Below are 72,089 nucleotides of genomic sequence, written 5' to 3'. Positions count from 1 at the left end.
AGAGAGTCAGCACTTTTGATGTTCTCTATAACATACATGAGACCAAAGCAAATGAAATGTAGGTAAGGAAACACTTATCAAATGTGAGGATGGATGGCTCTGCTCCTGTCATGAGAGGATGGTGAAGCTGGAAGCTGCTAATCATGTGAAATTTTCTGTCATATTGAACAAAGGAAGTACAAAAAGAACGGTGTGTACATGCCAGTAATAATCAGGGGAGTAAAAAAAAAGGATATTTATGCGGTGGTAGTGGTAAATAATAAGTAGGCTCCTAGCAACTTCATTTGACTTGAAATCTATGCATCTATGTTTTGGTGCTGCTGTAGGCAAATCAGAAAATTCAGGTCAAGGTGTAAAACAATATCCTCCTTTCTGTCACTCTGTACAATATAATGGTGTGGTTGGGGGCGGGCGGGCGGTGAACCTAGAAGGAAAGAGTTATTTTTCAAGTGTTTTAAAATAAATGAAGTAAAATTCCACGTATTTGTTTGGCTGATTCCAGACTACAAGCGCTTCTTGTGGAACTGCCTCACCTCCTTCACTCACATTTTATGAGGAGTTCAGATTTGCATTCTTCTCTTGTTTTCCCAGTGCTGCTTCTGCTCCCTTTTTTGTTGCTACTTTTGTGAAGGAGAAAAGAGTTGCACAATCTGCACACTTGCAGGTGCCCCTAGGACTAATCTTTTTAAAGAGATTATGGTTTGAATGTGGTCGGTGATGCATCAGGGAGGTGAACCTATCACAGCTCAGCTATGATAGGTTCACCTCGCAATTTTATCATCCCATTCATTTTAATTAATTTTTAATTAGTATTAAAATGCTTTTCTGGCTATACATATAATATTGCTTAAATAAAAGTATAACATTGCTTATATTAAAAAACAAAACATAAAGGAACTAAAAAAAAACTTCTGGTCAATGCCATCTTAGCAATGTCAGTTTTTTCCTTTAAATTAAATACTCCCAAACTACAATTCTTATTCAAACTAAACTTTAAACTCTTGAGGTTTGTTTTTAAAATTCCATGGGTAGCAGTGGGCAAATCACACTTAAATTTTAAAAAAGCACTTTGTGCTAAAACTAAACATAATAAAAATGATTTTCTTCAATGTTTTTGTTTCAAATGGTCACTCACCTGAATTGGACTTTTTCCAATCACAAACAGGTATATTATACCCACTAATTTGGACAGAACATTGGGATAAACATTTTAAAAAGTGTAATTACCCTGACAGTGTAAAAAGTTGATTGCAATTTTGCTTGTAGCATATAGCACATGACCAATTGTTTATTTGCTCTGGGAGCCACCAACCTGGAAGCAGAATTTGACCCTATTCAGATTAGGGTGACCATATGTCCGGATTTGCCCCAAATCTGGGAGGGGGAGGAGCAGCTCTAATAGAAATTAACAAAAATGCTTATAACTCCGTCATTTTTTAAGATAAAGACATGAAACTTGGCACGATGGTAGCTCTTAGAAAGGGCTTTAGTCATACCAAATTTGAAACAGATCCGTTCATCCATTGATTTTTTAAGGATTTTTTTTAAAATTGAGGTTTTAAAATTATTATTTTTAAAATCGTCATTTTTAAAGATAAACTTTTGCACTATGATAGGATTTAGGTAGAGCTTTAGTTTATTTTTAAAACTGTAATTTTTAAAGATAAAGAGCTGAAAGTTGGCACCATGACAGCTTTTAGGTAGAGCTTTAGCCATACCAAATTTGAAACAGATCTGTTCATCCATTGATTTTTATGAATTTTTTAAAATTTGAGGATTTAATTTTTTTAAAAAAAATATTATTTTTAAAGATAAAGAGATGAAACTTGGCACCATGATTGCTCTTAACAAGGACTATAGCTATGACAAGTTTGAAACAGATCTGTCCATCCATTGAGTTTGAGATTTTTAAAAAAAGTTTGAGGTTTTAAAATTATTTTTTTTAAATGACATTTTAAAAAGATAAAGGGCTGAAAGTTGGCACCATGATAGCTCTTAAGGAGAGATTTAGCCATGCCAGGTTTGAATCAGATCTGTTCATCCATTTTTTAAAGGATTTTTTTAAAAGCTCAAAGTTTTAAATTATTGTGTTTTAAAACTGCTGGAGCCATTTCCTTCAAACTCAGATTGTCAAACCTCCTCTTTGGGGTGTTGCATGTTGAGCAGTTTCAGCCCTTGGCATTAAGGGGATCTCCAGTCTTTAGGGAAAATGCCACAACATCTACCCTAACGTTAGAGTAGAGAAACTTGTGACAATTATACACAAGCTTTTTAAAAAAATTGAAATTAAAAAAAGCCAGCCATACGGCTGGCCAGTAGCAAACCCTGTTAACAACAACTGCAGCTTGCAATGTGTGAAGATACAGTCAGAAAAGATATTTGAGGGAAGGGGAGACTGTATCACACAAAGCATAGCAAAAGCTTCGAAGTACAGCAAAACCTACAAAAGTAGGAGTGAGTGAAGTTAATTTCAGATACATTGAATCTCTCACTTGTTCTTTATTTCAGTGATTTTAACATTAAGATGCTATGTAGAACAGATTTGTCTTAAATGTGTGCTATAAAATCAGACATGTGACCAAGGCTATGTTCGGGTGGGCATGCCCCCTTGGTGCTGGACCCACCCCATTGGGGGCCGACCATGTTGTCCTCCTTTTTGGTTTCCAAAATATGGTCACCCTAGTTCAGATGACATGCTAAGCCACAGTGGTTAAGCATTTTGAGCTAAACATTATGGCTTAGCATGCTGTGTGAACCGTTCCTAACCATGGTGGCTACATAACCATGGTTTAAACATGCTCAGTAACCATTTGCTGCAAATGGGATAGTGGCCTAACCATGGTTTAAAAGGCCATGCCTGCAAATGACTGTTGCACTTCCTTTGGCAAGATGTTCCAGCATCTTGGCACCACAACTGAAAATGCCCTGTTCCTCATGCTCTTCCACCACATTTTGTTCTGCATGGGGACTTGCAACAGGATTGGAATTAGACCATGGGCACTGGATGAATTCATACGAATAGAGACAATTCCTAAAGATACCCATGTCTCAGGACATTGACAGCTTGAAATGTCAGAATCAGTATTTTTAATTCATTCTAGAAGCATTTTGACAACTACATTATTATTATTATTATTATTATTATTATTATTATTATTATTATTACGTGCCAGCAAGGTAATGCTCAAGATCCTGCAAGGTAGACTCCAGCAATTCATGGAGCGAGAATTGCCAGATGTACAAGCTGGGTTTAGAAAAGGCAGAGGAACTAGAGACCAAATTGCCAATATCCGCTGGATAATGGAGAAAGCCAGGGAGTTCCAGAAAAACATCTATTTCTGTTTTATTGACTATTCTAAAGCCTTTGACTGTGTGGATCATAACAAACTGTGGCAAGTTCTTGGTGGTATGGGGATACCAAGTCATCTTGTCTGCCTCCTGAGGAATCTGTATAACGAACAAGTAGCAACGGTAAGAACAGACCACAGAACAACGGACTGGTTTAAGATTGGGAAAGGAGTACGGCAGGTTTGTATACTCTCACCTTACCTATTCAACTTGTATGCAGAACACATCATGCAACGTGCTGGGCTTGACGAATCCAAGGCTGGAGTTAAAATCACAAGAAGAAACATTAACAATCTCAGATATGCAGATGAAACCACTTTGATGGCTGAAAGCGAGGAGGAGCTGAGGAGCCTTATGACAAAGGTGAAAGAAGAAAGTGCAAAAGCCGGGTTGCAGTTAAACCTCAAAAAACCCAAGATTATGGCAACCAGCTTGATTGATAACTGGCAAATAGAGGGAGAAAATGTGGAGGCAGTGACAGACTTTGCATTTCTGGGCGCAAAGATTACTACAGACGCTGACTGCAACCAGGAAATCAGAAGACGTTTACTTCTTGGGAGGAGAGCAATGACAAATCTTGATAAAATAGTTAAGAGCAGAGACACCACACTGACAACAAAGGTCCGCATAGTTAAAGCAATGGTATTCCCCGAAGTAACCTATGGCTGCGAGAGCTGGACCATAAGGAAAGCTGAGTGAAGGAAGATAGATGCTTCTGAATTCAAGGCATTCTGAGAGTGCCTTGGACTGCAAGAAGATCAAACCAGTCCATACTCCAGGAAATAAAGCCAGACTGCTCATTTGAGGGAATGGTATTAAAGGCAAAACTGAAGTACTTTGGCCACATAATGAGAAGACAGGATACCCTGGAGAAGAGGCTGATGCTAGGGAAAGTGGAAGGCAAAAAGAAGAGGGGCCGACCAAGGGCAAGATGGATGGATGATATTCTGGAGGTGACAGACTTGACCTTGGGGGAGCTAGGGGTGGCGACAGCCGACAGAAAGCTCTGGCGTGGGCTGGTCCATGAAGTCACGAAGAGTCGGAAGCGACTGAACGAATAAACAACAACAAAATTACTTGAACAGTCAGCCCAAGGCAACTGAGAAGCCATTTGCTAAATACTAAACTCTTCTCTCTAACAGCCAGCCATTCATATATTCTTTGTTGCCTAAAATGGCAGCAAGCCTGCTAAGAGAATACAGAATGGTGAAAAAGTCTAAAGTTCCATTGTTTTCAATGGGTTTACTCTAAGTATAGATGATTAAGTATGGATGCAATCCATTCTATTTTCAGTTTCATCATGATTCGTAATGTTGTGATGGGGTAATCAATTTGTCTTCTCCCATTCTTAAACATTCTCCGTACAGTCCACATGGATTACACATTCGGAATTGATGTTTATTGTAGGCATTCCTTGTGTTATTTTTTTAATAGAGAAAAAGAAAGAACTACTGTATGAGAAGCAGCTTTAGGCTTTCAACTAGTTGAAGTCACCTACATTCAAAACAGAGGCAGATATTACGTTCAGTGGAGCCCAGATGAGTATCACAACTGCATGAATCTCCACTAAAATTTATGTGTACTTTAAAAAATGGAATTAATTACATTTAGTATAACCCTCTGGATTAAAATGATACCTCATCTTGAGAAATGGAATTATCAATCAGTAGGTGTTGTTCTAGAAAAATGTCCTGACATGTGCCCTTGGCTTATAGGATGCTTAGATGCTATTTAAATAATTACATGGCAAAGATCTGTTTAACAGGTATAGCTCCTGCTTTCACTGCAGCACCGTTTTTAGAGAAGTGGTTCTTTCCACTGTCGTGCAAGTATTTAAGGCAGAGGGGTCATCTTTGGGTCAGGAGCTGTCAACCTTTTTTATGAATCTTTTTGTCAAGGTTGGAGCTCAGTGCTCTAAAAACAACAACACTCTTTTGTTTCACAAGTAGAGTGTTGAGCATTGTAAAGCATTGTGTTGGGCATTGTAAAGCATTAATTGTTTTTGAAACTCCAAGTTCAGGTCAAGTAATATTTTAAATAAATTCATGTTTTGCAAATTACTCTAGTGACCTCAACAGCTGAACAAGATTTTTGAGAAAGTTCAAAAATGACTAAGGTTTCATTCTGTTCTCTTGACATAGATCACAATCAAGTTGTCTGCATATGTTGGCAAAAATTAGAAAGCAGATCAATCCTATGTTTTTGTTTCCAGAGGAGGGTCTTATAGCGTCTTAAAGACTAAGAAATTTATTCTGGTATAAGCTTTCATGGATATTGTCTCCTTCATTAGATGCATGAAGTGTTGACTTCAAATAGGCAGATATAAATACTCATGCTAGTGGGATGGGCATGGGTGTGTGTGTAATGTAAACCATGTAGTCATAGGATTTGAAATGCAAAAAATACAGACAGTGATAATTACCTTAACACCATTAATAGAATGTTGTTGAGTAATAACTCTGGCATTATTGCAGTGGTGAGCAGAATAACATATATACTGTGATTAAAAAACCAACATACACCTTTGTGTTCTAGCCACAAGAAAGAGAGTTAAATCTCTAAAATAATTGTCCTTCAGAAATTTCACATTGATATCTGTCTTTGAAATGCCTTTGTTCAAGAATGGCCACCTTAAGGTAAATGACAACATCCTAGTTCACAGAGTCACTGCAGCCCAATGTGGCTTATTCATGCCATGGTGGGTTGCAGCATGTGCCAGCAGCCATTTTGAATATGCAAGTTGCAGCAGACAGTTGCCATTGCTTCTTGTGATGTCTGAACCTGGCAAGATTGGGTAGTTGCTGTGGTTAACTAGCCACTCACAACCCTAAAACAGCCCATAAGTTGTGGGTGGTTTGTTAACCAAGCCAACAACCCGTGCTCATCAGGTTTGGATGTCACGATAAGCCTCAGTGACCACCTGCCACAGCTTGAATATTCAAAATGGTCACCAGCACACACCAAACCCACTGTGACAGTAGATTATCCAGGAGCAACTGTGAATTGGCCAGGTAGCTGTAAGAACATAAGAAGAACTATGCTGGATCAGACCAAGTGTCCACCTAGTTCAACATTTTGTTCACACAGTGGCCAAACAACTGCTGAATGGAGACCCACAAGCAAGAAATGAGTGCAGCAACACCCTCCCACCCATGTTCTTCAGCAACAGGTGTGCATAAGCATACTGCCTCTGATAATGGAGGTAACATATAGCTACCGGGACTAGTAGCCATTGAGAGCCTTCTCCTCCAGGAATCTATCTAACCACCTTTATAAGCCATCCAAATTGGTGGCCAACACCACATCTTGTGGTAGTGAATTCCATATCTTCTGCTCACAATCTGGGGATGTGTATTGCACATGTGTACTGCTTCTTTGCTTGATTCTGCTCCAAGCAGAAGTTTCAATTTCTTTGGGGCACAGTTTGGTATAAAGAAATTCTTAATGTTATCTAAGGACCAAGAACAAGATAACTAAAAAACTAAAAATGAAAACAATAACAACCCCAAAACATTTTTGCCGTTGTACGTTTAATGTTCTTCTCTAATTCATCTATTTGTCTCACATCTGTTTAGGCCAGATAAGAAAATACACACATTAAAGTTATCAAAAATTCAGTGACACATAATACAACATGCTTCCCAGTTAATAAGGTGATGGATTTAATAGGGGGGGGGGATACTTTTGGATTATGCTGTATTCTCCATTTTCAGAATTACTTTTTTTAAAAATAACATAACAAAACATTTAAGGAATAGGTTGCCTTTTATTATTGATTTCCCATAGGCTGGGATTGGAAAGAAATGATAAAGGACAAAATTTAGAAGGACAAATGCGCCCCTATTATAGAAAAGCAGATGTGGAAATGGATGGCATTTCTTATTTTAATTACTTTATTTGTAAATATCCAAATGGATGGAATGTTCTCTTTCTCTATGAAATGAATGCAGAAGTTGTCATCTATTTTGGAAGCATAGAGCCAACAAACACAAATTATTGGTCTTCCAGGAAGCAACAATACTACACAGATACCCTCTGTGTTGGGAAATGACAGGAGTTGATGTCACAGGGAATGCTCGCAACAAGAGAAGGCATCCATCCTAGGGGCCCTTAGCAGCTCACCTTCAGGCATGGCATGGGTGACATCATAGGTTAAAAAAAAGGACTGAAAACTGGATGCTCAAATTGACTCCGGGCTGTATCATACTTCATGAATCATAGAATCATAGAATAGTAGAGTTAGGAAGGGGCCTACAAGGCCATTGAGTCCAACCCCCTGCTCAATGCAGGAATCCACCCTAAAGCATCCCCGACAGATGCTTGTCCAGCTGCCTCTTGAAGGCCTCTAGTGTGGGAGAGGCCACAACCTCACCAGGCAACTGATTCTATTGTCTTACTGCTCTAACAGTCAGGAGGTTTTTCCTGATGTCCAGCTGGAATCTGGCTTTCTTTAACTTGAGCCCGTTATTCCAAATCATGTGAGGTACTGGTTCCTCTCTATTCGGCCCTGGTTAGGCCTCATCTAGAGTATTGCGTCCAGTTCTGGGCTCCACAATTCAAGAAGGACGCAGACAAGCTGGAGCGTGTTCAGAGGATGGCAACCAGGATGATCAGGGGTCTGGAAACAAAGCCCTATGAAGAGAGACTGAAAGAACTGGGTATGTTTAGCCTGGAGAAGAGAAGATTGAGGGGAGACATGATAGCACTCTTCAAATACTTCAAAGGTTGTCACACAGAGGAGGGCCAGGATCTCTTCTCGATCCTCCCAGAGTGCAGGACACGGAATAATGTGTCCTGCATTATAATATGTCCTGTTGTTGTTTTTATACTGTTTTTATGTTTTTTTTAATTTTTGTGTACTTTTAATGTTTACTATTTTTAATTGTTGTAAACCACCCAGAGAGCTTCGGCTGGGGGGCGGTATATAAATGTAATAAAATAAATAAATAAATAAATAATGGACTCAAGTTAAAGGAAGCCAGATTCCAGCTGGACATCAGGAAAAACTTCCTGACTGTTAGAGCAGTACGACAATGGAATCAGTTACCTAGGGAGGTTGTGGGCTTTCCCACACTAGAGGCCTTCAAGAGGCAGCTGGACAAGCATCTGTTGGGGATGCTTTAGGGTGGATTCCTGCATTGAGCAGGGGGTTGGACTCGATGGCCTTGTAGGCCCCTTCCAACTCTGCTATTCTATGATTCTATGAAAAAAGGTTGCATATGTCTGAGGGACAAATGCACAGGCGGAGAAACGACAGTAAGTAAACACGATTTTCCTCCATGTGATAACACTCTTTGTTATCAGTTATCCCTATAATCCTACAGACAGTATTTTGGCAACAAATGAACCAGCTATCTGGTTGGAGAAAATGGGGACTACAGTCCAATACACCAGGTTGGGGAAAGGTCTGGGATAACTATCACAGCAGGCTCTTAAAATTTCAGCCACAGTTAATAGAGACTGGAGGGGTGCAGCCCTATGCATGTTTAGACAGAAAAAAGTCCTTTAGCTCCCAGCATGTTCTAGCCAGCCATGTCTAAACATGCACAGGACTGCACCCTTGGTAAGTTATACTCTATTTTAATTTAAGTGATGGGATGTCTGTTGACTGACTGTTGGGAAAGATATGGAAAAACAGAGGGGCAGGGGGAATGAAATGTCCTGGAAGTGGACATGTTTCCAGCTAGCCAGCCATGAACAGGAGGATTCCATGCTGCAACATCATTATTTTTTGCAGGTCCCACTTGTTGTTAGTTACCTAATTGGTAGGAGAAAAATTGGGGGACACTGGGGGCTGCAGAAGTACCCCTCCCTATGTGCCTGCAGAAATCCTGCCCTTTTGTATATCAGCATAGATATAATCTTAGGTGGTTCAGCTCATTAACAGTAGGATATTTGTGTTAAATAAGATTTATGGAAATCAGAGTATCAGTATCCCAACCAGGCAACTTTCCAGAGTTTTAAGGCATAATGGGCTTCTATTGAAGCAATCAGCATCTATCGCTCCCTGCTGAGGACTGGTTTAGTGGAACTTTCCATCTCTGTAGTACCGGACTTGGGCAATTATTTGAAATTAAATTTAGTGGATTATTTAAAAATAATAACTCTTAATGCTTGTGAGCTCTTTTAAGATCCAACACAAACTTAATCTAACCATCAACAGGGAATAAATTATATAATCTTATCATTAGCTTTTCTTGTACGATTAAATAAAATTATTTTCTTTCTTTGAAAGAGACTTTTAAAGTCTCTGAATAACTGATGTAACTAAACTCTTACTTCCTTAACATAGTATAAAATATCCTTTAACGTTTACTTTAAAATGGAAAACTTTATTAACTATCATGACTCAAATTCTATATTTATGGTAAGTTTCTCTTGTAAATTTCCAAAAAATGGGAATTATTGAAGCTTCAGAACCAAGAAGGTAATTGTAGGAAGATAAATTGCCCATAACATCTTGCGCTCACAAATAAGCTGTCCATTTTCATATCGTAGACTGTAATCCTTCCTAATCATGGCAGCTACATAACCAGAGTTTAAACACACTCACTAATCAATTGCTACAAAGATGGTTAGTGGCCTAACCATGGCTTAGCTTGTTGCCTGAGCAGGCCCACTGTCTGAAGACATGTGCAAGGTACAAATACCTATGGCCTGTTTCATTAGGAAATCACCCTTTGTAGGGTAAGGTAAGATAAATTCGTCAGTGCTTGCAAAGTCCACTCAAAGGAAGGATATCCTACGGATGGCTTGAAAATTGTTAGGTTTCATTAGGAAGTTGATTTTCTTATACGAAGTTTCGCAGGCCAGTAAAAGACAACAGATTGGCCAATGAAGGACAACATAATGTAAATGTGTTCTGACACTGAACAAGTGGGTTTCCACAGTGTTTAGAAAGGTGTTTTAGGCATTTCAGTTCCCCTTTGAGTTTACTTACCAGAGCTGTCCCACAATTTTAATAGGTTCTTAACATCTCATAATAAAGGTTGTATATTGTCTATTTGATTTGAACAAGGTTCTGTGAAACACGTCTGTTGATTCTTCCTAAGCACATGCTAAATTTCAATTGTGTGTGTGCATTACCCTTGGTTGATATCTCCTTACACGTTCTCATATTTGTACAGCTTATGCAAACATTTCTGATATTTGCCATAACATGTCTTCATACCAGATGAAAACAGCTATCTGAATCTTTAATATTTAAATAATTATCTTTGGGAATGGGGGTGGGGAATCGATCCTGCTGAACCACTAAGATATGAACTGAACAGTCTTTATATTATTTTCATATTATTCCAGAATTGCACTTCTAATCCTTTCCTTTCACCTAGTGCACACCTAAATAACCCACTCTCTTCAACCACTCTTTTCTGAACAGTTTGTAGATAGATTTTGAGCTCCTGAAAGGATTTCAAACAGGGTGTCCAATTCCAATGGTCTGTAATTTGATAACCTGAGTTAGAATGTCATTATTAAGGCCACTATTATTCAAAGACACTATTCACTTCCACAGTTAAATCATACTTGAAGGAAATAAAGGCATGTGTGTTTTCTTGAATACATTACAATGATCATAGACCCTATACTTAGATGATGCAGATCACCATGACTGAAGGGTGGTACTCTTTCTATTTACACCATTCACTTTATCTACAAATCTTTGGAAGAGTAGAGAAGATTATTCATAATAGTTTGCAATTATTACCCCCCCCATCTTTTTCTTGAAAATTATACATTGCCACACATTGTTCTTGGGCCATTGCTAGACCAGGGTATATCCCGGGCTGATACCCGGGATCACCCCTGTGGGTCCAGATGATGCACAGGGGATCCTGGGCTCAGGGAGGGATCAACCCTCCCTGGCCCCAGGATATAGCCTACTCCTTTCAGCCCAATTTTTCCCACAGTCTCAGGCTGAGCCCGAGACAGCAAGTGTGTAGCCCAGCGTAGCCGGGAGAAGCCACGCATGGGGCACAGTGCTCCCCAGGAGCACTGTGCCCATCGGGGGCAGGGTGGGGGTGCGGGAAAATCAAATTATTATTTTTTAAAAACCCTTACCTGAGTGCACGAGCGTTCGTGCACATCGCCACTTTAAGAAAATTTAAAAATTGCAGAGGTGGTGGGTCTTTCCTTTAGCTCGTCACGTCTGATGTCTAGACTAGGGCGACAGCCCATGATAGTTGCATCGCGGGCTCTCCCCTCCTCCATCGCAGATTTTAAGGTAGGTCTAGCAAAAGCCTTGGATGAAAAAACATGTAACCATTTCACAGCAGTAAAAATGAGGAAGAGGAGTGCTTCAACCACCCACTTCACACATGAAAGCATCTATGGGATGGTTGAGACAATTATACCTTGGCTTATTAAGGCTTTTGTCCATTCTCTGTTCTCATGCCATTGCTTCCTCCCTGGCTTCTCAGTGCAGCTTGATAACCCATAAAATCTTAAATTTTGTCGAAACTGGAAAGCTATGGTTGATGTGGCTCTGTCCATGCTCTCATCTCATGGCCTACTCCACCATGCTTTTTCTACAATAGCCATGGTTTTTCAAATGCCTTTTCAAATGTCTGCTTAAACTTGAGATCTCATTGATTTCAGCCCAATTATCCAATATATGGTACATTCAGAAATGCCTTACACCCATGCCCAGCAAAGCTTGGGCATGAGAAGGCTAATTGCAGGTGAGGGTGGCATGATGAGACGTTGGGGGCAGCCATTGGCTGCGTCTGTTTGGCACCACTTGCACTGGGAAGGGATTAACAGGCGATATAAGCTGGCTCACTCCACCCCAGCTGCCTTTCTTGGCAGATCTGCAGAAGGGTTAAGGGATGCCATTCTAGCTAGGTGGGGAGAGAGTGTGTAAGCAGAGGCTTATCTCTCTCTTTGGTGGATAGGAGCAAGCATCTGGTGTGAGGTGTAACTTGGTGAGCATTCACAGGCACCGTTGTAGTGATAGGTAATCCCTGAGGGCCAGCCACTGGGAGCCCTGTGGAACCAGCTGGCAGGATAAGGGTTACCTTTGAGGCCAACCCTCCTCAAACCACTCAGAGCCCTGCGGCATGAGGGGGGTTTGACACTGGAAGGCCTCCCTACCCCAGTGGCGAATTAACAAGCACCATTGGACATGAAGTGATTGCCTCGCCCGATCCCAACAATGGCCTCATAAGTGGCCAATAGATGATGCTTTCTTAGGCCTTCCCCCCTTTTTGCAGATCTTTTAATAAATGTGGCCCATATTTAATCCCATTCCTGTGTCTCATCTCATTATTTCTCACCCTTCACTTCTGCAATGAATTGTCAGTGCATTTCAATATAACCTTCCCCCTCTGCCTATTATTATTATTATTATTATTATTATTATTATTATTATTATTATTATTATTTCTTAGATGTCTTTCTAAAAAAATGTGGATCTTAAAAAAAAGAATGTAGGACAAAGCATTCTCCTGACAGAACACAGATTTGCGTTGAAAGAGTCATTAACAATTTAATCCTATAATTGTCTACTCTGAATTATGTATGCTCAGGAAAGTGGACTTTAGGACTGCATCCTAACACAACAATCATACTTTGATCAGAGCTGAGGAGAGTCTATGGTGGAGGAACTGCCACTTCCTAAGCCCTGTTGTGCTCATGCCATCCAGGGCAAGAAATGCAGGAGTCAGCTGTTTTCCTCCTACTATTATTTTCCTTGGTCACTCTTTTATTTATTGGTTTGAGTGGGAGGCAAAATAAGTAGTGCTGTGCCAAACATTAGTTCCACTTTGACCATTCTCATTCCATCTGATAAAAAAGAAATTGTTTTTAAAAAGAAATTCAATGGACAAGAACATTTCTGAGAAATCCTCGCCAATTGGATTCAGGGTTCTTATGCTTACCTTACTTATGAGATGGTCAAGCAGCATGCTTGAGTGTCCTGCTTTTCATTGTACAACATCTCCGGCAGCCCATGGCCTCCTTGGCTTACCACACTTCAAATAAAGCCCAAGAGAAGACATCAAGAAGTAATTCCTCCCACAGGACTTTCTCGTGTCAGGGGAATGGGATAGCTTTGGATCCTCCCCAATCTGTCCCCAACACAGCCCTAAACCACAGTCCTAAACCACTTTGAATATTTCAGCCCTAAGAGAAAATTACCCTCCCCATTGCCAAAACAACCATTTTTTGGCAAACGTAGAAATGGCTTTACTCCATGGCCTGTTCTGCCCTGATTACCCGTATTACAAATCATCAAGCATCATTCCGCCCAGACGTTCTTTTCTGGCTCAGAATGTAAAATGAGATTCCACACCTGCATGCTCAGTATTCAAGTTGCTTTGTGGGTGTAAGTGTAAAGAACTCTTTGCTGATAACCCATTTATTCCTGATGAAACCCTCCTTGGTCATTGCGAAACTGGGCAAACTAAAGAGCCAGTGTCTATGTAGGTATTTTTGGAATATTTATACTCTGCCTGCCAACTGGCATTCTTGAGGCGGTTGACAATACATTTTAAAATGCTAAGCAAGCAAACAAACGTTGTTGTAACCCCACAGCAGGGTGCTTTTTTTTGCTTTACAAGTTCTTTTTTTAGACTGGAGGTATTTATCGAATCTACCCATTAAAGCACAAAAAGATCTTATAAAATGTGAGGTCTGTTGACATATTTCTTCTTTGAAAATGGTGCCACTAAGTGGAAGAGATCATTACTGCACTCATCTCACACTTGTGCATTATTATGATTTCATCTAACGCTCGTGCATTATTACGCTTTTGGGTGCTGTCCTATGCATTTTCGATGGGGGGGGGGGGGAAAAGCCCTACAACTCCCAGCATTCCTCAGCCAGTCTTTCAAGCTGCTTTGTAGGACTTCTTTCTATCTAAACATGTATAGAATTCTGCCTTAATATCCACACTGTCTTTAACACTGCACTGGCAGTGATAAAGACTGAAAGCTCCATCACACCGGGGGTTAACACACTCCCTACCTCGCTTTTCTGCCCGTGTTTTCCTTCCTCAAGTTCCTTCCTCTTTCAAGAAGAGGAAGTACACAGTGAGCACAAGGCCCATTGAGTCCGCTGCTCTAATGGCACTGCTTCTCCCGCACAAAGCAGGAGAGAGCAACAATTTCATGTTTAAAAATACATCGGACTTAATGAATTGTGGTTTTTTTTTGCGCTAAGAAGGCCAGAAGGGGCGGAAGGCACACGGGAGGCAGATGACATCATGTGAGGGGCCTGAGCAAACTCCGTGAGTGCCCAGTAACGAGCGTGCAATAAAACGCTCGTGGGATGTAGCTTTGATTCAGTGCTCGAGATTATTAGGAGAAATTTGAAAATAAGACAAAAAGTATAAGGGTGACTTTATGTGGATCTATGGTGTTGTAGTTATTTAGAATATTGTATACAGTTCTCAGAAAAGCTATTGCAAGGGTTAAAAAGCTGTAGAAATGGGCAAGAAATGGCACTAGAAGGGAAGGCTAAAACATTTGGGGATTTTAAATTTAGAAAAATATATATGAGTAAGATGGAGGCATGGGTAGAGTTTATTAACTGGGCGTGAGAAAGTGAATTAAGAGAATCTTGTCCCTCTTTCATAATAGAACTCAGGGTCACTCAATTAAATTGATTGTCAGTCAATTAGGACAGAGAAATGTTCAGTTCTTTTCCACTGAACACATCATTAATTGATAGGATTTGCCACAACCAGATGTGGCCATGGCTACTACCAGAGATGGCTTTAAAAGGGAGTTACATCCAAAAGAGCCATGGAAAATAGATTTTTAAAAATATATTACCCAACACATTTAGCCTACTGCTGTATTGCCAGGAGTATGGCTTCTCCTTTTGTAAGAGACAAGTTACCTTCCTTTGCCTCTTTAGAAAGAAATGGAAATAGATCTAGATCTAGAACTATATGTTGGGTAAATCTCAAAAACTTGAACTATTCCTCATTGCATCTTTGGATGCTTCCTCCTTGGTTTGTTGGTTTGTTTTTTGCTTGTGAATTGATGTGATTCTCTTGTTTCTGAACTTAAAAGGTGATTGGACAGATTAATGGAAGATAGGTGGGTCAAAGTTATTCGCCATGATATCTAAATAGGAACTATAAATAGAATCGTGCAATAGGTTTACCAAAACAGCAAAGATTATATGAGCTGCAGGTACTACTTAGCTGTTCCAATGGCAAGAGTAAATTGATCCTTCATTCATCATTCCAGTTTATCTGCTACAGAAAAGATGAATGGAAATTAATTAAGTGAAGAGTGGGTGAGTAACGTGCTTGGGAACAAAATGCAGGGGGAAAGTTGTGTGTGTGTGTGTTTAATAGATATCGTATTATAGTTCCTGAGGCATGGAATATAGACTCTATAGGACCCTTGTCTTTTCATATGTATATTTTTAACTGATTTGTTCCCTGGGCAGTCCTATACCTGGTGGAGGGGGGAGACATGAAAAGGTGAGAAAGTCTCAGACTACAGTTTACGTTATTGTTACAGTGAATTATGAGCTACCTTAACATTCCAAGGCTACAGTCCCATGGTCCCTGGGAGGATATCCCAGGAGTGTTAGGGTTTTTCAGATTTTCCCCTCTGAGATTGGGAGTGGGAATTAGGGCTGTGCACTGTCCCCCCGATCTGCTTCGGATCTCGATTCAGACTTTCTCCGACCCACTTCGGATTCAGAATTCAGAGGTCCAAATCACCCCTATCCGCTTTGGATTCGGAATTCGGATCTGAAGCAGTGCACAGCCCTAGTGGGAATCCTGCCTCAGATACTTCATCCCATCCCCTGCTTAAACCTCTGCAGCCCTTACCTCTCCAAAGTCAGAGCTCTGACATCAGAGCGGTAGGAAAGGGGACATGCTGAGGATGTGCCCAGGAGCCTGCCGGGGAGAGGCTACGGATTCACAGCTCTTCTGGCCCCCTAATCTACAGCAGCCTTGCAACTGGCATAGAGCAATTTGCTCTTGGCAGTGCCGGATTTAGGAACAAGCTAAGTAAGCCACGGTTTAAGGATTCATATTATAAGGGGGGCTCTAAATGTGTTAGGGATAACTAACACATTTAGAGTTAGTTATCTAACTCTAAATTATAATGCATTATTATAATTGAAATCACTTTGACTTTGGATTCCTCGGAGGGCCTGACATCTGAGCTCTCTGCAGCATGGTAGGATCGCTCTGTTTAGGGCACAATCCTATGCTTGTTTAGACAGAAAGTTGGGTGTGACTAGGGTGACCGTATGAAAAGGAGGACAGGGCTTCTGTATCTTTAACAGTTACACAGAAAAGGGGATTTCAGCAAGTGTCATTTGTATGCATGAAGCACCTGGTGAAATTCCCTCTTCATCTCAACAGTTAAAGCTGCAGGAGCCCTGCCCTCTTGACCAGATACAGAGGAGGGCAGGTGCTGTCAGTGCTTTGGATTCCTCAGAGGCTCTGACATCTGAACTCTCCGCAGCATGGCAGGATGATTCTGTTTAGGGTACAATCCTATGCTTGTTTAGACAGAAAAAAGACCTACATCTCCCAGCATTCTCCAGACAGCCATGCTAGCTGGGGCGTGCTGAGGTGTGTAGGGCATTTTCCTGTCTAAACATGCATAGGATTGCACCCTTAAGTGATTGTTTCAGGGTTTTGTTTTGTTTTTGAGTGAATTCATAGAGTGATCCCAGACTAAGAGTGCAATCTTATGCATATTTAAGCAGAAGAAAATCCTACAACTCTCTGTAGGCGGACCTCTCTGTAGGCACCAGAGAGGTCCGCCTGGCGCCTACACTGTACTCCTTTCGTCGCCAGCTGAAGTACTTTTTATTCTCTCAGTATTTTAACACTTAATTTTAACTTAAATTTAATTTTTACTATTCTAACTTTGTATTTTAATCTTATATCAATTTTGCTGCGTCGTTTTATCCTGGTTGTGCTTTTTATACTGTATTTTTTGTATTTGTGCTTTTAACCTGTTGGTTGTTTTATTATGGTTTTAATTTTTTGTGAACCGCTCAGAGAGCTTCGGCTATTGGGCGGCATAAAAATGTAATAAATAAATAAACAAACAAACAAACTCCCAGCATTCCCCAGCCAACCATGGCTAATTGGGGGATGCTGGGAGCTGTAGGGCTTCTTTGTTGTTGTCTAAACGTATCTAGGATTGCACCAAACATTACTTTTCAGCTTTTGCTCAGCTCCTTGGGGAAAGGCTGCAGATTCCGGTTTTTGCACGTCTGGTTCAACAGCTGCTATGAAAGTGCCATCTACAGGCTAAACCTGGAACTCGAACCCAAGTCTGTGAATGGATTATCTGAAGTATTGAAGGTAATAACTCAGGCTCACATGTTTTTCTAGCTAATATCTCTTTGGGGGTAGGTGAGTTGTGTGTGGTGGTAGTGCATAGAATACTTTACTGTAAAAGCAGTCACTTGCTTTTTCTTCTTCTTCCTGCTTTTAATTTTTTAAAAGCTACCTGTGCGTGTTGCTGCAGTTTTCCTCCATCTCCACATTTAAAACTAAAACCTCAGCTTTGAAGCTGACTGCCTCCAGGTTTCCCTGCTCCGAACACACTCCAAACATGATTCTAAATTTACCACTTGCAAATGGGATGGTGAATGTGGAGGGAGGAAGCATTTTGTCTCAGTCCTGTCATAAAACAGTCAAGTATTACAAGCAGGGTAAGTTCATATTCTGCAGGGCCAGCCATACCATTAGGTAGAATGAGGCAGGTGCCTCAGGTGGCCGATACTGTAGAGTGTGCATGTTGGAGATATGTTGAAGGACAGAGCATGTCTTTATAAAACATATTTTTTAAAAAAATGCATCTTGAGCCAGGAGCAGTTGTGTGGAGAGAGGAGAAGGGGTCTTCATCCCCACCGCTACCTTTTTTTCTGCAAAAAATCACGCACTCCACCTTTTCTCTCCACAGAAGAATGCACATCCAAATGTGGATGTTGCCTATCATTTCAATGCATCCCCATCCACATTCTGCCTCAGGATGAGGTAGGGTTGGTCTAGTTGTCTTGTCAATGTGAATGCGTTTCTTCTTTCTGAAACATGGTGTGTATTTGGAGACATTTTCATCCCTTGAAAAATATCCCCCGCCCCGTATGCACACACATGGACTATTTCAGCTCAACACTAGGGCAGACTAGTTATCTTTTATCCTAAGCGCTCTTCTAGATGTCATTTCCACTGAAATGGTAGACACCTAAACTAAAGCTTTAGAATGTAATCAATAAGAATGCTTTAGAGTAAGTGCCCTGAGGATTGCCATAATCTTTTCTCTATAATGAAAAACAGGAAATGGGAATCGATTTTCTATTTGAGGGAGCATTACTGAATACAAAAGATATCACTCTTCTACATAGATCCATTCTCTTTTACCATTTATTTCTCTCACAGGTTCCAGAATTAAATTCTCCAAACCAACCGTGAAATAAAGATTTAGTGATCCGTCTGGCAGGGGGACAGAATGAGAGAGAGAGAGAGTTGGATTAATGGAGCTTGTACAGTTGCTCAAGTATACCTTTGACATATTTTTATTACTGATGATATTACTTATCTCCCCCCCCCCTTCCTTTGGCTAGAAACTGAAACAAAAGTTCTGTCATCTCTCATAAGGTCACAGAGAAACTGACTTGCATCATTGCCACCACACTGAGTTAGAGCAATGGGACGCCTCCCACTTCCCCCAGCAACTCACCTAGTCTACCAGTCCAGGAGTGGAGGTTGTTCATAGTTGGACCATAAAGAGGGTTGGCCCAAGGCAAGGGTGCAATGGGTACTGGGTCTTAGTGAGTCCCCAAAGATCACCCTGAGAATCTAGACTTCCAAGGTGGGTGGGTCAGTGGGTGAGAGGAACCAGGTAGAGAAGTACATTCAGTCCCCTAGTTCCTATGATGTCTGATCCAGGGTACCACTTCAGCCTGCTACTTCTGCTACCTTTCTGACCCAGGCCAAATAGGATTCCTCCTGCTATGGGCTCTAGGGATCTCAACGCCACTGGAGACTTTTCACCCTATGGCAGGGATGGGAACTTTGTGGCCATCCAGGTGTCTTGGCCTACAACTCCCATAAGCCCTAGCCAGCCAGCATAGCCTATGATGAGGGATGATGGAAGTTTTAGAACAAAACATCTGGGGGGTCACTAGTTGCCCGTCCCTGCCCTATCAGCTAGTGAGATGTAGAGATAAGTGTGTAGGGATTGTGCTATTGGCATTGTACACCTCAGGGCTGGATTCCTATTTGTGAAAGTGAAAGAAAAAGCTTGCCCCCTTTTATATTTGCAATATTCCACTATACCACAGTGCCACCTAAGGTTATGTAGTGGGAAAGCAGTAAAGGAAACAATCTTCCTGTAATGCTCGGATTTGAATTCTTTGACGAAACTGAAAGCAGATACAGTGCATTAAGAGCCTCATGTAGAAAAGTCCAGGATTGTATTCCTAACACACATATTGGAAGAGCAGTAAAGGCTGCACACTGTTCTTGTAGCTGGGGCTCCTGAACTTTCTTTAATATGCCAGAACAATGAGGAATGCACACACCTAGTCCTGCTCAGCTTGAATTTTTAGAGCTCGGCCAAAATCCCTTCCCCTAATTTTGCAGACCCTTTTGGGGTGGATTTCAGTGATTTGTGGATGTGATTTTTTGGGGTCAAGGGTGCTCAACTGAGGTCTCTCACACATTGGATGGCAACTACTATTTTAAGTTTCCCAGAATTCCTCATACCAAAGAGCATTCTGCGAAAAAATGACAGCCTGCAATTTCCCCACCCCCACCCCAGAATGCCCTTTGTAACAGGGAATTTTGGGGAAAAGGAAATGATAGGCATCAATCAACTGGGTATACAAGGGAGCTTGCCCTTGTGGCCTCAAATGCAAAAAGTGGGACAACGCCCCCCAACACACACACAGAGCTTCTTCAGATGATTGTTTTATCACACACTCGTGAATGGCCACTCGTGGATCTTCGCAGGTCATTTTGACGATGCAGTGATCCTCCCCCCACATCCCCTGGTCTGTTTCCCGGTTTTAGGGTTGTGAATTTATTCACAGAAAAACCTCTTTTTTTCAAAATAAGAATGGGTCTGTTCAGAAGACACATTAAACCATGGCTTTAACCATGGCCATGGTGGTTAAGCGAGAAAGCCAGGCCATGTTCAGAAGAAACCTTAAACCATGGCTTTAACCACAATGCGTAAGGCAAAGAGCCTTATTCACCATGGTTAAAGCTGTGGTTTAAGGTATCCTCTGAACATGGCCCGGCTTTCTGGCTGAACCACTGTTATTAAAGCCGTGGTTTAAGGTGCCTTCTGAATAGGGCCAATGTCTTTTCTGCTGTATGCAGGAAAATTGTGCTATAAAATGCCCAGTAGAGGGCGCTGTTCCCATTTATCTGTATGGGCCACGTGGTCTCTCCCCTGTGTAATTTCATCTCGTTCCCAATACGGAAGAAAGCAGGAAGCAAGAGCAAAGACACAGTAAGGAAATGTGATTTCCCCAAGGAAATGTGATTTCCCCGTCTGAAGATGCTCGCACACACAATTTGGGCCAAACCTCAAACACTTTGAAACTTCAGCCCAGCCCTAGAATAAATATCTCAAAGCGGAGACAATAAATAAAATAAATGCTCCCTAGACCCTTTGAGCATTACAGCTTCATTTGGAGCCCCTTCATCTGCATTGATGAATGAGATGGAGTATACATGCCCCTGGAAGTGACAGCAGTGGCTTCATTCCATATGTATGTAGATGTATGTTGGGAGTGGGTCAGGAAAGAATGGGTTTGTCTTAAAGGAGCTATCAACTGGAGTAAATAGCCCCACTGAACTCAGTGGTGCTTCCAGGTCAAGTGAAGCTTTTCTGTGTCATTGATCTCAATGGAGCTTAAGCATGCCCAACTTTCTCCAGATTATATCCAAAATCAATGGCCCCAATCTAACTAAATTTAGCCACATTAAGCCTCACATTACTTTCAATGAGACCTCTGCATAATTAACTTTAGTTGGTGCAGAGTCAATTTATATCCAATAGAACTTAACTAGCTAAAGTGATTTCCTGAATCAATTTTGAAATCGGAAACATAGACTTGACCTTGTCCAAAAGTGTGAATCATACTTGGAAACCACAAAACAGATTTGAGAGATCAGAATAAAGATTTATTTAAGGATCTGTATATTAAGGTCTGTCCTGAACTACTGATGAATCCAAACTCAAGACACTTTGAATGCTCCAGTCGCTGTATTTTTCGACTCACATGAAATGCTAAGGTGAGATTCAATATTCTCACATATTTGACTTGTCTGACTGCTCTCATCTTCTCCAACCTCCTCGTCTTCTGAGGAAATGTTCCTTTCTGGGCTCATAGCTGAAATGGTGGCCATGCAACTGGGACTTGCTGATACCATGCTGCATTCATTATCTCCTGTAGATGGTTGCAATTCTGATGTTTCTTTCTCTCTCTTGCCTGCAGCAGCTGCAGCAGCTGCTGCTGCTTTTTTCTCCTCCTGGCGCATGTCTTGATACACTTGATGCATGATAAACTGTGTTGTGTTCCTTGGGGCACGCATTCCTGGTGCTCTCCATCCACACAGATTCATGGGGCGCAGTCGTCCCTTTACGGCTGCATGCATAAAAGCCAGCAAACGCTGTCTCCTGAAGAAACGCTTCCGACTACAGTAGTGACGGTGGCTTTGACAGATCCTGCAGAATCTGGAGTTCCAGGGATGACCTGCAGTACGGCAAGACTTGGTTTGCTTCTTCTTGTGTGACCTTGTTCTCTTCCAGTAGCCTTCCTTTTTCTTCCATGGTCTACCGTTCCTAGATAACCTTGTGTTCTTCCCTTCTGAAGAGGGATGGACATTGCGCTGCCCTTTGGTGTTATAATGGCTTTGGTGAGACACTCCTGGATTCTTTCCCCCAACATTTAGGACCCTCCCTGTCATCACAGGCCATTGATTGTTGTACCCTTGTTGCACAGACAACTGCTGGTAACACCGGCGTCCCTGCCTCCACATCTTACTCTCTTCCAAAAAAAGACCTCTCTAATTGCTCTCTTCCTAGGGGTTTCAGCTTCCACAGTGTCTGCTGTGTAGCCTATGTGTTGTTCTGCTTGCTCCTGCTGCCCTTAATCAGCTGGGCGCCCACTCTCAATTTTCGAACGGCTTTTCTCCTGGTCTTTTTCTGTTGCTCCCTCCTCCTTTGTGGCCCTAGTGCCTGTTCCCTGATACTGCTTGTAATACAATGGGACCCTAGTGTGAGATGCTGCTTGAACCCAGATTCAATACGCCATGAGTGTCGTACCACTAGGGGTTGTGACTGCCTTTTCTCTTGGGATCACTTTGAATAAAGCATCCCCATCACCCTGGGCAACAGGGAACCAATCATAAAGCAATGGGCGGGGCTGTAACTGGACATTCCACTAGCTTTTAAATGCTGAGTGGGGCTGTGCTAGGTGTTCTTTTGTGAAAGACTTTGTGGAATCAAAGGCCTTAGGCTCCAGGGCAACTGACACCATACACCTGCTATAGTAGTCATCTCAGCATATGTGTTTTTGCCAGAAATAGCTGGAGCCAAATGCTATTCTCAGATGCCCCAACACAGTGTAACAATAATGATGTACACTTACCTTTGCCATATGCCTCTATAGTTTCAATGCAAGCTGTGACCAAGAACTAAGTAATGAGGCCATGATACCTAGGCTCTCCAGGCCAACGGTCCTCCTTAGCCTTGCTGGTTAAAGCCTTCTTCACTGTGGTTAAAGCGATGATTTAAGGTGTCTTCTGAACACGGCCTGGCTTTCTGGCTTGGCTTAACCACTGTGGTTAAAGCCATGGTTTATCTTCTGAACAGGGCCATTATGACTTTCAAAACACTTCCTAAATGTAGTTGAGCATTATGAATTTTAGTTTTCAGAATGGGAAAGCTGAAGAACAAACCCATCTAGTGGTTTTCCTTTCCAAATCACACATATATGACTGATATATGTATGTGGTTGGCCAACAGTAAAAGTGCTTACATCTACTGGATGTAACATTTAGCATTTTCTATTTTGTGTAGCATGTCTCTTTGTTCCCCAAAATGTCTAAACACCTTCTTCATTTATGGCTAGAAAACCTGTTCCTTACAAATGTTGTGTCTGGCCATAAACAAGGTTTTATTTTGAATTGACGGAGCACATTCTACAGTGGCTTTCCCCTCCCTGGTGCCCTCCAGATCTGTTGGACTGCAACTTTTACCATTTCCAGCCAGCACGTATATAATTTATTTAATATATATGATCTTTTAAGCACAATCCTATACATGTCTACCTAGAAGTAAGTGACATTGAATATACTATCCTTAAAGCACAATCCTTAGGAGTACTGTAAGGGCCCAGGAAAGTACGTATAGGATTGTGCTGTTAATGTACAAAACATACTCTATGCTCTAGACACCTGGTCACTAGGGGCAGGTAGCAGATTTAGCCACCTGGGACACTGGGGGTTGGTGACGTTGCCCATCTGCAAGCAGGGCCCACCACCAGTTCTGATCCATGAGCATCCAGGCCTGCTGGTTCCATTGTGCAAGTAGTGTCCACTGCTTGTACAATGGAGATTTAGCACTAAATTGGCCATGGAGTTCCCCACCCGAGAAACGAGCATTTGGAGTTGGCTTCAGAAGCACTAAAGCCCTGTTGCACAACTGGTGGGGTGCTGCTTGTACAACTGAATTGGTGGGGCTAGCCGCTTGCAGGCTGTCACCATTGGATACTCCCTGGGTCTTCCCAAACAGTTTATTTGAGTGTTCCCTTTTATTTTCTCAGATAAAAATGAAAGGTTGCCATTCACTCCAATGAGAAAAAGCCAAATACTCTTTTGCATCTGGTCTCCTGGCTAAATTCCATTTTACATCTTGGTAAGAGACATGTATGTACCATTCCAAACTATGCTTGAATGTAAGCTTCAAAAACCTGGCAATTAAACAAAATCAAAGCTCTAGTATCATCCTGTATTGATACTTATCATCAAGGCTGAAAAGAATGACCATTGGACAATATACAATGAATTCTCGTTTTTCATTCTCTTTCAGTACATGAACTGTCACATAGTTGGATACAAGCAGCTATTTCTACCTTGTCTAGTTTTATGCTTCAGACAGTTTAGTGAAGCTAAAGGGCATGAAAGTTCTGTCACATTGATAGAGCTAGACTTTCAGTCAGAATCAAGTTTGCACTGTTAGCTTATCAAGCCTGCTTTTAAAAGCACACACACAGGCACACATAATTATTAAATAATAAGGTATTAATATTTAAATATAAGGTTTTGGCAAGATATTTTATCATATCTCAACACATGATGGCAGTAGTATTCTGTAAAATTCTGAAATAAATGGGAGTATCAACAGTCTAAGCACTCTATATTATTTTTATAACAATTTCCAGGTGAGTTTGGCTGAACTCTCAAGTCTTGCTGTCTTTAACCCCTCTCTAGTGATGTGCAAATCAAATTAGAGTTTGTTGAGCTTCTAATTTTCCACTGCCAAACTTGTTCTGAGTTGGGTTCACATCAGATTGTGATCCTGTCCTTTTTCCCTGCATGGAAATCCGTAAGTATTTCTGTATGTATTCCTCAAATTCTAGACATTATTTGTCCACATTTCTTAAGTGTATACATTTTAATACACCTTTATTTCCACTAAGAAAATTGCTTTTGTGCACATTTTCAAATCTATGCATTGTGTGCACATTTCATACGTATGGTTTGGGGTGGGGGGCGTTAGGCGTCTCTCCTCCCAGAAACTCATTCCAAGCCTAGGAAAAGTACAGATTTTATCAGCGAGATGCATGCTGGGGGATGTCTACACAGCGTTCCGAAGGCGCCCCAAAGCCCCTTGAGGGCGCCCTGAAAACGCTCGTGTAGTACGTACCTTAATCGTCCCCAGAAGAGGCGGAGGAGGAGGAGGCGTGCTTCGGCGGTGCAGACTGCGGGCGGGCTGCTCCAGGCTCCGTTTCCCTTTAGCCAGCAGGCCCTGCGAGAGCTCCCAGCAGCGGGGTGGGGTCGTGGGAGGGAAGAGAGCCGATGGGCGAGGAAAGGGGCGGCAGCGGCCCCTGGGTCGTGGGAGGTGCCCTCCCCTTTCCTCGCCTGTCCGCTCTCTTCCCTCCCACGACCCAGCCCCGCTGCTGGGAGCTCTCGCAGGGCCTGCTGGCTAAAGGGAAACGGAGCCTGGAGCAGCCCGCCCGCAGTCTGCGCAACCGAAGCACACCTCCTCCTCTGCCTCTTCTGGGGACGATTAAGGTATGTACTACACAAGCGTTTTTGGGGCGCCCTCAAGGGGCTTCGGGGCACCTTCGGAACGCTGTGTAGACGTGGCCCTGTTCTGAGTTTAATCTAGGGAGGTGCAGATTGGGTATTCTCACATTAATATAAATCCAACAGATTACTCACCTGTCCCTCCCCATCTCCCACCATTTGCCCAAATTAGGACAAATTTGTTACTGCAGTGACTAAAAGGGCAGAATAAAGCAACGCCTAAGAATGGAAACATGTGCTCATGTATCAGCCGAAGGGCCAACGCACATTACTTTAAAGACATAGCTAGCAACTACATCTTACTTTCTTTTTTACTCTAGAGTAAATGCAGGATCCCAATCCAAATCAAGATCTTATTATGGGGTGTAGGGGGCCTTTCACCCATTCCCCTCTCAGTGTCGTTGCTTCCCACTTACAAGATATATTGCAAACTAGTGTTTCATTTGCTTTAATTAATCACTATTTGGCAGTATAAACAGCAGGCATGGAGAGCCCATTCCAGATCGGGAGCACATCAGCAGCCCTCTCTAGGGTGGCCATATGAAAAGGAGGACAGGGCTCCTGTATCTTTTAACAGATGTATAGAAAACAGAATTTCAGCAGGAGCCCTACCCGTGACCAGATACAAAAGAGGGCAGGGCTCCTGCAGCTTTAACTGTTGTGATGAAGAGGGAATTTCACTAGGTGCTTCATGCATACAAATGACACCTGCTGAAATTCCCTTTTCTATACAACTGCAAAAGATACAGGAGCCCAGTCCTCCTTTTCATATGGTCACCCTATGTATTCATTCTTTCTGTGCATTTTAAGCACATGCGTTTTATATTGCAGAACTACTGACTGAGTGATGGGTCAGCATACATTTGTTGATGCTCATTTAAACATATCTTAAGAAATAGTGCTTTATAGTTTTAATGTTTTCCTGCATGAAATTATTAAAAGATATGGACAACAACATTCTATACAATTTCAACAGTATACTTGGCATTGCTGTTCACTTATTTCCATAGTATCAGGAAATGTTCAACATTTTTTGAACCAGACCATTTTTACAGAAGTGTTTCATTCTTGCTCTGATAGATGGTGAGCGTACAGTGATATAAGAAGTAGAGTTTTTGTTTCCTTGCTGTTATCTAGTCCAACAATTATTACAAAAAACACTGCACATACTCAGGGTACATTTATTTATTGTATAAGTACAGTTTCCATAGTTCCTTTCTAGTGCAATGTAATGTTCAATATTTTACAAAAGACTATTTATTTTTAATATTAATATTTCAGCTAATAACCTGATCTGGCATCTGGTTGACATCTGTGGGAAGCAGGATGCTGGACTATATGAACCTTTGCTCTCATCTAGCAGGGCTCTTATGTTCTTCTAAAAAAAGATATAGGAAAGGCTTGCATGTATCAGGAATATAGAATATCATAAAAAATAAGATAGGAAGAATCATTTACTATTTACATACAATTCGTATAGTGCTTGTTACAATTTTAATGCAGTTAATATTATGAACTAGCAATCATTAACATCCAGCTTCTCCAGTGTTTCTTTTTATCACTTCCCCTTCCACCATAGTCAAATCAACTGCTCTGGCTTGGTTACAATACCATAGAAACAAGGCATACTTCAATAGAGAATTCAGCATTCCATTCCACTGGTTGTGGCTATTTACTCATTATTTTTACTTTAATGAAATCATAGTCTAATGTTTTAAACTTTTGAAATAGTATGCACTATGCTTTTGAAGGCAATTATGTGCTTACTTGCAAAAGGAAATACATGATATTTTGATCATCGCCCAACCTTAAAAAAGGCTGCCAACAGGCAAACGGGGTAGACACATATAAGCATATGGGGTGTTGCTCAAATTAATAGGATTGCCATCTAGCCTGATGTCTTCGAGAGATTTACGGATATAAGAATAATCTTTCATTTTGCAGAAAGTATCTTCATGCATTTCTTGTATATTGTTGTTCTAAAAAGAAAACAGAGACATCTATGAGAATTTATGATAGTCAATATCTGAATTCCTAATAGCATCAGTGACTGCCTTTAGAGCACCATAACAAACAAAAAGATGGCAGTCCTTTCACAAAGATGCTGTTAGGGAAAAGGTTAATACCCTATATTCATGCAGTGCATACGCATGATCACTTAGGGAAACAAACAGGAAGAACAGCATCACAGGCACATATCCTTGTCTTTATGCATGTGAAGACACACACAAAAAAGTATTAAGAGGTAAAGCACACACATTCACTTGTACACCTGGGAGATCAAACCAGTACGAAAAAGCTATCTTCAAAGTCAACCGGGACAAATCATACGAAGCCCATGGGTTCAAATGTATTCTGCACTGCTTGACAATACTGTAAAAAGATTCCATGCTGAGCTGGGAGGCTTAACAAAAAGATGTGAATTATGAAAGTAGATATGTCCCTAGAATTTAGAGGAAGCTCCCTGAGAAGTCCCTATGAAAGTTGAATCCCCCATGTTGTCATGTTCAATATTCAGTTGTCATTATGAAAGGTTTGTCTGGGCACTGAGAGACAAATCCATCCTTCATTTGCTCACCTTCCATCTGTCTTTCTAACTCCATTGCCTTCACAGGAGATCGACATTTTCCTATACAAAGGAGCCACTGACCAGATTCTAGAAATCCACTGTCATCTCAGATGGTATTTTCATTATTGTATGATACCAGAGAGGGATAGGGGACGTTGACCCATCCTCAGCTTTAATCTATCCTTGATTTTCATAGTATAAACTTCTTCATAAGATCAAGCATGCTTGATCTTATGAAAAAGTTCAGCAATGGTCACGGCCATCAATGAAGGCTGCCTTTTTGTACCACTGAGAAATTCCCTTATTCCACGCAGAGAGAGGCAAAGAGTAATTCCTTCTGCCTCTCTCTGCACAAAGAAATACCTTTTCTCAATGAAGAGAGAGGCAGGAATGATCACTCCATACTTCGCTAGGCATGGAGTAAAAATAGAAGAACTTCAGGGAAAGAGAGAAGCTTTATGAGGGAGGGTCCCCTGATGTCATCTGGCCCCTGGAGAGTCAGCTGGAAAGCAATACATCCCGGGATGCGGATGTAAATATTTCCCCACCCCAGTTCTAGAACTTTGACCAGCGTTCAAAGGACAGGTCTCTTACGCCCACCCCCTCCTCATAAAGCGCATTGTAGAATCAATGCATACTATGCAAAAGTGTGAAGTAAATGCCTTTCTGCTCAGCCCAGGTCTATGACAATTCCTGGGGAATATTTTCTAGAGCTCTCCTGACACAATGCACACCATATACAATCATATAGAGATGGAAAAGTAATGCTTTACAGATTTATAAATATATATATATTCAATAATCTGTAAGCAGAATCACATCTAACTCTAGAAGATTCTCACTATGTGAAAAACAGGATATTTCTGCATTTATTTAGTTAAAACAAACTTAAATGCTATATTCTAAACTCTACAGAGGTGACCAAGATTAAATGCTACTGAGGTGAGTCTATGTGCACCTAAGTGATGGATTATGTCCAAGAAATAGAATAACAGAGGTAGATGTTATTTGTTACTCTCAGAGCCCCAGTTTTTGATAAGCAAATCTCCTCATTCCTAACCCAAATCCTCCCTCCATTTTCTCATCCAGTCTCTCCATCTTCTTCAACAACAACAATCTAGAATGTCATACCTGGATTTGAACATGTGACAAGCCATTTACAGTCCCAAATGCGTCTGGACCACAAGTAAATCTACTCTGGGATGCTACTGTTATGTCCTCTTCACAGAAAACATTGTATCTAGAATCTAGATTTTATTGGTAATTGTAGCCCACCTGCAGATGAAGCGATTGGAGACTTTCAGGGAGTGGAAGCGGGATATGATCCAAGTTGTTATCAGTGATATAAAGATGGTGCAAGTCAAACATATCCTAAAGAAAACAAAAATATTTCCAAAAATATAGAAGTTATTTCCTTTGTCCTCCCTTGGAGTTAAAACAAGAGGCTTTTTCCCCATTTAAAAATCCCCTAAATACAGATGATTTTTATTAAATAGGCCAAGCAGATTCCCCTTTATGCCACTCTACCTCTATTGGGACCCCTAGTTATAAAAAGGGAGTTCCTCTTCTTGCCTCTTCAAAAAGCCTTCAGTACTCTCCAGGCCAGGGGGCAGAGTTTGGGGAAGAGAGTGGTTGGGGTCTGCAGAAGGAAAAGCCTTTTTCTGGTTAAGAATTGGGTTGATCTAAACTTATACTTTAGATCAGCTAAGATGATAGGCTTTTACCATTTTCATACTGTAGAGTAGTTATCAGTTATCAACTAGTGCTGGTTGGCAATGTATTCAATTACAGCATCCTTTGGTGTCTATATACAACAGGCCATCAGTGATGGGTGCTTTGACATCTCCTATGCTATTGAAGGAATTAATTGGCTATTTTAGAGAAAGCTAAGCCTACAACAGTTGGTTAAAACTCCTTTTGCAATGTAATAAAGTGGATGTTCAGTATGTTAGAGAGGAATGGAATAGGGAACTGGAATCTCTGTACAGCCTTATCAATGTAAAGTGTCCTTAGCTTCCACATGTACTATTTCTGTACAACGTAAAGTGTCAAAAATGTTATTTGTTCGTTGTTGTTTTTTAAATCAGTGATGTTTTGAACCATGTTTTTATTCTCATTATTCTTATGTTCTTGCTATTGGTGTTATTGTTTTTATTCCCCACTTATAATTACAAATTATTATTATTGGGTTGTTGTTGTTTTTAAAAAAGAAGATAACCTATACTATCAGGATGAGAGGGAGTGCAACATTCTAGGTTGCAGATCCTTTGGTAAATTAAATAAAGTTACTGCCCTTCGTTATCATCTCTTATCTTTATTTTGGGTTATGGAACAATATGAGTTATAAAAAAAGATATAAGAGCAGGCTTAGGCTCTTTATGTTATAGCACTTGCTGGCATTTGAGACACTTTAGCAGAATCAAAGAAGATATTTTATAGCAATGTTTATATTTCTTTTCTCTTTTATCTAGGATTTTAATTCTCCAGGTGTAAATAATTAATTTTATTGTATTCAAGGCCAGCCCAATACATTTTTGGTATGTGAAGCAGCAAATCTGTATGCATGTGCATGCACACATATGAGCACGTACAGTCAAATTTGTACAAACCTGTACACTTTCCTGCACAAGCTGCATTGAAATTAACAGGAGCTGCATAAAACTACTAGAGAGCTTTTTAGGAGAGTGTGGTTCACATCTGCCTAACTTTGATTCTTTTGCCCTCAATATTACACACAGTCCACTGCTTGGAGGATCCTCACAGGAATGCTACCTCCATTTCTTATTATGTATATTGGAAACCATTTTTCAAATGGGGGAATTTTTCAAAACAGTAAGCAATCAAACTCAAAATTTACTTTGAAAGCTTCTTGTTTTATTCCTTTGCGACCAAGTCTGTTGTTACTAATATCAATGAATATCAAAGTTGGTGGTAATTCGGGAAGCTGCCTTATCTTGTTATCTCGAAGTATCAGCTCCTGAAGTTGTGGTAATTTCCTGAAGGCATCTTCATCGATTTCAGATATGAAGTTTGAAGTCAAGTCAATCCTTTTTAAGTTGCCTAGCCAGAAAAAATTAAGCAGGGGAACATTTAGAGCATTCTTAGAATACATTTCTGTCTGCTTTGAAAATCAACACTGGGAAAAAAAACTATTGCCATTTTTTTGGGGAACAGAAATAGTTCTAAATTATAGTTCTATTATTAAATACATTATTATTTATCTTCAGTCTAAAAGACACAAGTTACCTTGTGCTTAACATTCAATATGGGTGAATAAATACATCATATGCAATAACGTGGTAACTAATATTATGAGCATAGTTGTCCATACTTAAGTTAGCAAAGTCATCCCTGTTGACTTTTTTGATTCTGTTGTAGCGGGAATAGAAATGGGTGGTTTGCTTGGGCAAGGGTGGGAGAGCTTCAAGTTCACGGTCATCGCAGTACACAGAGGTACCCAGACAAGTACACAGGAGACAAGTTGGGAGTCCTAAAACATGAAATGGAAAACAATTTACTAAGGGGCAAAAAAGTATTCACCTCTAAACTGAAGTAATCCAGATCATGGGCATGTTCAGAGAAGCATAACAGCTCAACCTTTTACTGTCAACTTTACATTTTTGCAAATGCATGAATGTGCACACATGTGCAGCCTACAGAGCTGCATCATCAGAAACTGCTTTACTGACCCATTTGGAAATTTTAAAAGCTTTGGTTTACATTATTCTGTTGTAATAGATTAATTTCAAAACCAGAACGTTTCACTAGCATAGGGTTAATGAAGAAGATAGAGATTATCTTTGTTGAATATAGATTCAAACCCAAAGTTCCATGTGCACTTCAACACACAGTTCCATATACACACAGAGTGATCTGTGTAGCTCCCTAATTTGCCTCAGTGTCAATGGAGCTCTGAGCACACCAATGGGAGTACTAAAGACAATGTATGGGCTAATGGGTGCAGTCTCCTTGTAAGTAAGAATCTGTGAAACCTTCCCTTTATTTCCATAGATATTGCCCACAGTGCTCTGATGATGGGTGTGGGTGTGTGGGGAATCTGTGCTCCAATTCCCTCACTTCTCCCCTTGCAGCTGGTGTGAAGAGAACTGTGCACAGCCTTTTCCATTTTGTAAAATTGACTTCGCTGCACAACCACTTGCCACTTGTTTCTTGTGGATCAGGTACAACTGCTCATAAAACTGTTATTTTATCTTAGATACTTATTTGCAGCAGCAAATAGCCAATATTTGTTTTGAAAATACAAAACTGCAAATATTCTCTCTTTGTATCTCTAGAAAGTTTCTGGATTGTGCTATTAGTGTTTAGGAATGTAGTGGGTAGAATTTCCAAAACAAAGGGTTTCTAACAACACAATCCTATACATTTCTACTCAGAAGTAATTCCCATTGAGTTCAATAGGTTTACTACCAGGTACATGGGTATAGGATTGTAGCCTTACAGTACAATCCTATGCATGTATACTCAGAAGTAAACCCTGTTGACATACTTCCATATAGGATTGCAGCCTAAGTTGTTTATAGCATTGTATCTTTTATTTTTATGATTTGAGTATAGTCACTTATCAGTCATTCTTAATCCACTACATCTATATAAGTAATTTAATTATTTAGTATCTTCTGCGCTAGACTAATTAATATGGGAATAAAGACACAATATGGTTGTTCAAAATAAATAACTTTGAAAGTGTAATAAAATTAAGTAGTCTTTCCTCTTTATTAGATTGCTTGGAACATATAAATTGCTGATCAATTAATCAAATGATCAATACTCAGTATATCTGTTGCCTTTTATAAGGAAGATTCTTATGAGTAATGAAACTTTTTGTCTGTAATAGATTCCACTGGTCATAGGTATGATGACCTTTTCAGATTGTATTGTACATAGAAAATCTGTGTGTGCTCCCTTTAAAATTTAATAAAGCTGTTTAGATTTAGTTTGGTAACCAGCATGCTTTTTTTATATTTGAGGAAATTGATTTTTTTTCATTGAGACCTCAATTTCCTTAGAATTGTTTTTAATTAGCATTTCTGATGCAGAACAGTGACATCAAGAAAGGTTTCAATCATCCCTTGAGCTAAAGCTGCTTGAAAGCTGTGGATTATTAAACAAAACATCCAACTACTGCTGAACGTATGTAAGAAAAAGATCTGAAGCATTTCATCCAATTTATGAAAGACTTTTAGCAACAGGTGTACAGATATAATTAGGAAGAGCTCTCCCTTTTCACATTGCCTTAGGAACCACAATTTAGGATAACAGTAATATCTCTAAATAATAAATTTGAAAATGATTTCTCTCCCCGCCCCCCTAGTCTGCATTGGATATTTTGAAATGAGATTAGGACGGAATTGAGAAACATCATGCACATTTATGGAAAATGTAGTGCTGTAAAAAGTTCCCTTTTTATATATTCAATTTTGGATTATACTGTTGTGGCCTAAGTCTTATATGGGAGTAATCCTGTGGCCCCTAGAAAGGGCCTTGGGGACCAAAGGATATTTTGGATTCCTGGATCCGAGGGAAGGGGAAGTGAATAACTCAACCACCAAATTTGAAGTCTCCGCTTCCACATAAACCTCTGCTCCTATCCTTCTGAAGCTTTGCAGTTTTCTTACTTAGGGCAACCTTTATTGTGTCTGTCATTTTCAGAAGAATATTCTACAGGGAACATGGGGAGATAAGTCTGTCCTATTTTGGAATACTGTCAAAATGTAATGGCTGTTCTTGTAGAGAAATCCCTTTACCTATTCTCCTAAAAGTTGGCAGTTTCAATCTTCTCAAAAGGGGCAAGTAACCCTACACGTTCAAATTTTTTTGCCAAGAAATAAATAGGTTATCAGCATACTTTTTAAAAAACAACAACAACACGGCACCTATTTTTCTGGAGTCTGGCAGGCATAATCCCTTCATGAGGGACTAGTATGCCTGCAAATTTCATCTACTTCTGAAAAAACAGGGGGGGAAATATAGCCTTTTTTTGATTCCCCATGATAATCAATAGGAGGCAGGAGGCATTAGATTTCCGAATCTCGACTTAGGTTTGGTACCCAATTGACAAATGGCCTCCAAATTGGTCTGAGCAGAATTAGTAAGTAATTTATTAATGTTTATGCCATAGACCATTCACATACAAAATAGATACAATATGAAGAAACAACAATATGAAAATACTTCATATAATCGCAAACAGGTCATACATAATAAAAGAATATAATTCAATACAATTAAAAGCATAATTTGAATATAAAATTTGTAATTAGATAAGAGCATCTCCAGCATAGTCAACTGCGATCTCAGCAATAAATCTTGCCCAAATGTTCATTGCTCTCAGGGCAAAAAGCGATACCTTGTGCATTACCCTAGAGCCAGTGTCAGACAGGAGATAGATTCCAAAAATTTAGTTCTTGGTTCAGAATATAAAGAACACAAGAGCAAATAATGAGGCAGATCCTCAATTTCTGGGCCCCCACAAATACACAGATGGAGGGTCAAAGGGGTGCGCTGATATCTGCCATCCGTCACAGCTGTAGGCATAGTTTGAAAATGGAGGGCTGTGAGCAGAATTAGGCTGTTTTCCAAAATGCTGAATTGGGGTCTGAGTTGAATCTTGCAGGCAGTGAACACCTCTACTGAAAAGCAACTGATACATATAGCATTACTGGTTAAAGCCCATGGCATTTTATTAGTGGGATTGGAAGTGTTTTGAGGGGTAGAAAACCTTCCCACCTTCCATTCACCATCACACACGCTTCTTTGCTTTTGCTCCATTCTGAAAGCCCTCACTCCCATTTACCATAACCTTCTTGCTTCTACTTGTCTCTTCCCACTTTTTCTTCCACCCTCCCTGTCCCATTCCCTTATCATCCTTACTGTGCCACTTCGGCTTCCACTTGGATAAGGCAGCAGCAGTGTGGGGCTGCTGACATGATGAATCCAGGCAGTGTGAGAAGCACTGGCTAAAGCATCCCTCCACCAGATCTAGGACCTGGATCTTAAATTGCTTAGATATTGAAAAAGAGGCAATGGCAAGAGCATTCCTGGATAAACCAGACTAGAAACCCAGCATTGTCAAAAATAATGATTTTATCTGCCATAGAAAGTGAATAATTGGTTTTTCTAACAGACAATATGTTTTCTGATATGTTTCATGCTAAAGTGCTCTCCATCAGGTTTAAAGCTTAGCAATATGAGAAATCAATATAATCTGAATTAATGCAAATATTAAAACATGCATTCTTGGTTATATTACCTTTACTTTCATATGAGTTTCATGAGAATAACCTCCCTGCTCTGCCCCTACACCCCAGCTTTGGATTTTGAGGTACTTTAGTAGGTTTGAATTTCAGGAGTTTCAAGAGACATGCTATAAGGTGACACTTCAATGGTGAAGTAACATTGTCTCTTCTGGCAATGTCCAACCCTTTTTTTGGAAATATAGGAGCATTTAGGGGTTCATCAGAGAAACATTTTATCACACACTCGCTACTGCCCACTCACGGTTTTTCGTGCGTCCTTTAGACCGTGCCATTCGCCAAACATGCACCTCCCACTCCTTCTTTCCTTCTTTTCCATCACAAAATGGAGTGCTTTTGATCAGACTTTTTTTGGGAAATGGAATGTGCAGCCTTTTCCTGCTGTGTGCATGAAAAGCGGCACAATAAAAATGGCCCCTGAATGGGCCACTGGTCTTTGTTTAGTTCCTCCTTCCTCTCTGGGAGAGGAAGTAGTGTGGGACAGGAGCAAGGGTGGAGAAGCATCAATGGGGAACCGCAATTTCCTTCCCGTCTGATGATGCTCTTAGCATAAGGAATAAAGTAAAAATGCAGAGGATATGTGAAGTCCTTCCCAGGATAAAGGATGAGTGGAAGTAGGGCTTCAAACCTACTGCAATAAGTGGAAGGCCACATTCATGCTCCCCACCCGCCACAATTTTCTTTTACAAACCTTCATGGGTATGGGGACCAAGAACTCCTGGCCCATGAGGTGAAGAGCCATCAATAAGTTTGGGTGTAGATGCTTCCTCTTCAGGTTCTTCTGGCAATGGTGGGGGTAAATAAATCTCTCGAGTTATGGATGGTAAAACTGTTCCAATCTCTACCTAAAAAGAGAAAAATACACATATATTAAGGGAGAGGGAATAAAGTCCCATGTGGTATCCAATATCAGTAAAAATGTGCCATATATTCAAATGACTTATATGAAGTCAAGGGTCTCTGATGAGGTCGCAGCAAGAATGTGTAAGTAAGACATGCCCTACACCCACGCCTGGCAAAGCCTGGGTGTGGGAAGGCTAATTGCGGGTGGGGGTGGTGAAACGGGATGTGGAAGTCAGCCATCGGCTGCTTCCGTTTGGCGCCACTTGCATTGGGAGAGGACTAAGGAGCTATAAAAGCTGGCTCATCCCTCTCATCTGCCTCTTTCACTGTGTGGCTCCCTCCCCTGTAGGCAGTGTGGGTTCACTGGTCGTCTTTTCGGTAGGCCAAGTAGATTTTTTTTGCTCATAATCTAACTTGGTTATGAGTTTTTTCCCCGCCTACTTCACACTGTAAGACAGGCAGGGTGTGTAATTAGGTTGATTTGGTTCTTCAATTTGGTCACATTTGTTGGGTAGGCGGATAGGAGCAAGCATCTGGGGCGAAGTGTAAATTGGTGAGCATTCACAGGCACCGTTGTGGTGATAGGTAATCCCTGAGGGCCAACCACTGGGAGCCCTGCGGAACCAGCAGGCAGGATAAGGGTTACCTTTGAGGCCAACTCTCCTCAAACCACTCAAGCCCTGCAGCCTGAGGGGGGTTTGGCAGCAGAAGGCCTCCCTACCCCAGGAGGGGGAAGCCCGTCTGGTGGTGAAGGAGCAAGCGCCACTTGACGGGTAGTAATTGCCTCACCCGATCCCAACAATGGCTTCATAAGTGGCCAATAGATGATGCCCGCTTAGGCCTTCCCCCTTTTGCAGATCTTTTAATAAATGTGGCCCACATTTAATCCCACTCTTGTGTCTCGTCTCGTTATTTCTCACCCTTCACTTCTGCAATATGTATTATCTGTATCACATATGGATTTTAATCCGAATCCTTAATCCAAGGGTTAATCCTTAATCCAAGTCACCCATGTTTCTTTGTAACCTGAGCTGAGCAGGAATCTGAATCTGTCATGAGGCTTGAATTCTGAAGAAGTTGGCCAGAAGCTTCCCTCTGAGATTAACCATGACATGTTTCTGACATGTATGAGAGATGTCTTAATTCTATGAACTTTTTCTAATAGAATTTCAACTTGTTCTTATAAATACTGTTATTCTCTATGGTTGAAAAAATTACTCCAAGATCTAAAGAACTTTTCCATGAATTTTGCATGTTTAAATGGGTTTTAGATTTGTGTTCTTCTTGAACGGCAGCTCTCCTTGACACTGTTTTTGAAATGGAGAGGATGTTTTAAAGCAGTTTGCAATATAGTACTATGTACGGGTCTGCTGTTCAACAACAGCAGCCCATTGAGCATGCCTAAATTTGGGGGAGCACCCATAGTAGCTCTTTGGATTTTGTTGTTTATTCGTTCAGTCATTTCTGACTCTTCGTGACTTCATAGACCAGCCCACGCCAGAGCTTTCTGTCGGCCGTTGCCACCCCTAGCTCCCCCAAGGTCAAGTCTGTCACCTCCAGAATATCATCCATCCATCTTGCCCTTGGTCGGCCCCTCTTCCTTTTGCCTTCCACTTTCCCTAGCATCAGCCTCTTCTCCAGGGTATCCTGTCTTCTCATTATGTGGCCAAAGTACTTCAGTTTTGCCTTTAATACCATTCCCTCAAGTGAGCAGTCTGGCTGTATTTCCTGGAGTATGGACTGGTTTGATCTTCTTGCAGTTCAAGGCACTCTCGGAATGCCTTGAATTCAGAAGCATCTATCTTCCTTCGCTCAGCTTTCCTTATGGTCCAGCTCTCGCAGCCATAGGTTACTACAGGGAATACCATTGCTTTAACTATGCGGACCTTTGTTGTCAGTGTGGTGTCTCTGCTCTTAACTATTTAATCAAGATTTGTCATTGCTCTCCTCCCAAGAAGTAAACGTCTTCTGATTTTCTGGCTGCAGTTATCAATCAAGCTGGTTGCCATAATCTTGGTTTTTTTGAGGTTTAACTGCAACCCAGCTTTTGCACTTTCTTCTTTCACCTTTGTCATAAGGCTCCTCAGCTCCTCCTCGCTTTCAGCCATCAAAGTGGTGTCATCTGCATATCTGAGATTGTTAATGTTTCTTCCTGAGATTTTAACTCCAGTCTTGGATTCGTCAAGCCCAGCACATCGCATGATGTGTTCTGCATACAAGTTGAACAGGTAAGGTGAGAGTATACAACCCTGCCGTACTCCTTTCCAAATCTTAAACCAGTCCGTTGTTCTGTGGTCTGTTCTTACCATTGCTACTTGTTCGTTATACAGATTCCTCAGGAGGCAGACAAGATGACTTGGTATCCCCATACCATCAAGAATTTGCCACAGTTTGTTATGATCCACACAGTCAAAGGCTTTAGAATAGTCAATAAAACAGAAATAGATGTTTTTCTGGAACTCCCTGGCTTTCTCCATTTTCCAGCGGATATTGGCAATTTAGTTCCTCTGCCTTTTCTAAACCCAGCTTGTACACCTGGCAATTCTCGCTCCATGAATTGCTAGAGTCTACCTTGCAGGATCTTGAGCATTACCTTGCTGGCATGTGAAATAAGTGCCACTGTCCGATAGTTGGAACATTCTTTAGTGTTTCCCTTTTTGGTATGGGGATATAAGTTGATTTTTTCCAGTCTGATGGCCATTATCTCTTCTGGATAACCTCTGGAATTTTGCATTTAATTGGGCATATCTCCCCCTATCACTGTTGCCTTTTGCTTTCCCTCTTTCTTGGGCTACTTCCAGTGTCTCAGCAGACAGCCATCTTGCCTTCTTGGTTTTCTTTTTCTTTGGGATGTTTTTTGTTGCCACCTCTTGGACAATGTTGCGAACTTCTGTCCATAGTTCTTCTGGGACCCTATCTACTAAATCTAGTCCCTTAAATCTATTCTTCACTTCCACTGCATATTCATTAGGAATATTAGTGAGCTCATATCTAATTGATCTGTGGGTCTTCCCTATTCTCTTTAGTTTGATTCTAAATTGTGCAATAAGAAGTTCGTGATCTGAACTACAGTCAGCTCCAGGTCTTGTTTTTACTGTCTGTATAGATGTCCGCCACCTTTGGCTGCAAAGGATGTAGTCAATCTGATTTCGGTGTCGGCCATCTGGTGAAGTCCATGTATAAAGCCGTCTTTTCGGTTGTTGGAAGAGAGTGTTTGTTATGCATAGTGAGTTGTCCTGGCAGAATTCTATCAGCCTATGTCCCGCTTCATTTTGTTCTCCTAGACCAAGCCTACCTGTAATTCCAGATGTCATTTGACTGCCCACCTTAGCGTTCCAGTCTCCTGTAACAAAAATAACATCTCTTTTTGGTGTATTATCCAGTAAGTGCTGCAGATCCTCATAGAACTGATCTACTTCTGCTTCTTCAGCATCTGTGGTTGCAGCATATATTTGGATCACTGTGATGTTAAATGGCTTACCCTGAATTCGAATTGAGATCATTCTATCATTTTTTGGATTGTATCCAAGCACTGCTTTGGCCACTTTATTATTAATTATGAAGGCTACTCCGTTTCTTCTGTGATCCTCTTGTCCACAGTAGTAGATCTGGTGCTGATCTGATGTGAAGTGGCCCATTCCGGTCCATTTCAGTTCACTGACGCCCAATATATCTATATTTAATCTTGACATCTCACCAATAACCACGTCCAATTTGCCCTGGCTCATAGATCTTACATTCCAGGTTCCTATGGTGTGTTGACCTTTAGAACATCAGATTCGTCGTTCACCACCAGCACCGTCGGCCGCTAGCCGTCCTTTCGGCTTTGAGCTAGCTGCGTCATCACGTCTGGGGCTAGTTGAACTTATCCTCTGTTCCTCCCCAGTAGCATTTTGACCATCTTCCGACCTGGGGGTCCCATCTTCCGATGGTATACCGACATATCTCTGGTTGTACTGATCCATTTAGTTTTCACGGCAAGAATACTGGGGTGGGTTGCCATTACCTTCCCCAGGGATCGTATTTAGTCTGACCTCTCTGCCATGACCTTCCCGTCTTGGGTGTCCCTTCACGGTTTAGCTCATGGCATCCCTGAGGTGCTCAAGCTCCAGCACCACGACAAGGTAACGATCTCCTTTGCTGGAGGCTCTTTGGATTACTAAATAAATATCCAATGCAGACTGGAAAAAAGATGCACAATCCTGTTCTGCCACTAGATGGCACATATGCCCTGGAACACAAGGCTACCAGTTTATTGCCTTTCTGTATCTATCTTAATTGAAAAAACAGTATTGCCATCGTATCCTTTTCTTCCTCATATATACTAGAGAGATTCTTTCTTAGACAAGCTAGATGGGAAGGCTAGCAACAGACCTTATAAAAAAAGTTAGTAAGATACTGCAAAAACTGAGGCTTGTTTTTTCCCCATTTCCCCTCCAAAATATTCTGTATTCTTAAAGCTCCACCACACTAACAGTTTAACAAACTCTTGCCATATCTGGTATCTGGTTTTGTAGCGTGGGACTCACATGACACCATCCCTGTCTTGCACCCATCTCACCTCTTTTCTTCCATTTTGCGTATTATTTTGGTGTTGGGAAAGTCTGGATTATTTTCCCCAAGGTGATTTAATGCACCCTTAAGCCTCCATGTATTGCTGTCCTCTCGCTTTTTCCTTTGTTGGGGGCATGTGCTTTGAATGGAGTCTTGCTGACGAAAGGGGAGGGCAGGGCAGTTCTCCTCCTCTAGCACATAATAATAATAATAATAATAATAATAATAATAATAATAATAATAATAATATCTTACCTGTCCCTGTGAATCGAGGCGGGGAACAACACAGAATACAAAAATATGATAAAATACATAAAACTGATTAAAACATATAAAACTAATGCATTATTAAAATAACAGGCAGACATCTTAAAATTCGACTGGGTAGGCCTGCCGGAAGAGATCAGTCTTTATTGTTTTTTTGTATTCAGAAAGACTATTGAGTTGGCACACTCTGGGAGCGGCAGAAGAGAAGGTCCTCTGGGTAACAGTTGCTAGTCTAGTTCTTGTTAGCTGAAGTAGATTCTTCCCAGAGGACCTGAGTGTATGGGGCGGATTGTATGGGAGAAGGCGATCCTGCAGGTAACCCAGACCCAAACCCTGTAGGCTTTAAAGGTAATAACCAACACTTTATACTTCACCCAGAAACTAATTGGCAGCCAGTGTAATGATTTTAAAGCTGGTGTAATATGGTCACCCCGGGATGTACTGGTGACCAACCTGGCTGCCATATTTTGAACTAGTTGAAGTTTCCGGACTAGGCACAAAGTTAGCCCTATGTAGAGCGCCTTGCAGAAGTCGAGCCTCGAAGTTACCAGCGCATGCACTACCAACTTTAGGTCTTCCAACTCTACGAAGGGACGCAGCTGGTATATCAGCCGAAGCTGATAGTAAGCACTCCTGGCCGTTGCATCTATCTTAGCTGTCATTTGGAGCCACAGATGCAGAAGCACCCCCAAGCTGCAAACACAGTATTTCAGGGGAAGTGTAACCCCATCCAGAACTGGTTGACACACCTCCAAACCCAAGTTGGGGCCTTTGACAGTAAGCACCTCCATCTTGTCTGGATTCAGCTTCAGTTTGTTTTTCCTCATCCAACCCATTACCGCCTCCAAACATTCATTCAGAGGAGACACACTATCCTTAGCTGACGCTGTGTTGAAGGCATAGAAGTATATTTGGGTGTCATCAGCATACTAATAGCACCCTGCCCCATGCCTCCAATGATCTTTCCCAGAGGTTTCGTGTAGATGTTGAACAGCATTGGGGATAGGATGGCACTTTGTGGTACATCATACAATAGCTCCTTCTTTGAGGAGCAGCTATCCCCAAGCATCACCATCTGGAACCTCCCCGAGAGATAGGACCAGAACCACTGAAGCACAGTGCCCCCGATTCCCAGTCCCCTCAGATGATCCAGAAGGATACCATGGTTGATGGTATAGAAAGCTGCTGAGCAGTCCAAAAGCACCAGCAGGGACACACTCCCCCTGTCAATATTCAAGCATAGATCATCCACTCAGTTCCGTATACTGCCCTTAAGCCGGTTTGAAATGGGTCTAGAAACAAATGGACTTGTGCTTAGTCAGTTGAATGGACTTTTTACTGCTCCAACCCCACCCTCATTGCCCGCAGAAATGGAGCCCAGCCGATGAAACATTAAATCAGTAAATTGCTAGACAACGAATCCAGAGTGAGGTGGGGAAGGAACCCATGCCCATCAGAGTACCACAACCAATAAACTGGAGGTGGAAGGAGAAGGGGCAGCGTGGAGTGGAGTGGAGTGGAAGAGCAAACAAGCGAAAGGGAAGTTTCACGGTGCAGTGCAATATCACAAACTCACATAAAAGGGACCATTACCTTGACGCGCTTATGAAATGGAGGTAAAAAACGTGGAAGCAAAGCAGGGAGGAAATAAGTGTGATGGAGCCCTTAATGTATAGAAATAAACTAAGGAATGTGTCTATGGAAGCAATCCTATGCCCTGAAATGACATCTGGGAATGCATAGGACTGTTCGGTTTCCTGGCTCCAAGCGCATAGACAGGGCTCTGAGTTGGGAGCCAGGGAACCATTCTTCCTGCTCCTCCCCTCTCCCTAGTAGCCTGCGTGAAGAGAACCATTTGCAAAACAAAGCATGGAGATAGGGAAAAGGAGGCATTCCCAGGGGTGCGGAGGGGAGAAGTCTGGGAACATGGGGCTACGAGGTTTCCCCAACCATCCCCAGCTTCCTTCCCTCCCCATCCCTGAAGCCTCTGCTAGACAGATGAAACTGCATATCTAGCTAAAACGCAAAATAGTTAAAGCTGCAAGAGCCCTGCCCTCTTTTGTACCTGGTCACTCTAGCTATACCTCTACTACATATTGCCAACTCATGTGTGCTAATATCAGTTTTACACCTTGGTAGGATGATATAGATGGGAGAGTTCACCCCAAACTATTGTGCTCATGGGTAAGTGTGTGTGCCCCCATTTACATAACTTAAATTAATCAGTGCCTGAAGAAATTCACCCAATGAGTTCTGTGCCCAATCCCATGTATGCTTACTTGGAAGTAAGTCCTACTAGATTCAATGGGGCTTACTCAATATGTTTATTCATTTAAAATAAAATAAAATATTCATTTTTGTGAACCGCCCAGAGAGCTTCGGCTATTGGGCGGTATAAAAATCTAATAAATAAATAAATAAATAAATAAATAATAAAATATATATGCGCTGTCTTTCACAATGGCTTACAACAACATAAAATAAAATATACTATATTTGCAGCAGATAGAATTAATAATAAATAAAATGATTGTGAAGGCAACAAACAAAAGAAATCCTGCAAAGGGCTGCAGCTACATCCTGCATAAGAGCCCAAGCACTGGCAGAATTATTCAGTTTCCCTCCCGTAACTGCAAAGGATATGGAAGATTAAGAGCTCCTCTACAAACATGAAAAATCTTGTGGACTTACTGGGGCTTTCATTCTGCACAGTCTTCCCAGCATGACGCGATGGTCCTTTACAGGCAACCATATGATATTGATTGAATTGAAAACTTCCCTTCTTGAAACGACTCCATTGAGTTTAAATGAGACAGTGCCATCTACTGCAGAATTAGAGTGCAATGCTGAGTTTACACACTGCGAGATCCCGCGATTTCCCAGATAATATCACAGTATCTGGTGAGATTTCCAGGGGATAGTGCAGGACACATCCTGGATGTTGACAACATCATGTAATAGACCCACAAACTTCCGCGAATGGCCAATCACAAGTGTGCAATATAGAAAAGCTTGAAGGCTGCTATCCTATTCTCGTGTACCTGGGAGCAAGCCCCATTGAACCTATGGGACTTACTTCTGAGCAGACAGGTAAGGGGCTTATTACCTGTTAAACCAGATCGATAGGATAGATTATTGATATAACTTAGACACCTCCTCTTCTTAGTGTGGGAGTGGAAAGGGGAAACAGCTATAGAGGGGACACTGCCACCATTAGACATTTTTGTTTGGAAGCTACAGAAGCAATATCGTGTATGGAATATCAGTATCTTGATGATATGTGAGTTCTTGTCCCTCTAGGGTGACAATATGTAAGACTGAAGATGGTTATATGTGTGTTATTAAAACACACTGTTTCCATCTGTCATTTTGAAAGGGAGACAGCTTACAAAGGAATTAACTTGGGGACAAATAAAAGAAGACCAAAAGAACACAGGAAATCAAGGCAGATGTTTTCTGGCTGGAGGAAGCCTAGAGGGAGGGATGCATTCCAGACATCTTGACCCAGCACTAGCATGTGCAAAAGTGTTAACATATGCATCTTCTATATGGCAACCTATTCATTGCAATGGCAGACATTAACATTTTACTATTGATCAAGGCAGTACTAAATAATATCACCTTTTCAAAAATGAACTTTTGACAGTAATTGTACTAGCATATTTAAGGGGGGAAACCATACTGGCTGACAGGTGTTGACGTACAGAAATGGCTGGCTCCCTCCTTGATGCACTTTCGGAAGTAGGCAAAAACTTGTTTGTTCCGACAGGCCTTTGGAGAATAATCTGGTCCTCCATCTATGTTAAGATCTTGAAAAATTGTCATGTGTTTTAAACATTTAATGTTTTAATACTGTAAATAAATAAATAAATTTTTGTGCATTTATTTTCCTCAGTTTAAAATGTATATGTTTTAAATTTTGAAAGGCCACCTTGCGGCCCAATATTGGGCAAAAGGTAGGATACAAATAAATATAATAATAATAATAATAATAATAATAATAATAATAATAATAATAATAAAAAAATAAAAAAAATAGTATCCTTTATCCATTTTGTACAAGTGTTTTAGGTATATGTAGAAAATTAATTAATTCTTGGAGGGTGCAACTCTATGCCCCCTAGACATTGTCTAGGGCGGGCATCGGATGGAATTTCTCCCCCCTCAGAGGTCAGAGACAGTGGTCTGACCTTGGAAGGAGAGTTGGAGCCCCCTCCCTGCTCTCTCAGGTATGGAAATAAATGCACCGGCTGGCCACTAAGGTCGTAAAATTGACCTCAGAGAGGCAGAGAAGGGGCGCTCAGGGGAGTGGGGAAGGGAGGAGATTGGCGAAGCCAGGATAGAACTATCCTGAGCCTCTTCCAGCCTTATCCCTCCCCTCTGAATTACCATTGTTAGACAGGCAAAAACAAACAAACAAAAAAACATTAGCAAAAAACTCATTGGTCAAAGTATGGGGAGGCAAAGATGACATCTGCCACTCCTCCTGCCCTGCGGCTTCTATCTCACAAGGGCACAACTCATAGGATTATGCCTTTAATTTGTAGTTACTTATTTTATTTGTATTATTCTTTATTTCATATATATTAAGCCTTTGCATCTCTTGGATAATGTGACTACAAATGTTTTCTCAGGCCTAGTGCTACTCTTCGCTCTTTCTGAAATGTTGCATAACAGCAGTAACACTCATTTCTCATCTCATTTTACTATTTATTTACTAGTTTTTTACTACTTGGTCCTTCAGCCACAATACAGCTGAAAAATAATTCACCAACAATTGGCCATCACATTCAAACTTATCAAACAACCTACACACCATACTATACATACTCACCTGAAACAATTTTGGAAAACGCAGATCATAAAATATACTGTGACAGAACAATTCATTCTGACAAAACAATACCTTGCAACCGACCATACATAATGGTCATAGACAAAAAAGAAAACACACATACTTCATCAACATAGCAATACCGAATGATAAACATGTTGTTGAAAAGGAAGAGGAAAAAAGAGAAAAATATACACCACTGGCCATGGAAGTCAAAGAACTATGGCAAAAGGAAAAGGTCACAATTATTCTGTTAGTCCCATCAGTCACCAGCATTACATGAAAAAACTATACAGAAAACCTTCAGAAACTGGGCCTACCAAAATACATCCACACCAACATCCAGAAAGCAGTCATAATTAAAACATGCTCAATTGTCAGGAAATTCCTGAATCTGTAAAAGACAGTATGACTTGGCAAAGTCCATTATGTTCATCTAGAAAAACTGCCATGAGCGAGAAAGAGATGATGATGATGATGATGATGATGATGATGATGATGATGATTTTGAGGGGGAACCCTTCCATATGTAGTGTCAGGGATGGTGTGGGGCAATACATATTGTTTGCACATATTGCCCCACTCCAGCCCTGACAATATGTATGGAAGAGTTTCCCCCTCAAAATAATAATAGTTTGCTAGGTCCATTGGTTTAGGGGAACAAATTCAACCCAGAATCTGACAGCAAGCTAACAAGACAATGATCCAGGATGAAATATCTTCTCTGTAGCCTTTAAAGAGGAACAAGTATCTGCTGAAGGAAACAAGAAAGTGGAATGCAACTGCTAATGGCCTATGGTTGTAGTGTGAACAGTTTTCACTGCTCACATATAGTTTACCAGGTCCATCACATGTGAGCCCTCTATACGGTTGTCTCTTGGCAAGAACCCATGCTTCTCATCACTTGTGTTCCAACTAGGATATACTAGAATCCCCAAATTTGCAAAGTGATCCTTTCAAAATTAAACACTGCCAGAGCCATTCCAGAGAATGAGCATCAAGGACATTCTTCTGGAGCAATTACATCCTAAGCGTCTCAAGATTGTCAAGAAAATGATATTCTGCTTTTATCTTGTGGACATCAGTCTAATAACAACTGGTTTAAAACAACTGTTAAAAACACTGATGCATATGTTACTATGCCATAACACACAGTGTGAAGATGTGACCAAGAGCGAAAGGTAAAAAAAAAATCTGTTTCTTATTAGCATTATCCTGAACCATGCACTATTCTGTGTTTTCTATATTTGACAGATCAAACAAGAGCTTAATAAGACAAAGATGTTTCTAGGTTCGATAAAGTACAAAATGGCCTTTTGGCTTCCAAATGTTTATTTGTTTTGGCAACACTTGAAAATGATCAGAAATTTGATACTGTAGTGGGGGAAAGCAGTACATGTATTGTTTTCTCCCCTCTTTGTGAATTTCTTCTACTGTTCTAAGAAATCATTCCACTCCCTGCAAATAAACTTACAGGAGAAATTATGTTTCATATAAGAAGGAAGTAAATGGTTGGTGGTGGGGAAATTTTTGTTTAACATATTGACTGGGTTCACACAACATGATAATCCACATTCAAGGATTGAATATGGGTTGAGCGTGTGTTGTCGTTGAACCATGAGTTTTTGTTGAAACATGGGTTATTTTGTTGTTAGAATCCAGCCACGCTAACAAACCATATTTTGTTAACCATGGACAACCCACAGTTCACAATCCAACAGCAAACCAAGGATACATGTGGGAAGAAATATTAGGAACAATCAGAATATCTGGATTTGAACTATGATGAAAAAGTTGTTTCACTTCGTTGTAACAAAAGTTTACAAAAATCAAGTGGGAACTTGGTTAGCTGACAAGTCATCCCCCCAAGAAGAATCCGTAGCTATGCATCCACAGACACTGCTTTTCTATCACTTATATTCAAAGAAGTGAACACTCTGGTTAAAAATGTCATCATAAAGCATAGACATCCAAAATAAACGACTAATAAAAGCAAACTACACACAATTAGTTTACAAGATGTGACTGCAATCCTTTGTATATAAACTCTGTTAAATTCAGTAGTGTTTATTTCTGTCTCCATAGGCGTGGCTTGTAGTACACACTAATCTTTAACAAAAGATCTTCAGACAGTGGAAATAAAACTTTAACATTTAATTAGAATTACAAACAATATTGACTGTTTTCCTCATTCTCTAATTTCCTCTATGCTGGTCTGTCACAAACGATACTAAAACCCTTGTTATCATCTCTTGTTATCATCTCATTCACTTGCCTGAGCAAGGAGGGTTCATCCATTACCTTGGCACTACTGCAGATGACAGCATTGGTCCTACTCTGAAAAAAGTCCTAGAGCTTTAGTCCTTTGCATTCCCCCATTACCATACTACTGAACACCTTCCAGTTTTAGGTACACACAGAGAACATAGCATCATGGGTACAGCTGTATACATGGGATTAGTGCACAGCTCTATTCTCCTCCCCCGTCCCCAGATGGACCTTGACCATATACAACATTATTTTCAATCCAAGGCATCCATCATCGTTTTCCTCCTAAGGGCCCTGTCATGTTGTTTTGCGGATATAAAGTTAATCAAATTACAGTTCCATTGGTTTCAATAAATGGGTTACACTCATCCTAAACTCTTTTCAACTGAAATAAACAGGATTTAAACACTTTAATAAGATCTTATAGATTCTCAAATAGTACTGAGATTTTATTTAATAAGTTTTAGGGGTCTTTTATTTTTGATTGGGTACGTCAAGATGTGTATGCCAATATTACTACAACTTCTACTACCTAGAATTTCTACATAATCTGTACGCCGCCCTGATATAAATGTTTTAAATAAATAAATAATAAATAAATAATCAAGGGCCATTTGCAAACTGAGAGTATAATGGTTGGGGAAATAAAATATCAGATAAAAGTTATTAATCAATGAGAATGTCAAGTATCTGTTTTCCATTTGAATATTTTCCTTGACATATCAGATATATTGCACTTTCTTTCAAGAAAGACTGCTATTCTATTTTTTCTGGTGAAAAGGAACTACAGTTTAAAATGGGTTCCTGAGTGGTTTCTACTAAGTGCTTATTGGCTTACCCTGGCAAAGTCCCCAAACAACCTGAGGTCCCAAAACCCTCAGAAAATGTCATGTTAATGTAATACCTTTTGGGAATGCAAATTCTTCAGGCACATCTGCTCATGTACATTCCACCATATAAACAGCTGAATGCAGAAATTAGCCTCTGTGGCTAATGGCCATGGAAGTTCATTTTCCTTCCTTTGGCAAGCAGAATTTTACCATTACCAGTATTTGGAACTGTACCTTCTGAAAGCAAGTTATGAAGCAAACTTTCTAATACTAAACATTTTGATAACAGTCCTGAGTCATGTTATTGGTTGCTAAAGTAGTTTTAATTATTTGATACATTCATTACAAGCCAGAGTCCTTGCTTATGCTGGGTTTCCTCTTTGGGCCTGTGTTGGGTGTTGGGGTGGGAGGTAAGAAATATGCTACATGTCTAGCAACCACCAACATTGGACAGCTGTGGTGTGGTCTGAGCTACCACAGCCCCCAGCAAATCATGAAGCATCTGAGCGCAGAGAACTCAGAATGATCTGGGCAGACTAGAAGGAGAACATCTTCCCTCTGGTCTGCAAATACAGAGGTGGGTCGCCATGGAACTAGCCATTGCAATATTAGTCTACCCAACTCTTTTTTTGCAATTTGTTATGACAGCAGAGTAAACTATATTGCACATTTCTATGAAGCCAGTGTCAGCCACTATTTGATTGGTCCGGGAAAGAATTTTATATAGGATAATAAATTACTCTCCAGGTCCTGTAATTTTTGCCTTCCTTATTACAATTTCTTTGGTGTACATATTTGCTTTGTTTCCCTTTGAGGCCACTTAGGCCTTAGCTAGACCTACCAGTCTAGTGGGATGGAAGGGTGAAAATCTCGTGATATTTTTATTGGAAGACATTGGAAGACAACAACATCAGCTGGTACAAAACAGGGCAGCCCGTTTACTAACAGGGACTGGCCGGCGAGATCACATTACGCCAGTCCTTTTACAACTTCATTGGCTGAAAGTCCAGGTCCGGGCCCAATTCAAAGTGCTGGTATTGACATTTAAAGCCCTTGACATTTAAAGCCCTAAACGGTTTGGGGCCAGGTTATTTGAAGGAACGCCTCCTCCCATATGTACCTGCCTGGACCTTAAGATCGTCTACAAGGGCCCTTCTCCGTGAGCCCTTGCCAAAGGAAGTGAGGCAGGTGGCTACTAGGAGGAGGGCTTTCTCCGCTGTGGCACCCCAGCTGTGGAATGAGCTCCCCAGAGAGGTCCGCCTGGCGCCTACACTGTACTGCTTTCGTCGCCAGCTGAAGACCTTTTTATTCTCTCAGTATTTTAACACTTAATTTTAACTTAAATTTAAATTTTACTGTTTTAACTCTGTATTTAATTTTATATCAATTTCTGCTGCGTGGTTTTTATCCTGGTTGTGCTCTTTATACTGTATTTTGTATTTGTGCTTGTAACCTGTTGGTTGTTTTATTATGGTTTTAATTTTTGTGAACTGCCCAGAGAGCTTCGGCTATTGGGCGGTATAAAAATGTAATAAATAAATAAATAAATAAATAATAAGACGAGGACGTCGCGGCTGCCATTTAATTTTTTTTCTTAAAGAAGAAGAGCGCATGAACGCTCATGCACAGGAAGGTAGGTTTTTTAAAAAAATTAAACTTAATTTCCCCCCTCCCCCACCCAAGCGGTCCCGGTTCCTCGTGAGGAACCGCGAGGAACCTGGAACAACCTGCGATGCACACCCACACGTTTCGCGGTCTCGGGATCATCCAGAGACCGTGGAAAAAGCAGACCTAAAGTGTAGGATAAGATCCTGGGGCAAGGGATGAATCATCCCTCCCTTATCCCGGGATCCCTTGTGCATCATGTGGACACACAGGTATGATCCCAGGGATCGCCCAGGGATTTTGCCCTGTCTAGCGAAGGCCTCAGTCTTTGTAACAAGTATTGAAGTATCCCACAACTGCTAGAGCATCAAGTGGGATCCTTAGTTGAGAAGGTGGTGTGTGTGTGTGTGTGTGTGTGTGTGTGTGTGGCATTCCTGCCTCTTTGCAGTGAGAATTTCCCTTCTCTAAGATTTTTCTCACCCCATCAGGAAACACTTCCCCCACCCACCCACATACTTGATTCTGCTGCTACCAGGACCTTTACATTCAAATCCAACCCACACTCAGGCTTCTATCTCTGAGGACACAGAGACTTTTATTATCACCTGCAATGTTCTCTTTATTAATTCCCTCTTGTGTAGCCAAGAGCAGAAGGTGTAGGATTTTTATACACAAAGGAATACTGATTTAGTAGAATATTAAGTTGTTGAACAGTACATACATAACTTTTAATAGTCCTATCAATGTATATTCTCTCATGCACAATAAACTCAATCAGTGTCACAATTAATCACTTCACAATCACCACAAACCTCCCCCACTCTCTGATCTAAAATCCTATTTTATTTAAACTATCATTTCATCCCTGTCTCCACCCTATGTCACCTCTTTTAAAGACCTGACTCATTTAAGCACAGCAAACAGCTTATATCACAAACACTTCACTCACCCACCCAATCATCACACATATGCTAATCCACCATTCTTCCTGTCTTTCATCCCATTCTCAGTCCAGTTATACTCACCATAAAACACAAAGATATAACAGCCACAACCACAGGTTCATTATTTACACACACATAACATCACTCATACAGGGAGACACTCCCCTTAAGGGGCTTCAGGGATATGGGGAATGGGCCAACCTTAGATGGTTGGGCCTCAATCATGGGGAAATTTAAGCTGCTGGCAGTTGTGGCCTTATCCACCTTCCCAACATGACCCAGCAGACAGGTCGGAGAAAACAAATCTATCAGCATCCAGGTTGTCATAAATAGGATCCTTGCAAGTATGCCATGTCTTGTCACTGTGGAGCTGTATGCAATAAAGTTGTAGCCTGCTTTTTATCCAAGTTCTGTGAACCATATGTTCTCCCCCATCCTGGATTGACTCCACTCCTGCCTGAGAGCAAAATGTATATGTCAAGACCTGAAATTAACATGAAAATCTTCTGGTCAAAAGTTCTTCACTAAAGCCCAAATAGCTCATAGTCACACACTTTTCTCTTTCAGGTCAAGCTCTAATTGTAAAACAGATTAAACAATCACTATCATAACTGGGCTCTGGAAACTGCATGGCTGTTAGAGGTGCTGTCAACTCTATTGCTTTGCTGAATCAGAGTGAGACATGAGCTCGTTGATTTCGTAACACCATAAAACATTTGAAGAATTTGCCTGTTCTTCCTTTGCACTTAACTTATCTTGTCTGGACCCTAACAAAGGCCATATCTGCACCAAGCAGGATATAGCACCATGAAAGTGGTATGAAAGTGTTATATGGAGGCAGAATCTACACTACTGCTTTATTGAAGTGCACTGACAACCATTGGGGCCCATGACACATGCCATACACTGCTTTCATACCACTTTTGTAGCGTTACATCCTGCCTCATGTAGATGTGTCATGGGCCCCAACAGTTGTCAGTGCACTTCAATACCACTATAAAGCAGTAGTGTAGATCCTGCCAAAGAGAAAGAGAGCCTGTGTTGGGCGGGGGTGTGTGCAGAAAGTGATAGCAGCATGAGGCTCCATTGACTTCTGCACACCTATTGTATTTTCCCACATGATCCAAATCCTGTAATTCTCATTCCTCAGATGAAAAAAAAACTTTTGAATGTATGTACTGTTGTCTAATTTGCACAGCATATACGTCTGATCTTATATTTTCTATTGTAGAATTAGTGATTTATTTATTTTTTAAATCAGATTTTTAAACATAATGTCTGAAATGATTGTTCACAATGTACATCTTGTGAGAAGCCACATCCAATTATTGCTTTACAGTTTTTGTGCATGCAGGTAGAATCATCAGATGTTACTTCAATATGGAAATTTTGCAAAGTTTGGTACTTTATGACAGTCTTAAGCCTCCCTGTAGTTTTGTTTTTCTGCTACAAGCAATCTCATATACCATCACAGCTGAAATCATTTTTCTCTCATTTAGTCAGCTTTTTATTTTTACCCCTTCTGCTATTATTTAGTCTTGTACAATTTTGAGGAAGAGAAAATGATCATGTTTAAATATGCCCTTTAATCAGAGTGATTACACTAGAATTTTCATCCTTTTTAATAATTTAAAATGCAAAATCTAAGAGTTTTAATTTAATTTCAAAGATTCTGTTCAAGCGAGTTAGTAGTTCCCTTACATTCACTGATTAGCAATTTTATCCAGGATGGCCCCTTTGATGTCCTTGTTCTTTCATTTTATCAAACTAGTTTAAGGATTGTTTCTATGAAATAATGGAAAATATTGGTTTGGTCTAAGTTAGACTGAGATGGATATAAATACGAAGAGTCCAGAGGCTCTTTCAAAACTGGGCACTTAAGTTTTTGTAGGCAAGACATACTTTATCAGATGCACAAAGCAGAGAGATAAAAAGAGATAACAATGAGGTACAGTGAAGGAGCAATGCCTCAGGGACCATAGGATATGGTGGATTCCCACTCCTAAGGCTGTAGACACTGACACAACCATCCCCTTGCAGTCACTGCAGAAAGCACTGAGGCAGCTGATCTTCCGATGTCGTAAGAGTGACCTCATAAGATCTCGAGAAGGGAAAAAAGTCAGTAGGACGGTGGGAGGGGAGGGGAGAAGTGAGGTGTGGATCCAAAGGATCATACTGTCTTTTCATCTCTGTCGCTATCCACTACCTGTAAGTCAGATAGGCAGGCTCAGAGGCCTGTGTAGCTGGAATTGTCTTTTCCCCTCTTTTTTTCAGGAGGAACAGGAAGGAAAATTGCTTCTGTCATTATTCCTGCTCTACCTGGCTTTTGCCAACAGGGCTTTGGATAGACGGAGGGCACTGATCAAAACAAAGTAAGTCATTTATTCATGAGTACATTTGAGCTTATGAATGCATGAGCATGATAAATATCAGTAAGTGAAACTTGCATCCTTATACACGTAGACACCCCTCCTCACATCTGTGTATTGTTTAAGAGTGTGAAGGAGGAAGTCTCACATCACTCTGTTCTGAAACTGCTTAAAGGCTAATATATCATGGTATGCTCCTATCCTGAATACTCTGTTTTCATACATAATAAGAATGAGTTCTGATGAAATGGAGTAGCACAATAATTATTCTCATTTAGAAAGCAAGACTTAGATCAGATTCCAATAATTATAAGCCAGTCTTCTATTATTGGTAACAAGCTTCAAAATTATATTATAATTTTGAAGCTTGTTCCATATGTGGGTTGCTTTGCTTTCAGACATACTTGCCTGCATAACACTGCAAATCCCTTCCCCACTATTCTAAGTCTAGCTTAAGTGTGTAAAAGACGAAATACCACACCCTTTCATTTTTGGGTATGTAGCTCTGCTTACGTTTGTACTATAATGCTATTCTGGTAGCTCTCGTAACAGGTGTCATATGCTGAGAGGCATTAAAATAAGATTATTATTATTATTATTATTATTGAAATCAAGATCTTCTATTTGGTACAAAGTAACATGGCTACATGTCTGGGATAAGTATAATACAACAACCTTAATGAGAAATATTTATGATAACAAAAAACACTACTTTTTTAATAATTTTGGAAGAACATTTTGAAGCTCAGCTCAAAAGTTAAAATGAATATAAACTATCTCTCAAGCTGCACTCCTTCCTAGTCTCTTTCTCCTGCTGGACCTAACTATCTCTTCCTTGTTCTCATGTTTATTTACTTTTAACATTTCCTTTTTCCTGTTGTCTCCACTTAGAAACAGCCACATAAATTATCTACTTGAATGACATCTTTTCTTTGCTTAAGTTTCTCCTGAACAATAAGCTCCCTTAGGATGAAAACTTTTTTTTAAAAAAAGTCCAAGTTCCTGGAACTTGGAAACTAAAAGAGAAATTAAAGCCAACATTTCACCTCATTTGCAAATTTCTGCAGAATAGTAAACTTCTAGTACTTTCCACTCTAGCTCTTTCCATTCATAGCTCTTGCAATAGGAATACTAAAGTAAACCCAGACTTTTGTTTCTATCTTTTACCTTCCTATCTGGAAGGATCACAAAGATACAAGAGAGCCATGTAAAAGGGGAGAAGGTCAGAAGCTGAATCACCATCCTACAGTTGCAAAGCTGTAAATTTCCTTAGCACCTGGAGGATGGTAGCAACACACATCATCTGAGGGAAAAGAAACATAATACGGAGCATTCACAAAAAAAATTCTGATGTACATAAAACGTCAGATTTATTTAATTTGTTTTCGTTTTTAAAAAGAATTCCAACATAGGGAAAAGACCCCTACATCCCACTGACACTATGGCAAATATCCTAGCAATCATCTCAAGCAAAAATCACAGAAAGAAAAACAATTTCCTTATAATATGAGAAAAGCAAACATTCAGGCACTTTTAGGATCATATTTTACTTTCATAGGCACCTTGTGTAATGTACCCACTTAGCCAGACTTTCTTCTCTTAGTTATCCCACATAAAAAGATGTCTGTTGTCCCAAACAGTCCAGATTAAATTCCTCAGCATTTGTCCACCAGTAGATTCTTGTTGCCTACCTTCACACGCCTCCGTTTTCCCCTCCACAGAGATTACCTTGAAAGTAAAGATGTTGCTAAATTTCATAATTACCTGGTTCAAAATATAACTTTGTCTAACACATAAGGCTCAGATGTATTATGAATTGAGTGTCATCTCTCCAAGAAGCTTTTTATCCAGTTCAAGATATAAAACAAGATTTTGCATGCATAATCAATGAGTTTTCAACTGCTCCTCAAAATTTTATCTATTTTTGGTACAATCCCTAGACACTGTTCCCAGCTCAGATAGACTGTGCTCTACAAAAGCCATTGCAAAGGTTGATGGTTAGGAGCTCAGGAAGCTGTGTGCATTCCCTGAGCTACTGGCACAGAGCACAGCTCAGGGAAGCTCGAAAGCCTAGGTAACAAGGAAACTGTGTAATCTCTGAGCTTGACTGACCTAGCTCTAGGAAGGTCTCTGGCCCAAATGAACTGAGGCTTGGGCAGACCCTTTATATATTCTCTGTAACCCCACCCTTTGCTGCTGATGTGACTGGTAAGCACTCCAGCTTAGTCCCTTTCACACCTTGAAAAACCTTTTTCTATAAAAAGGAATGCCTACTCTCTGCTGCACTAACTACAGGGAATACTTTCATAGGGGGTAACAAATTCATACTCATAACAGTTGCTTCACATAAGCTGACAACCATTCTTTTTCTCCTTTCTCACTAAGGAGTGGCATTATTTATTTTATTTCCATTGCATCTTTCCTTCAAGCAGCTACATGCAGCATAAATGTTCTTTTCCCTACGCGGGAAATTAGGGCCATGGCTAGACCAGGCCTATATCCCGGGATTGTCCCGGGATCATCCCTGTGCATCCAAATGACACACAGGGGATTCGGGGTGGGGGAGCAGGCAGGGATGACCCCTCTATTTGCCTGGGCTCTATTTGCCTAAGGCCTAGGCTGAGGTTGCAGGTTGATCAACCCTGTTATATACAGTGTATAACAGTATGAACAACTGCAAAGATCAGTTCCATGCCAGTTGAAGTGAACAAAAGATTGTGCCTTACTTTACTGAGGGCCAATGTGGTAGAAGTTACAGTGTCAGACTAGGACTGTGAAGAGACCTGGATTCAAAACCCCATTTACTGGATCACTTTGGCCCAGTCACTATCTTTCGGCCTAACCTACCTCACAGGGTTTTTGAGGATAAAATGGGGAGGGGAAAGATAATAAAATACAGCATAAAAATTTGAACTTATAAAATTTACAAGTTAGACAGCTAACAACGGCTTCAAAAACAACTAGACATGCTTAAATGACTGGCATAAATGCCCCATAGGCCATTAAATGCCATTAAATGTCTGGGAAGCAGATGGCAGTCATAACCTGGCACCAAAAAGATGACAATGTTAGAACGAGGTGGGGCCTCAGTAGGGAGCTTGTCCCATAGTTGAGGGAGGCCCTCTCCCTTGAAACCATCTTCTGAGCCTTCCTCGGAGGAGGCACATGGATGAAGGGCCCAGATGTTGAATGTAGTGTCCATGCAGGTACAGGGCGGGAGGGGTATTCCATCAGGTATTGTGGTCTCATGCCATGTAAGGCTTTATAGGTTAAAAATGCAGGTTGCTTACCTGTAACTGTAGTTCTTCGAGTGGTCATCTATGCATTCACACATATGGGCTTTGCGCCTGCGCAGAGACCAGACCGGAACCTTCTCTAGCTGAGTGGAACGTTTTTGGCGGGAACCCCTCCCCCACGCTACTGCGCATGTCCATGGGGTTCCCGCCCTTCCCTCAGTTTACAGGAGTCCGACATTGTGCCCCCATAAACCTGAGTGTAATTTTAATAAAGTACATTCCACACATAACTGTGTCATTTGTAAGTCTCACACCACCAAGTGGGGATGGTGGGTGGGTTGTGTGAATGCATAGATGACCACTCGAAGAACTACAGTTACAGGTAAGCAACCTGCATTTCTTCTTCGTGGTCTCTATGCATCACACATATGGGCGAGTAGCAAGCTGACATACCTTTGGAGGTGGGTTGGTGCATCATCTGAAGATCTCGGAGAGCACTGTCCTCCCAAACGAGCAGTCCTGCCTCGCACGAGTGTCCAAACTGTAGTGCTTGACAAACGTGGATGGAGTGGACCACGTTGCAGCTCTACAGACTTCAGTCAGTGGAACACCTCTGGTGAAGGCCACCGAAGTTGAAACAGCTCTGGTGGAATGAGCTGTCACAGGTTTCACTAACTCCATTTTAGAAATAGAGTAGGCCAATTCAATTGCCTCCACTATCCAACGTGACAGTCGTTGGCAGGAGACAGGGAGTCCCTTAGAAGGCTCCCCATAACAAATAAACAACTGTTTTGTCTTCCTAAAATTGTCCGTTCTGTCCTTGTAAAAAGCAAGAGCCCTTCTTACATCGAGAGTATGCAAGGAAGACTCAAGAGGTGTAGATGGATTAGGAAAGAAAGCAGGCAAAGTAATGTGCTGGGACAGATGAAAAGTTGACACTACCTTAGGTAGGAAGGCTGGATCTGTGCGTAGCACAACCTTATCCTTATGAAAGATAGTGTATGGGACATCTATCCTAAGAGCTCTAAGCTCACTTGCTCGTCTTGCCGATGTAATGGCTACTAGAAAGACAGTCTTTAAAGTAAGTAGCCTAAGGTCTGTCGAAGCCATGGGCTCGAAGGGCTTGCGTGTCAGTGCTTGCAGCACAACTGACAGGCTCCATGGCGGCACGATACTCTTCACAGTCGGTATCGTGTTCTTCAGACCTTTCAGAAATTTCTTGGTTGTTGGATGGGTAAAAGGTGTAAACCCATCTATACCTTGGTGAAAAGATGTAATCGCAGCAAGGTGAACCCTGATGGATGCGAGCTTAAGTCCTTGCTGGAAGAGTGTCAATAAATAATTGAGGATGAAAGACAAATGGCAAGATTCTGGTATTTGACCATCTTCTGAAGCAAAGTTCTGAAATCTTTGCCACTTTGCCGCATAAGCCTTTCTTGTGGAAGGCTTTAGTGCTGCTAATATAATGTGGTCCACAGTCAAAACTCTGATCCCAGAGGAGGAGTGGCTGCTATCCTCCATGCAGTCAACTTGAGGGTCGACAAATCTGCGTGTCGAACCTTGCCCTGGTGTCGAGACAGGAGCTTCGGTATCGACGGAAGCCTGATGTAATCCCCTCTCGATAACCGAAGAGCGTGGGAGAACCACGTCTGTCGAGGCCACCACGGCGTGATCAGGATGCAATCGGAGTTGTCCATCTGGATCTTGGCTATCACTCTTGTCAAAAGTGGAAAGGGAGGAAACATGTACAGGAGATTTCCTCTCCAAGTCCTGGTGAAAGCGTCTCCTAGAGAGCGCTTTCCTTTTCCTGCCCTGCTGCAAAACTTGGCGCAGACCGCGTTGTTCTCGGTAGCGAAGACATCGACAGCAGGGCGGCCCCAGTACCGAAAAAGGCTTTCCCGCACTTCGACGTCGAGCTCCCACTCGTGGTCGACATGGAAGGATCTGCTGAGAGAGTCCGCAATGACGTTTTCCTTGCCGGCTACATGGATCGCAGTCAGGTAAGTCCTTCTCTTTATGCACCAGTTCCATATCCTGAGTGCAGAACGGTTCAGAGGGTGCGATCTTGTTCCACCCTGCCTGTTGATGTATGCCACCACGGTAGTATTGTCCGTCGCGATCAAGACATTCTTGCCCTCGATCAACTGTGCAAATGCTCTTATTGCATTTTCTACAGCCATGAGTTCGAGGTGATTGATGTGCTGTTCTCTCCGTGATCGAGGCCAACGACCTTGAGCAGTAAGGGAGTCGCAATGAGCTCCCCATCCTTCTAAGGATGCATCCGTCGTGATCGTTACCGAAGGCACCTGTTGTTGGAATGGAACGCCTTCGAGAAGAGTCGACATCGAGAACCACCATTTCAGCGATGCCCTGACTTGCTTCGGTAACGAAAGGTAAGTTCGTCGGGCATTGAGCCTGAGATCGAAAGTCCTTAAAAACCAGGCCTGCAATACCCTCATTCTGAGTCTTGCAAACCTGATGACTGCCGTAGTGGCTGCCATCAGGCCTAATAGTCTCTGGACTGTCCAAGCCGATACTTTCCGATGACTTTCGATGTCGATGGCTAACTGCTGCAAGGTGTTTGCCCTGGTTGAAGGTAAGTATGCTCTCCCGTCTCGAGAGGATAGGGTTACCCCTATGAAGTCCAATCTCTGCTGCGGAGTCAAAATGGACTTTTCGTGGTTGACCCACAGCCCCAACGAGTCCAACAGGTTGAGGGTGGTTAGTATATCCGACTGGAGCGCCTCGCTGCTGTCCGCTACGAGAAGCCAATCGTCCAGGTACGGATAAACATAAATGCCTTTCTGCCTTAGGTGGGCGCATACCACCGCCATGACCTTCGTGAAGACTCTCGGTGCCGTGGCCAACCCGAACGGAAGAACGGTGAACTGGTACTGGGATGCACCGATCGAAAACCGCAGGTAAGCTTGATGCGACTTCCTGATGGAGATATGGAAGTACGCATCCTTCAGATCCACCACTGCGAACCAAACTCCTTTTTGTAGAAGCTGCAAAATTGAAGTAACCGTTGTCATACGGAACTTCTTCGGGGTGATGAACTCGTTCAGTTGTCTTAAGTCCATGATCGGTCGAAGACCTCCATCTTTCTTCGGGACCGTGAAGTAACGGGAGAAAAAACCTTGGTTGATTTCCTCTGTAGGTACGGGAGAGATGGCTCCTTTCGATAGCAAGGTCTGTACCTCGAGTAGCAGAGGAGGGGATGGAGTCGTTACTTTCACGCCGGAAAAAGGAGGAAGGGCATCGAGCTCGATGGCATAGCCCGAGTTGATGATAGTGAGCACCCAGGAGTCTGATGTTATTGACTCCCATTGATGGTAATGGGGTGCTAGGCGGTTCGCAAAAGGGAGTGGATCTGGGGCCGAAGAGTCAAACCCGCTGCTTTTTAGAGAAGTCGGGCTGACGTTTTTCCTGCTGGAAACGACTCTGATAAGGCCGTTTCCTTTGAAGTTGTTGCTGCTGCTGCCTTGGTTGCTGGTATTGAGGCCGCTGCTGGTATTGTTGTTGCGGGGGAGGCCTTGTCCATCTTCTAGGTTTGTATTGTACAGGAGGGGCAGAAAAACCCATCTTTTTAGCAGTCGTACGAGCCTTATAGATGGAATCTAAGGTCTCGTCAGTTTTTGAATTAAACAACCCTTCGCCATCGAAGGGCATGCTTTCGATTCTGGCTTTTGTCTCGGTAGGGAGGTTGGCTGATCGTAGCCAGGCATGCCTCCTCAAAGAAATGGCCCCCATCATATTCTTTGAGTGGCAATCGACTTGATGCCTCGCAGTTGACAATTGTTGCCTCGCAATCGCCGAAGCCTCCGTTTGGAAGACCCTCGCTAAGTCTCTTTTATCCTCTGGGAGGTAGTCACATAGTGACCCCACTTTCTCCCAGAGGAAGAGCTGGTACCGTGCCATTGTTGCTTCGTACGTTGAAGCTTTGATACCGAGGGAGGATGCCGCGTAGATCTTTCTGCCTGCCAAATCCAACTTCCTACCCTCCTTGTCAACGGGAGCAGCATGAGCTCTTTGAGAATGACCCTGGGCTGATTCAACCACAATGGAATTCGGTTTTGGGTGCTTAATTAAAAATCCAGCATCCCGTTCTTGAATCCTATAAAGAGATTCTAATCTCTTTGAAGCTGGTTGTGTTACCGATGGTGTCTCCCATGCGAGTTGTGCTGTCTGTTTGAGTGCCGGCGGAAAAGGGATCGCAATTGACAGACTAGTCTTTGTTTGAAAGACATCGTAGATGGGATCGACCTCCGGTTCGACCGCTTGTTCCAGGTCTAAGCCGAGTGCACGGGCCATCCTTAACATATGGTCCGAAAACCTCACCATATCATCCGAAGGTGATGAGGGGTCCTCTCCATGTACGTCATCATTAGGTGACGGTACCGATGCTGCTACAGTGTGTATTGAGTCCGAATCAGATGGGTAGTCACCCTCTGGGGATGATACGGTAACCAGTTGCATAGGATCCCGCTCCGTCGGTACCGTGGCAGCTGCAGCAGCTGGTGTCGAAGGGTGGCTTCGACGTCGAGATGGAGATTGATATGCTGATGGAGGCCGTAGCGGTAATTGGCAGACCCTAGTGGTAGGAGGAGGTTGAGGAAAACATTCCTCCTGCGGATAATGATAGGCTTGATCTGTATCATAGTATCTTTGGGTACGGTATCGATCCCAATCATAGAAACTCTGCCTGTCTTGGGGCTCAGAATATCGGGAGACTCTGTCCCAATCACGCCTCGGTGTTCGTCTAGGCGACACCTGCAGAGGGATTACATTCTGGGATGTTTGAGGTCTTGTAGGCTCCCGAGCCGAAGCTGCTGATGCGGAGTCTCGTAACTCACCCTCTGATAGACTAGGAGGGTGTGTCGGTACCGTCTTCCTCGGTATCGACTGAGGTCTCGGGGTCGAGACATGCCTCGATACCGTAACAGCGGTAGGAGGAGTTGTTTGCCCTCGAGGGGGCTCAGATAGTCTGGGAGAGCCATGAGAGGTTTTCTCCGCAGATTTCTTCTTCTTTTTCTTTTTCTTCTCCATTTCGGAGGAAGATTTTGGCGTTCTGGCCTTTTTAGCAATCTTTTTGGCTGCAGAACTTGCCAAAGACCGGCCAGGCGTCAGGGGTATCTGTGCCCTATCAATTGCTCTGGCTTGCACATTCGTCCCTGTGCTTCGGTCAGAAACGGACTTATCAGTTGCCGTTTTATCCATTGGAGCTTCTGTAGCTTTGAGGGCTTTCTCCCAAAGTATTGAGCGAAGTCGGTCTGCCCTGTTCTTTCTGGTCTGCTTCGTAAAGGACATGCAATGGTGGCACGCCTGTACAATATGGCCTTCGCCCAAACAAAGGACACAGAGGGAGTGTCCGTCCGTAGGAGGTAGTTTGGCTCCGCACTTGACACACTTGCGGAACGGGGCCTTTACTGCCATGCGGCAGTCGCGACCGTAGTCGCTAAGATAAACTACAAGAATATAATAATAATTTTTTTTTTTTTTTTTTTTTTTATAGATGAAAAGAGAAAAAGGGCGAAAAAGAAGAAAGCTGAAGAAAGCTGAAGAAAAAGGTAAGTAGAAAATATTTTTAAACAGATTTAAGCAGAGAAACGCTAGAGGTTCAGTCTTTTGGTCTAGGCACGATGGCGGACGACGAAGAACTGAGGGAAGGGCGGGAACCCCATGGACATGCGCAGTAGCGTGGGGGAGGGGTTCCCGCCAAAAACGTTCCACTCAGCTAGAGAAGGTTCCGGTCTGGTCTCTGCGCAGGCGCAAAGCCCATATGTGTGATGCATAGAGACCACGAAGAAGAACCAGCACCTCGGAAACATACAGGCACCCCAGAAGGATATCATGGTTGATGGTATCATAAGCCGAGAAATCCAGTCACTCACCTGACATAGGTCATCATACAAGGCAAACAAGGCTGTTTCTGTGCCAAAACCCAGCCTGAACCCTGACTGAAATGGATCTAGATAATCAGTGTCATTCAAGAGTGTCTGGAGCTGTTGGCTACCACCTGCTCAAGGACCTTGCCCAGGAAAAGAATATTTGCCAACGGCCTAAAGTTGTTAAGATTTTCTGGGTCCAGGGAGGATTTTTTCAGGAGTGATCTCACTGCCACCACTTTCAGTTGGCTCAGGACCACTCCCTCTCACTAGGACTCATTAATTACCTGTTCCCTCCCTGCTGGTTTTTATAGCAAGGAGCAAGGATCCATTATGGAAATGGTCAAATGCACCTGTCCAAACACCTTGTCATTATCCTTGAGCTGTACTAACTGAAACTCATCTAATAAAACTGGACCAAGATGCACTCTGGAATGTCACCCGATTCACCTGCAGTAACGCTGCAGTCTAGGTCCTGGCGGATGCAAGAGATTTCATCTTGAAAGTGCCTATCCAGTGCGTTAGAGTGGCCATTGACAGAAAAAGGTTGCCCAAAGGTTGTCAAGCGCAAAAACACACAAAATTTTTTAAAAATATTCAAAGCAGTAATTTCCAGAACATGATTTAACAGGTAGATATCCTGAACTGTGAATTATTACAAAAAATTATATACTTTTGTTAGAAGGGAAATAGTGAAAACCAGAAAGCTACATATAACCAAAATATGTATTGTTTTCCTCCATGTGTAAATTGGCAAGAAGAATCAGAGAACCAAGGGATTATTTAAGCTTTTCTTTTCCAACACTTATAGACTTAATTAACTTTCCTGCACTCATCTTTTCTCTCTGTTGAGTTATCATTTTTGCTTTTCTTCTTTGGTGTTTTGGCAGAGCTGAAACATTGCACTACTCTGAAATTTGAAATAAACTTTCCAAACTAATTTAATGTAAACCCAGGAAACACATTTGAGTCCCTGATGGTTCTGCCCCATCTTATTCATTAAAAGCATAGGATGGACTATTCTGGGGTAACCCACACAGGGGGTCCATGGCACCATTCACCTATTAGCTCTGCAAGGTCTACATTTTAATAAAAGAAAATATGTCGTCTCCTGCACTCTTTTTGCTTCGACGGTGACGTCATGCGTGAAAGCACCTGCATGATTTAGCGACTAGCTTCAGAGATTACTTCCCTGCACCTAATCCTGAAAACCCATGGAGAAGGAATCCTTTTGAATGTGGTGATGTACAACTAACAACTCTATCTGTAGAAGAGCAAGATGCACTTGTTGACGTGACTTGTGATGGTTCATTGAAATCATTTTTCAAAGAATATAGACTGGACCAATTCTGGGTGAAGGTTTTTTGTGATTATAAATTAGGTGAAAAAGCTTTGAAACATCTAGTTCCCTTTTGTTCTACATATCTTTGTGAACAAACATTTTCAACATTTTGTTATATGAAGAACAAGCATAGAAATCAGCTCGATGTTGATCCAGATTTGAGATTAAAAGTAGGAAATATTGAACCGGATGTGGGAGGGATTGTTTGGGACAAAAAGAGGCATGATTTCTCCCATCACATTCAGGTTTAGTAGCTGCTAGACATGTCATAATTTGTTCAATTGTAAACTAGACGTTAGTAAAATTAAATTTGTCTTTATATTCCTAACTAAATCATTGTCATTTTTGCATGGTAATATCACAAATTTTATGGTCTGCTTTTTAGTATACCTAAAATCCTTTGCTTATTAGGGGCTACCCCTTATTTTTTCCAAAAAATTGCTTCGCACAGTTAACTACCATAGAGATAACAACGTTTTCAAAAGTAGGGGGTCTATGGCTTGGCATTTGAAAAACAAGGGGTCTGCAGTACTTAGCTAATTGGGAACCACTGAGCTATAGAGTTAACAGGTGAAGAAGGGGATGTTTGCTTTATTCCATTTTAACCCAGCATCCTCTCATGTCTCAGTGATTCTCTAATGAGATCCTCCAAAAGAAACATACAAAAGGCTGACTGTGATCTGAATCGTATTTTGATTCCATTAAAGGCACCAGAAAATGCTCCTCACCCCACAAAAATAAAAATAAAAAATGAAATCATTGATAGCAAAAAGACAAAAATGTACAATTTTTAATTACCTGTGCCTGATCAACAGATAGATTTTCATCATAGTCATATAGGCTATCCAGATCTTCCAAAGCAATGTCATATGTTTCAGAATCATAAATTACAGAACTCATTGTAGGAGCAGCAGCAATAGCATCAAGGATACAAAATCCCACAAAAATATTTGCAAAGGCCTTCATTCTTGAATCTCTTATCTAGAGGAAGAAAGCAGAAAAATGATGATTAAAATTCTATGAAATTTGCAGCTATCCTATGGAGTACTAGATTTAGACTGCATTGAACATTAGCTAGTATCCTGATGAACTGAGCAATTAAAAATGCACATGTACACAGTAATCAGTCACTTAAACTGAGATGAAAAGTAGGACAATGGCAACATTTCAGAATAATCTCCCCCTTATTTCCACTATGTATGGTAGCTCTTTCCAAATAATGCTACTTCTATTTAGATACATATTTGTGTGGGCAGAAGGAAGTGCAGGTGCATGTACAACCTCTGTGCCACTTGCAGGTTGTAGGGAGCATTCCATGGTGAAGGGAAGGATTGCAGGCCTTACTGGAATGGTCACACCACCAAGATATGTTTTATTGCCTTGGAAAAGCAGGTTGGGTAGAGCGGTGAGAGTGATCACCTGGATCCAGCAATCACCACTTTGTTGCTGGAATAAAAGGGCTGCTGTATGGTTGCTCTATCCTCTTATTTCTCAGCATTGGACTCTTTTTAGTGATGCAGCCCCTCTGGGTAAAAAATGCTACTCCATAGAATTAGAAGGTCTTCTGACATGGGATCCCAACAGCACACCAACACAGATACAGTTTGTTTGTGTGACATGACTGGATCAAGCCGTGATACAAACTGGAGTAACCTGTGAAAGTTTAGTCTCATGCCATCTGGGCTCAGGCCATTGGATTCCTGGCTGGAAGCACGCTGCCCAAACACCAAGAACTCACCTAACACGTCCATAGAAGTGGTTTACTCCACACTGGACTCTTTTTTGCATGCTCTCCAATAGGGCAGATGCAGGTGCTGGCGGCAATGTGAATTCCCATGAAGGGAGTTCTTTTGGGTTCACACAACCTCTGCACCCTGATGTTCACATGCAGGGTTGGGTTAGGATGTGTCTATAATTTTCACTTTCTTTACTTAAAATTTAAAGCAGATTTAGACCACTGGTTTTAAATTTTATGAAAAACACTGGCCACAATCCAACTATACTTAGTCATCCTTAAGTTGAACAGAAATCTATGTGGTTTGGTAGTTGCAATTCACAACTGTTAGTTGATGTTAATAGAACTTAAGCACAAATATTTTTTATTGCATTGGAACAGTCTGGTCTGAACATTAACAGTCTTTCCTCTTGATTTTAAAGCAACCCATACAAAATCCCATTATTTACATACAACATGCACTGAATAGCAAAGTTATTGATGCGGGAAGGGAAAAGTGCACATATGTATACAGATCTACTGTATTAAAAAGTGAGGATTTCACCCATGGGTTTTTATTCATTTATAAACTGTGCTTAAAGAACAGCACATAGTGTATGATATTAGAAATTCATGAGACACTTTCTCTTTTGAGGTTGCCTAGACTCAGACAAACTGATATTAAGCCTCTTGAAAGAAGGCCTTTGTGAAGGTTTATACATGAAGGCATGAAATTCCAATGGGAATGGTGAATGGCACAAGGCACTCATTTTTCTCTTGTGAGCTTTTAATTTTTTTTTAACTAGCTAGTAGACAGAGCTTACAGGCAGCTCAGTCTCTTTGCTCTTAACCAAGGGTTAATTGAATTGCACTTTCTAGCACTGATTTATTTACAATGTTCTGGTTTGCCCAAAACATTACTTTACTGATATATCATGTTGACATTCTCTACTTTATGACCCTCTTAATGGTTGACAAACATATTTACTAATTTTTGAATATGTAAGGATAGTCTACCTTCGTCATTTTTTTCTCTATTTACTTATTTCAAAATGTGTACTAAATCTTACTAATTCATATTGTACTAGTACTATTATTAGTACTGTTTATGTTGTCCAGGACTTTTAACTTGGAAAGTATTTGAAAAATCTTTTTCTTTACATTCTCAGAAATACCCTCTGAAGTAAATCTCTGCTATAAATGTAAAAATGGAAAGCTGAGACTGAGAGGTTGTGTCTTGAAATCTGAATCCAGGTCTCTTCCAGATCAAAATCCATCAAACTAGTCATTGAACTATACTGCCTTACTTTTCTGGAAGAAAATGGTATGAACCTAGGTGGTAAAACAGAACATTATGAAGTATCACTAATTTATAGTTGTATTAATACACTGATACATAAAAAATTATTCACAAGTGTATTCTGAATATTACCTGATAGTTTGGTAGCAATCTGACTGGTGAATGTTTCATCTTAAGCAAAGAAACTATATAATTCCTATGTATCAATATATAAATATTATTATATGTCTCAGTACACACCCATACTCATACACACCTGTAAATCTGCCTGGTCTGCCTAAACCTGTGAAATCTGTGTGCCACTTTTATAAGCAAAATATTGGAACATACTGTAATTATATTGGCATCTACAAGAGCTGTCAAATATTTTGATGGAAATTATGTACTTCTCAAAGGAAGGCACTAAGAAATAGTGAAGTAAAAACAAATAACAAAAAAGTAATATTCATAATATGATTCTTCTCAAAATATTAAAAATTACATACCTTTCAATGTAAGTTCATTATAAAAAATCTAGTTTACTAATCAATGAAGAAAGAAACAGAAATCTTACCTTTGGCTCCTGCTTTCTCAAATGGCACAGAGTTACTGTGAGTGGAGAGCCTGTGGTATTTGACCCTAACCAATAGCAGTGGGGTGCCGGGATTGTGGGAGGTGGTACAGTAAACTCTAATCCTCAGAAATGTCTTGATGTTTAAACACCTTCATATCACATCTTCTGAAAGAACTTTGAATGCAAAAAGTAATGCTGTCACAGGGAGCCATTCATTATTGAGGGAAGAGGATGTATTTTAAAATGCATTACTGCATCAGCTAATTCATCATTCTCAGCATTTCCAAGAATAAACAGAAAGTTTAGAATATGGGAGTCTGTATAAGTATAACAGCAACAGAAAGGGAAAAGTTTAAATTTATTACCTGTATTGTGTACAAAGGCGCTTGTTTTATTCTTTACAACATTATTATTTTATCATGCCAATTGGACTTTTATTCTGTAAAGTTCATTACAAGAATGATTACACCCATCTTTATAAGGAACTTGAGAGATAGGTTAATATTCTGGTTAAACATATGAAGAATTGAGGCTAAGAGAAAATGAGTTGCTCAAGGCCATCCAAAGAGCTCACCGCTAAGTTATGTGATGCAATTATCCCCAATTTGAAAACATTTAACAGGTTTTGTCTAGTGACCAGAAGGATTTTCCTCTTCACTGATTATTATGAAAAATTAATCCTGATACAATGCATTCCACATAATATGAGTTTTCTATGCAGTGCTATTTTTAATAGCAAAAATCACAAATGTAAATCATTTAGTGGGGTTTCGCACATTCTTTTGCCACATTTGAACTGCTCATTTCCTCCTTGCAATGTTCTTGCATATAAAGAACTTTGTCACAGTCAGAAATTGCTGAGTGAGAGCAAGCCAGAAAGATTCCACTCTATAGCTAGTCCTTCATGTCTTTTCTTTACAATAAGGAACTCCTGGAGACCCATATACATTCAGTTCGTAGCTGACATTCCTCTACACCCATGTTCCTTCATTAATGTAAATAGCTGCTGTTAACATACTGCCCGTGTTTATCCTATTTCTTATCAAGAGAAACATGGTTCAACGATCTGAGAAAAATGTTTTGACTTGACAAGAGCTTTGAGCAACCTAGAGGCCAATGAAGAATTGCTAAATAAAATGATGGCAGTGGAGTAAATTTCAGGTATTTCAAAAAGGAACACAAAATAGAATTCTGATATTAATGCTCTGACTTAACAAAGGGCAGAATCAACGGGATTTTTATACCTCTACCAATTCTTTTGCACAAACGATGGGTCCCACTGATTCTGTTGTATGAGTGGGACACACTGCGTGCACAACAGTGATTTAGCACTTCCCAGAGAAAAGTCTGAAACAAGTTGGAAACACTCATTTCTCAATTGGGACAGGTCAGTGGAGCTCCCTTATTTGAACCATTCCAGAAATGAGCATTTTTGCTTGTTTCCAGTTGCCCCCCAGAAGTACAAAATCTTCCTCCCAAATGCAGTTGGTCCCACTTGCAGATGGGAATTGGCAAAGCGTAAGGGAATCAGTGGAGGTGAAAACACCTCGTTGGAATCCACCCATAGTTGTTAAACACCATTGGTTGTTGTGCCATAAACTATGGCAAGGAATCTATAGATTACATAATTTTCAAATGGTAAAAGCAAGCCTGTCTCTTAGTTTTGCAGAAATTACTTTGTTCAGAAAGAACCGTAGTTTAGCATTATGGGAATTAGCCTGGTCCTTTTGTTTTCCCTCCTTATGTTGGCCCTCCACTTCAATTTATTACTTCTGTTTTAGTGCAAACTATAGTTTGCTGTTATGTCCAAACCACCAAACTATGTCTGCTTTTCCTGCCAGCCAGGAATGGTTGCCAATAATTTGACAAGAACAAACCACAGTTTCCAATTTTTATGAAAAAGAAACTAGTTGAACATGTTAGGGGAGAAGGAGCACAAGATGAAGAGGGAAAGGATGGAGCACAGTGGAAAAATATAGTGCAAAAACATGGTGTGGGCAAGACACAAAGGAAAAATAGCCCTCCTTCTAGAGTTTCAACTCCGTAGGATTGAGCTCTTGTTTATTAGATTTATAATAAACTGGCAAATGCTCTTGGGGCGGTTACAGTCATAAACCCCCAAAGTAGCAGTAAAATAACATCCAACACAATAATGCAGCTGATGAAAATATTAAAATATTAAGATAGTAAAAAAAACATTAAAAATACTAAAGAGCCAGTGGAGCATTCCATTGTCACGTATGGGACATTTATACTCAAGTTCAGGACAAAGAATCTTTTGCATATACTACTAATGTTTAAAGTGAACAATTTATTTTGCAGCATATGAATACAATGGTCATTACTAGCAGAACAGGGTTAGTAATTTTAAATTCAGCAAGAAACAATTATCTTAGATACTATTAATATTTTGTCACGTATGGGACACAAGAATTTCCATCTTCGTGGACATGGTTATCTTCAATTAAACATTTCTGTGAACTGTGAACTTGAAACTAATTCAACTTTTTTCTTATAATTCCTGAGATATCACTTCACATTTATATCCATGTTAGACTCAATTTTTACATTTTAGCTCAATCAAAAAAATGTTTTTTTGATGTCACGTATGGGACATTCTCTGTCACGTATGGGACACTGTCTGCATTACAACATAAAAAACTCACTTAGGACTACTAAATATGAATTCTTAATTGATTTAGGCATCAACAAATAATGTAGTTAGAGCATTTAAGCATTGATATTTGAAAAGTCCCTTTACATTAGAATAATTCTGAAAATTTATACATGGTGCTGCGACGAGACTTCAAAGCCACAGTTGGTGGGTCAATCTTCCTAATCACATCCTTAAAGGAATATGTAATACAATCAGGAGTGTAGGGCCACTTATAATGATGTTTGTTGGCAGGAACCATTACACTCACTTTAACTCCATCCATGCCACAGACTTCCATAACACTGCCTGGGTAGGCTACCTTATTATAACTAAAGAAGCACCAAGCACCTATATTGAGTTTCACATTTGAAGTAGGCCTAGTAACAGGAACAGATTCTTCACTCTCCAGGGCATGGTGTTTGAAGGAAACTAGACCGTTTGGTTTAGCCTGCACAATATATGATGCTATCCCAGGCACAGTGATAGTTCCTTCCCAAGGCTTGTCTTTCTCTACTTGGGAATGTATTTCACTCTGGGAAATGTACAGAGTGCATGTTGAGGGAGCAAGTTCATTTGCTAACTGTGCAAACTCCACTGCATTCTGTATGACACTGACGTTGCCTTGGCTCATGGTCTTTTGTCGTACAAGCCTTTTCACATTGCCTCCCACACCATCAACTATTCCTTTGCCATGTGAGGTGGCAAAATATTTCCAACTGAACTTTCTTTGGTATTTTTTTGCTAGAAGCTTCAGCACGTGTACCATGTATTTGTTCTTGAACTCAGATGCAGGTCCATCGCTCCAAATGATGTCCTGAGTAACACCAGTTTCTTCACTCATTATCTCATAGAGTTTCATCAGCATTACATACACAGTGTGTTTGTCCTTCTGTGTTATATCTGAGCACAAGAGGAAGGTTCTACAAGATCCATTTAAGAAAACAGCTGCAGTGAAAAGCATTACAGTTGCTCGAGACCAAAGGGCACTCTGAACTCGTTCCGATACTCACAGCTATAAGACATAGCAAAATCAATTTCCAGCACTCTTACATTTTCCAGGTTTTGATCACTTAAGAAAGCATTTGCTTGTATTCTTTTTATGTGAACATGACCCAGAAAGTTTTCATAACTTGAACCAATATCTTCGTGTAATTCACCAGCACAACCATCTTTCATGCTTAACACTAGTCCTCCATCAGCATCCTTTTCCCACTGCTTCCATGTGACGTGCTTTGTTGGCTCTTCAGGAAATGGAATATTTTTTTTCCACTGGAATTCACATTTCCAACAGTTGGAAATTAATTTGTCATCACATAAAACAGACATTAAAAATCCCCTCCAATTCTAAGGCCCTTTAACTTGAGTTTAAAATTTTCATGTATTTTACATTGACACTGATCCACTGGAGTATCCTTCAGTAGAAGAACATTTTTT

The 72,089-nt window shown here is 41.0% G+C and overlaps 1 protein-coding gene across 1 annotated transcript; it reads right to left on the bottom strand.

Moving 5' to 3' along the window:
• Nucleotides 1–27,415: 27,415 nt before the first annotated feature.
• EPYC (epiphycan) lies at nucleotides 27,416–71,831 on the bottom strand. Its single transcript, XM_063134985.1, has 8 exons — nucleotides 71,666–71,831; nucleotides 68,252–68,316; nucleotides 65,231–65,413; nucleotides 36,144–36,297; nucleotides 31,510–31,668; nucleotides 31,036–31,238; nucleotides 29,454–29,549; nucleotides 27,416–27,588 (listed from the first exon to the last, which is right to left on the bottom strand). The coding sequence occupies exons 1-8, from the start codon at nucleotides 71,829–71,831 to the stop codon at nucleotides 27,418–27,420; spliced, it is 1,197 nt and encodes a 398-aa protein (XP_062991055.1). The 3' UTR covers nucleotides 27,416–27,417.
• Between the last annotated feature and the right edge of the window lie 258 nt (nucleotides 71,832–72,089).

The sequence above is a fragment of the Elgaria multicarinata genome, chromosome 9 (genome assembly GCF_023053635.1).
Source record: "Elgaria multicarinata webbii isolate HBS135686 ecotype San Diego chromosome 9, rElgMul1.1.pri, whole genome shotgun sequence".
In the NCBI taxonomy this organism is placed as follows: Eukaryota; Metazoa; Chordata; class Lepidosauria; order Squamata; family Anguidae; genus Elgaria; species Elgaria multicarinata.
This window is presented reverse-complemented; position numbering and strand designations above follow the sequence as displayed.

Coding starts and splice junctions, on each gene's coding strand:
- EPYC (XM_063134985.1), bottom strand. CDS start 71,831: ATGAAAGATGGTTGTGCTGGTGAATTACACGAAGATATTGGTTCAAGT. Junction 65,414..68,251: donor ATGATGAATTAGCTGATGCA/GTAATGCATTTT, acceptor TTCTTCCTCTAG/ATAAGAGATTCAAGAATGAA. Junction 31,669..36,143: donor TGGTCCCCATACCCATGAAG/GTTTGTAAAAGA, acceptor TTCATGTTTTAG/GACTCCCAACTTGTCTCCTG.